General features: G+C 41.4%; 1 protein-coding gene across 1 annotated transcript; it reads left to right on the forward strand.

The window, feature by feature from the left end:
- Nucleotides 1-4,223: 4,223 nt before the first annotated feature.
- On the forward strand, nucleotides 4,224-53,162 carry LOC145411519 (uncharacterized). Its single transcript, XM_080281532.1, has 6 exons — nucleotides 4,224-4,348; nucleotides 6,671-6,829; nucleotides 37,393-37,444; nucleotides 38,053-38,353; nucleotides 52,555-52,778; nucleotides 53,079-53,162. The coding sequence occupies exons 1-6, from the start codon at nucleotides 4,224-4,226 to the stop codon at nucleotides 53,160-53,162; spliced, it is 945 nt and encodes a 314-aa protein (XP_080137658.1).
- The last annotated feature ends 18,927 nt before the right edge of the window (nucleotides 53,163-72,089 follow it).

The following is a 72,089-nucleotide window of genomic DNA, read 5'->3' on the forward strand; positions in this document are numbered from 1 at the left end:
CACTAAAAGATCAAACTCTCCAAAATGGTTTGATGGCAGTTGTGCCAGAGCAACAGCCCAAAAGTCATTAGCATATAACTCTTACTTAAAATAAAAAACACCTGAATCACTCTTCCAATTTAAAATTGCTAGAAATCATGCAAAAGCTGTATTAAATCTATCTAAATCAAACTTTCTTCAAAAGCAAGCATCAAAACTACTTAACAACCCTAATGACAATAGAATATTCTGGTCAACTCTTAATTCTTTCAATAATAACTTTAACAAGTCATCTTCCATTCCCCCACTAAAATCTTCAGATGGCAATATTACAAGTGACCCACGTGGGAAAGCAGATATCTTTGCTAGTACCTTTGCAAGAAACTCTACCATAGATGATACCAGCCAGAATGTCTCAGTACTGGAACTTGATTCTCCCGAAATTGCCCCACTTAAAATACAGACAAGATTCGTAAAATCCATCGTAGACAATTTACCTACCAACAAAACTCCAGGTCCAGATGGAATTCCGCCAATTGTTTTGAAAAAGTGTTCCCCTGAACTTGCCTCTGTCCTAGCTAAATTATTCAGACTATGCATACGTACTTCTTTATTCCCAAATTCATGGAAAGAAGCCAATATCCACCCAGTTCCGAAGAAAGGAAGTTCGTCTGACCCCTCCAATTACAGACCAATAGCTATCACATCTTCTCTTGGTAAGGTATTTGAAACTTTAATTAATAAGCATATTGTTAAACATCTTGAATCCAACAACTTAATTAATGATAGACAATACGGTTTTCGCCACGAAAGATCCACCATTGACATACTCAATCTCCTAACTCATACCATCCATCAATCAATTGATCTACATGGGGAAACTCATGCAGTAGCTCTTGATATCTCTAAAGCTTTCGACAGAGTATGGCACCGTTCCCTGATGTCCAAACTCCCTTACTATGGACTAACGTCTTTTGTTCCTTTGATTTCTTCTTATCTTAGTGACAGGAAAATAAGAGTATAAGTAGATGATGTATATTCGAATTTCCACTCAATTAACGCCGGCGTGCCGCAGGGATCAGTTCTGGCGCCAACCCTATTTCTGGTTCATATTAATGATCTCTTATCTGTCACTCACAATCCCGTTCACTCATATGCAGATGACTCAACACTACATAGTTCATTCACACTCAGTCATCCATTTACAAAGTCTAATATCTCTACCTCTCAACTCAGTACAGCCATCTCCATAAATCAAGATCTAGCTACAATCAGTGAATGGGGACAAAACAACCTTGTCTCTTTTAATGCTAGTAAAACTAAATATATACAGTTTACTAATAGACAGATATTGCCAGATTCGTACATTACCTTCAGTGCTACTAATATTCCCATCTCCAAAAGTAATGAAATTCTTGGTGTCTCACTTAACAGTGCCCTCAGCTGGACCTCTCATGTCAGATCACTTGCTAAAACCGCCTCAAAGAAACTTGGATTATTGTACAGAGTCCGTAACTTCTTCGCCGATGAGCAGTTAGCTATAATTTATAAGAGTCATGTGCACTCTCAGCTTGAATATTGCTCACCCTTGTGGAATGGTTGTGGAGAGGTTGCATTAAGACAACTAGACAAAATTCAGAATAAAGCTGTTAGAATCATTAACAACCCTGCCATTACATATAAACTACCTCCCCTGCAAGTAAGAAGGAATGTTGCCTCCCTTGCATTATTTTACAGATATTTTTTTGGCAAATGCTCAGACGAAGTTGCGTCCATGGTGCCACCTCTCCATGCCTTCCCTCGTGCTACACGGGCATCTGGTAGCGCTCATGACTGGAATGTCACTCAACCATATTGCAGAACTTCTGCCTATCAGAATTCTTTCATTCCCCGAACTGCATCTCTCTGGAACTCGCTTCCCCAGAGTTGTTTTCCTCCAAATTTCAACCTACAACTGTTCAAGTCTAACTGTTACAGATATTTTGTGAACAGAGGACACCAGTAATCTGGTGTATGGATAATTTTTTTTTTCTCCATTTGTTTTTCCTTCCTCCGTTCTGTTATTAAAAAAAAAAATAATAATAATTAATTGAGAGAGGCTCATTAGACCTTGAAAGTGTTAGGTTATAATACAGGGTGACTCATACATAACGCTCCTCATTCGCTTACCCCTGTAATTTCTCGTGTGTTTCGGGGACGGCTCAGTCAACGTCATCAGAGTCTATCCTGGATGACCTGTTAATTTCCAGCTTTCCCTGCCACACCTTCACCCACAGCAGCAGACTGAGCCATCCTTGCAACACATAAAACTGGAAGGTGAAGGAAAACTGTAACTGAACTACCACAGCTGCGTGGTGTGTTGTGGTGCGTGACTGTGGTGGTGGTGAGCGATGACCCAGCCTTCCTCGCCTCTTTCGCCGAGTCCTCCTTCAAGACTCACCTCCTGACGGTACAGACAACGAAGCTGCTCGCCCTCACTCGCCTCCCTCTCCACCGCCTCCTCGCCCTCCACCACCTTCAAAAGACTGCATCCCGCACTAACTCACTATTGGCGATTATCAACGACACTCCTATCAGGTATTCCTTTGCAAGTGTGTGTGTGTGTGTGTGTGTGTGTGTGTGTGTGTGTGTGTGTGTGTTAGATGGAGGGGAGGTGTTATTGTCTTATACTACCCTAGATCCTGGGATAGCTGGTGTAGAGTCTGTTAATTGGTGAAACACAGTTATTCCTCGAAACACTTATTTCACGAGAAAGCAAAATGAACAGGAAATGATACGCAACTGGTAGAGGACGGCATGTGAGCTAGCGGTGTTTGGTGTCGGGAAGGAGTAGGGAATCTCTCTCTCAATTCTGTATCACTTACCTGTATGTATCACAATGACACATCAGAAGAGGACGTGAACTGATTTAAAACTCTTTCCCTTGGAACACTTTATATGAATCTACCATAACGCTAAAAAAACATTCAAATATCAACCTTTAAAATTGTCGACATTACTGATGAATCAAACTTCAGTGAGGAACAATACTGTTAGTGATAACGTCAAACGACATCTCACCGTCCTTGACATCAAACATAATAATAACTACTGTACCAAGACCGTCTGCCTGTACAGAATCCAAGGCGTAGTTTTACTGTTTCAGAGACATTTAAATGCGATAACATCAAAGTTCTTTCATTATTGTTATTTTGGGAAAATCAGTCTTCACCAAAGACAGTCTTTCAGGTACAACATAGATCTCCTTATCCTTGTAATTCATGTGTTCATTCTCTTCCCAACTCGTGTACCATTAATGAAGGCAGCACGTAAGCGACACATTCAGTGACAAATGGAAAGACAATTACCGTGTTGAGTGAATATGCCAGATATGAACACTAAATTGTTCTACCCTATCCATTCTCTTTTGATGTAGATTACATCAGATAAGGAACTGTCAAAGGAAAAAGAATGTATATGAAATAATAGAATACTAAGTGCAATAAAAATTTTAGTAAGTTAGGGTGGTATGTGAAATTTATTGCCATTATGGTGCTGAATAGCGACGCCTTCACGTGGTGACACTGATATAATCGAGTGACTCCTATGCCTTTTTATGCAAAAGTCCCTCTACTCCCTTCCTAGCACGGAAGAGAGGTGGCGGACTGCCAGAAATGGACAACTTCATCCTGCGGTGAACTGGGTTTACGTTTCAGATGAACCCGAGACAACAACTACTACCGCAGTTAATCATTGTAAATAGGAATTTATAATAAAAGCTAATAATACCATTAGATTATACAGAATATTATGTAAGAAACTTCATTTCTGTAGAAAATGTGCTGAAGCATACTCGTCCTAATTGTGACACTGGGTGACAAACTGGTCCAAGAGGGAGATGGATCTATTGGTTCGTGGCACAGTAGGTATGTCCTTACAAATTATCATCATATAATATCAGTGTAATTATTAGGTAATATTTATACAACGAATGCCTATTTCTTAACTATGAAGAAAGAACCAAGACTTGAAGGCCGCAAATTTGTTGCATAAAAAAAGGCCAAATTCATGATCCGTTCACTTCTAGATGCCTGGATGCATTGTGTTTAGAAAATGGAGGTCATACGTAGAGTTACAAACACTCTCGGGAAGATTGCTGCAGAACTTACCTGTTGAATATATCAATAACTATCAGCAATTCTGTGCTGTTCAAAATGATTCTCGTAATAATAACCTGACACATATACGACGTTTCACCCAGCAGAATGAACGTGTACTCGATGCTGCCATACAGTGTACCAGAAGCCAGACCACTGCGGGTAGCCTCTTGGACTCCTGGTCGGGGTTTGTCTTTCAAATCTCAACGACTCTACCCAGACAAATTCCTCAGGTATTTTGAATAGTGCCTGATACCTGCTGTCAGAAAACTTGTTTCTTAAGCAACGCCCTTCCTCACCCACTGCCCGTAAAATGCCTAAGGAGGGACGGGGCCATGACCTCAGGAAGGGGGCGGGGCTTAGAAGACAAGTTGCCTGACAGTGGGTATAGTACATGTTTTCATGTGTGATGTATTATTAATTGGAAGATGACAACTTGGTGCGGAAGGTGAGAAGTGTGAATGTTGAGGGTAGAGTTGCAAGGGGCAGAGCAAAAAAGACTTGGGACAAGGTCATTGAGTGTGACCTCAGGATAAAAGACTGAATAGAGAGAGTGCTACAGATCAAGCAGCGTGGACAGCCATCATTAGGTGACCAAGACCGCAAGCATGTTGTAGCTTATGTAAACTAAACGAAACAAAACACGAAACGGGCAGGGTGAAAACATAAACGCCACCAGGCAGAATTAAAACAAGCATGACCTTGAGACTAATTATTATTATTATTATTATTATTGGTGAAAGTTCAAATACCTGGGTACAGTGATAGAAAAGAGAGGAAAATAAGTAGAGTGACACAAGGAAGAAAGTTGCTGATGCAATGAAGGCCTTGATAGGAAACAGAGGTTTGAGTGTTGCAGCTGCACAAGGCTTACATGAAGGAATGTTAGTGCCAACTTTAACATATGGGTGTGAGACTTTGTTGTGGCATGAAAATGAAAAGTCAAGAGTAAGAGCATTGGAGATAGGACTGCTGAGGAATGTATGTAGAGTACAAAGGGTGGATAGGATACGAAATAATGTGATTCGTGAAAGATGTCGAGTGAGGAAATCGGTGGACACCAGAATCGAAGAGAGTGTACTGAGATGGTATGGTCATGTGGAGAGAATTAATAACAGTAGAGTGGTGAAAAAGGCATATCTGAGCGAATTTGAAGGAGGGAGGTGAGGTAGGCCAGGGAGATGGTGGAGAGATATGGCGGATGAGTGTGTGAGGAAGAGAGGTTTGGAAGTCGGTGAGGCTAGGGAACTGACAAGAGAGCGAGCTGGCTCGATAAATGTTGTGAGAAGTGCATGATCAAGGATTTGGCAACCCTTTTTAACGTGGCAGCGTCCGGATAGACTCTATCAGATACGTTTATGTGAAGCTACAGAACGTGCTGAATGTTCTTGGCACATCCGATAAGGCCAAGATTCCGGGGGCTTGAATGAAGATTGAATGGAAGCGTGGCCCATTGGATTGGGCAAATTTGGGCTGTCTGGACATTGCTACTCACCCTGACCTAGGGTGGGAAAGGAGGTCCGGATGATGATGATGATGATGATGACGATGATGAAAATGATGATATTTATGATGATATTTATGATGATGATGTGATGATGATGATGATGATGATGTTGATGATGATTATATTTGTGTTCATTTTAAACGGATTATTTCCATATCTAATCTATTTAAGACAAGAAAAATAGGCAAAAGTTTGTCCAGTGAAATAACTTTTGCTCTGCAAGTGATAAAAGACACTATATATATATATATATATATATATATATATATATATATATATATATATATATATATATATATATATATATATGGTCAGGAATGGTGTGATGATATCCTAAATGAACACTTTATGTGCTGGTGTTAAGAGGTAATTAATCTGTTATCATGTAAATATCCGTATGCCATCAGTATTGATAAGGAAATGTCAAGCAAGTGAAATACATGCCAACTTTAACACACCAGCTCTGTCACTCCCGGTTGGAATTATCTGCGATTTTGCAGCTGCCGTCGTGTGTAGTGTCAGAATGTTTCCTGCCAATCGTGCATCCATACTTCTTTCATCCGATGTACCAAAGTCGATTATTTTTTCCTCTTTTCAAGAAGTTGTTCATTTTTTTTATTTTTTTTATTTTTTATTTTTTATGTGTCCGACTCTGGGCATAGGCTTCACAGCCTGCTATCAAGGCCCAGCAGTCCTCCTACATACCATACACCTCTATTTATAGTGTGATAGTTAAATATCAGTAACTGACACGGTCTCATCTTCGTCCCCTTCGTCTCTTTCTCCTTCTTCTTCTTCTTCTTCTTCTTCTGCTTCTTCTTCATCCTCTTCCTACTCCTATTCTTCTTCTTTTCTTTCTTCTTCTTCTTCTTTTTCTTCTTCTTCTTCTCCTCCTCATCCTTCCCCTCCTCCTTCTCCTCCTCCTTGTCCTTCTCTTCCATCTCCTAATTCTCCTTCTCTTTCTTCTTCATTTTTTTTTCTTTTTTCTGTACTATCATGGTAGTTGCATCTGACGGTAAGACACATGATGTAACCACTTTTGTTCCAGGTTCCCCCATGGTCCTCGCCTGGTAGTGACGTCAGAACAGTTTCCCTCCGTGGTGGCCGTGATGGTGGACGACCCAGCAGCACCAGGGGGCAAGCATCTCACCTTCAGCGGACCCATGGAGAACGCCATGCAAGTCATCGCCAGGCAAATGAATTTCACGTGAGTAGGACTATAGTGGCGGTGCATGACTCTGAGGTTGTCATTATCGTACCCTGGCAACCAACCTGTCATCAGTGCTTCCGATTTTGTATCATATTATACACGAATCATTTTATTATACACGAATATATTATATATGAATGTTATTATACACGAAAATATTATACACAAATCACAGGCGTATCATATTATACACAAACTGGATGCAATGTTGACGGGTACGTTGCCAGGGCACTATAATGACAACCTGAGTCGCGTGCCGTGACACTGGAAGAGTGTGAGTGAGGTGGAGGGGAAGATGACGGAGAATGAGAGACTAACTGGAAGAGTGTAAGTGAGGTGGAGGGGAAATGATGGAGAATGAGAGATTAACTAGAAGAGTGTATATGTGATGTGGAGGGGGTGGTGATGGAGAATGAGAGACTAACCAGAAGAGTGAATATATGTGAGGTGGAGGGGGAGATGATGGAGAATGAGAGACTAACTAGAAGAGTGAATATAAGTGAGGTGGAGGGAGAGATGATGGAGAATGAGAGACTAACCAGAAGAGTGAATATAAGTGAGGTGGAGGGAGAGACCAAGGCTGAGATGAAGGAATGGAGTGTAAAGATATGTTACACAGGATGAAGAATGAGGGACTGACGAGGAGAGTGTGTGAGTGGGGTGGAGTGGGAGAGGAGGATGGGGAGAGGAGGATGGGAAGACTATGCATGAGATAGAGAGATGGAGTGGAGAGATAAGAGAAGAAGAAGGAATGAAGTGAAGACAGACGTGAAGGAGTGAGGTGTGAGTTGGAGGCAGGGGAGCTAAATGGCAGAAGACAAAGTGACATGGACGTGATTTGTATGTGGCCATCCCGTATGGGATTAAGGCGTCTGGCAAGAGATAAAAAAAATAAAGAACTGGGCGATATGGAATGTGACACGACAAAGGTCTGCTCTGTCAGGAAGAAGGGGCTTCAACAACAGCAAAACAACAACAACAACAACCTCGGGGTTTTTTTTACAGAAGGTGAATAGAGGAAGGGAAAACAAATTAAATAAACAAAAATCCACACACCAGATAACAGGTGTCCTCCATTCATAAAGAATCTGTAACATTTGGACTTGAACTGCTGTAGCTTGAAGTTTGGGGGAATACTATTCTGGGGAAGCGAACTCCAAAGAGATATAGTTCGGGGAATAAAAGAATTTTGATAGGCGTGAGTTCTGCAATATGGCAGAGTGACAGTCCAGTTTTGAGTGCTGCCAGATGCCCATGTAGCACAGGGGAAGACGTGGAGAGATGGTACAATGGATGCAACTTCGGCTGAGCATTTGCAATGAAAGTATCTATATAATAACACAAGGGAGGCAACATTCTTTCTTACTTGTAGGGGAGGTACTTCATTTGTAATTTCAGGGTTATTAATAATTCTAACAGATTTGCTCAGAATTTTATCCTGTTGTTTTAGTGCAACCTCTCCACATCCACTCCATAAGGGTGAGCAATATTCCAGCTGAGAGTGCATATGACTCTTGTAAATCATTGCCAACTGTTGGTCAATTAAGTATATGCGGATTCCATACAATAATCCAAGAGTCTTTGAAGCGGTTTTAGCAAGTGATCTAACATGAGAAGTCCAGCTAAGAGTATTGTTTAGTGGAACACCGAGAGTTTCAATATTTTTATTTATAGGTTTTAGGATGAGCTGGATGAAGTAGTGGGAGAAATGCCCAGGAGCTATAAAGTCATCGTAATAGGGGCTATGAATGGGAGAGTAGGCACTGGTCCTGAGGATGACATAATGGGTTGTTATGGAGTACCAGGAGAAATGATAATGGGATGCGACTAAAGGATGTGTCAGGAGAGGAGGTTGTGCATTTATAACTCGTATTTCAAACACAAAGACACACATAAATATACATGGTATAAAGGGAGCGGAGATCATGTTGAAAGAAGCCTGATTGATTAAGTGCTTGTAGAGAAGGCGATGATGGAAATGGTTGCTGATACGAGGGCCGTGAGAGGAAGATGTGGAGGTCTGTCAGATCATATGATTGTGGCATGCAAGATCAAGCTGAGAGGAGCGAAGTGGAACAGGGCAGAGAGGAGCAGTCAGGGAGAAAGACTGAAAGTTGAGAAGCTGAGGATAAAAAAAATGGCAGATGATTACAAGACCAAAGTGGAGGAGGAGTTCGAATCAGTGAATTGGGATGAAATGGATCTGGACACCCTGTGGAATGCACATGGGGATTGTTTAGTTACGAATGCTAAAGCGGTGTGTGGTGTGGCAAGAGTAACAACAAAAGAAGAAAGTTACGGCATGCTGGGATGATGAGGTTAAGAGAGCAGTGGACGAAAAGAGGAAGAAGTGGCTAAAGTGGTTACAGGACAGGGGTTCAGGTGAAATAAGAACTGAATATACTGAGAGCAAGAAGCACGTAAAGAGACCAGTGAAGAGGAAAAAGAAGGAAGTAAATGATGATCTATGAAGAAAAATGAATGTGAACTACTCTGAAAATAGGATCTTTTTCTGGAAAGAGGTGCAGAAATGTAGAAGTGAAAGCGGTAAGAAATGTGATGGTGTGACGGATGTAGGTGGTATATTATTAACCCATGAGGATGGAGTAAGGACCAGATGGAAAGAATATTTTGAAAGCCTGATGAATGGGAATAGAGAAAGGAGAGCCACTGTAAACATGATTGGTTTTGCGGGTGTGCAGAGAAGGAATGCAATACCAGGAGACGTGACACTTGCACAAATGAAGAGTGCTGTGAAGCGGCTGAAATATAGGAAAGCAGCTGGGGTTGATGAGGTGAATGCAGAGATGCTTAAATGTAGTGGAGAGAGTGGAATGAAGTGCTTGTTGGAGATATGTAAGAAGGCACGGATGAATGAAACTGTGCCTGCAGAGTGGAAAAAGGCTGTGATTGTTGTTACATAGCCTATGATTTCATCATCCTTTTTATAATTCTAATGTACAGTATGCTGCATGCTTGATCGCGATTCGCCACGTGGCTTCCACAGTGACCAGGCTTGGGTGTTCTACCTCACTCCCCCCTTCTGCCCCTTATGTTCTTTCTGCTGTTCAGAGAAGGAGTGTCAACTCTTCATCCTCTATGCCTTCATTTGCGCGTCCTTCTTACAAGTTGAATCAAGCTCTGCCGGGCACCTATATAATGAGCTCAGTCTCTGCATTAGTTGCCACTTAGATCTACTCTTCATTCTGTTCACATCTCTGTCCTCCCCTGTACGGTATATTATTATTTTTGTGAGTGCTCAGGAAGTCTCCAACCATCTAGCTGCTGTATAATTTGAGTATAAGTGTTATTACCATTTTTCTTGTATTGTATAGCATAAGGCGTTAATTCGTAGGCCTGGTAAAGTTTTTACTGTCAGCCAGTATTAGTAATAATTTGTATCTGTGATAATATTATATCTCGCTTTAACTGAGCATTATCCGGTTTTCTCATTTTTATCAGGGCTGACTTAGATAAATTTGCTCTTGCTAAATTCGTGTTAACGAGGCTGTTGCAGTTAACCATATATATATATATATATATATTTTTTTATGCGAGGAAGAAGGAACCAAAGGCCATGAGCCCGCAGTAACAGCTCTCTCCAAGAGAAAAACAAAATACAATAGAGAGCCAAATTCAAGATCCGATCATTTTGAGATGCCTGGACACACTGCCTTTGAAAGACTGGAGATCATAGGCAGCAGGAAATACAGATAGAGGGAGACAGTTCCAGAGCTGACCTGTTGCATAAATGAAAGACTGGGAGTAACGGTTAACTCTTGCATTAGAGAGTTGGAGAGAAAAGGGATGAGAGTTTGCTGCCAGACAGGTGCTATGCGCCCGTCGTAGAGGTGGAGGAATGCAAGCAGACAGTTCAGAGGAGCAGTGACCATTAAAGTAGCGATAGAAAAGAGATAAAGATGCAACAGTGCGGCGAAGAAACAGAGGTTGAAGGGAGTCAGTAAGAGAAGGAGAGTTAATGAGACGAAAAGCCTTTGACTCCACCCTATTGAGAAGAGCTGTATGTGAGGAGACTCCCCACACATGAGAGTTGTACTCCACACAGGGGCGGATAAAACCCCTGTATAAAGTCAACAATTGTGCAGGGGTAAAGAAAGAGCGGAGTCGGCTTAGCACACCCAATCTCTTGGAAGCAGATTTTACAAGAGATGTAATATGATCTTTCCAAGATAAGTCCCGAGTAAATGAAACAACCCCAAGCATGTTCAAGGATGATGCAGGATTAAGCTGAATATTATTAAACATTAATGGGTATACCTGTGGAAGATTTTGTCGGGTTGATAGGTGTAAGAACTGAGTCTTAGATGCATTAAAGACAACCATATTATTTTTACCCCAGTCAGAGATACGAGCCAAGTCAGACATTAGGTGTGCCATAGCCTCATCCCTTGTTTCTTGAAGTAACTGTTGAGATGGGCGTTGTGGGAACCGAATGGAAAGGTGAACGGTGGAGTCATCAGCGTATGAGTGGATAAGGTTAGATGTACAGCTTAGATCATTGATGAATAAAAGGAAGAGAGTTGGTGATAGGACAGAGCCCTGAGGAACACCACTGTTGATAGATCTAGGAGAAGAACGATGGCCGTCTACAACAGCGGCTATAGAACGACCAGAAAGGAAGCTAGCAATGAAGGCACAGATAGAAGGATAGAAACCGTAGGAGGGCAGTTTGGAAATTAAAGATTTATGCCAGACTCGATCGAAAGCCTTTGAGATGTCAAGTGCAATGGCAAAGCTTTCGCCAAAGTCCCGAAAGGAGGATGACCAGGAGTCTGAAAGGTAGGTGAGAAGATAGCCAGTGGAGCGTCCCTGACGGAACCCATACTGACGATCGGAAAGAAGGTTGTGATAGGAAAGATGCCTTAAAATTTTTCTATTAAGAATTGACTCGAAAACTTTTGAAATACAGGACGTTAAAGCAATTGGACGATAGTTGGAGGGTTGGGAGTGGTCACCCTTCTTTGGGACTGGCTGAATGAGAGCAAACTTCCAGCAAGAAGGAAAGGTACAAGTTGACAGACAAAGGCGAAAGAGTTTGCCTAGGCAGGGTGTAAGCACAGAAGCACAGTTCTTGAGAACAACAGGAGGGACCCCATCAGGCCCATATGCCTTGTTAGTACTGAGGCCAGTGATGGCAGAAAATACATCAACTGAAGAAATTTTAATGTCAGCCATGAGGAAGTCAGAGGGGAGAAGTGATGGAGGAACAGCACCGGAATCGTCTAAGGTGGAATTGGAGGAGAAAGTCTGTGCGAAGAGATCTGCTTTATCAGTAGAAGAAATAGCTACAGAACCATCAGAGTAGAAAAGAGGAGGGAAGGATGATGAGGTAAAGTTGTTAGAAAGATTTTTGGCAAGGTGCCAGAAGGAGCGGGAAGAATTCGAGTTGGAGAGTTGAGAGCATTTAGTATGGATGAAATTATTTTTAGTAGAGCGAAGAACACACTTAGCACGATTCCGGGCAGAAACGTAAAGATTATGTGATTCAGGGGTGGGTTGGCTCCGGTACTTTTTGTAGGCCCTCTCCTTGTTGCGGACAGCATTAGAACAAGCGTGATTAAACCAAGGCTTTCTTGCGTTAGTCAAAGGATATGAGAAAGGAATGTATGCTTCCATGCCCGAGAGAATAACCTCCGTAATGCGCAAGGCACACTCAGATGGCTCACGGCCATGGAAGCAATAATCATTCCAGGGAAAATCAAAGAAGTACTGCCTGAGGGCCTCCCAGTTCGCGGCTCCAAAATGCCACAGACAACGTTTCCCTGGAGGGTCCACAGGCCGTACCGGAGTGATAGGACAGGTTAAGGTAATAGGGTTGTGATCGGAGGAGCCCAACAGAGAGAAAAGATTAAGAGAGTAAGCAGAAGGATTAGTTATGAGGAAGAGGTCAAGTATGTTGGAGCTCTCTCCAAGGCGGTCAGGGATACTGGTAGGGTGCTGTACAAGCTGCTCTAGGTCATTAAGGATAGAAAAGATGTAGGCTTGTTCACCAGGTGGATCCGTGAAAGGAGAGGAGAGCCAAAGGTGGTGGTGAACATTGAAATCTCCAAGAATGGAGATTTCAGAGAAAGGAGAAATGGACAGAATGTGTTCCATCGTAGAAGTAAGATAGTCGAAGAATTTTTGATAGTCAGTAGAATTAGGGGATAAGTAAACAGCACAGATATATTTAGTCAGAGAATGACAGGAAAGCCGAAGCCAGAGTGTGGAGAATTCAGAAGAATCAAGTTCAGGAACACGAGAGCAAGATAAGTTGTTGCGTATGTATACACAACAGCCGCCTTTGGCTTTGAAATGAGTATAGAGAAAGTAGGAGGATACAGAAAAGGGTTTGCTGTCGGTTGCCTCAGACAGCTGAGTCTCCGTCAGAAAAAGAAGGTGAGGTTTAGAGGAGAGGTGGTGCTCAACAGAGCGAAAGTTAGATGAAAGGCCGCGAATGTTGCAGAAATGTAGAAGAGAGTCAGACAGTAATCTGTTTTGCCATTACATTATCCTTATCAGTCCTGAATGTTTAGTTGTTAGTTTGAGCATTAAACTTTAACTTGTAATTTTACCTAACTCTTTTGTTTTGAACCTGGAACCTTGCGGGACAGTAGTGATTTTAGTATTCGCACTTGAAGTGTTCATTACCTCTCTCTGTTCCATAACATAAATATGGCAACCTCGCCAGGATATTCAGGATATTATCAAAAGGATATTGCTTGATATTTTGTGACTGTGATTTATTCATGATGTCTACTATTACTAAGCTTCATGAAGCCAAAGATTTTTTGTCAAATGACAGTGTATGATGTAGAAAACAGAACAAAGAATGAACTTAAGCTTGTTGCTCAACAATTGGGAATTGCTGTTTGGTCTCATCATTCTAAAGATCAAATTGTTGACCTGATTAATAAAAGCTTGTTTGATGTAACTCCTCCAGATGAGCAAACGCAGATTGAAATAGCTAAGTTACAGCTAGCCCTGCAGGAGGCTCGTGCTAAGGAGGCTGAGTTTCAGGCTCGTGCTAAGAAGGCTGAGTTTCAGACACGTGCTAAGGAGGCTGAGTTTCAGGCTCGTATTCAGGAGGCACAGGCACAGGCACAGGCTCAGGCACAAATTGAACTTGCTAGGATTCAGGCAGACCATGAGTATCGCATGAAACAAGTTGGAACTGGATCATCTAGCTCTGATGATTTTGATGTGGCTAAAAATGTTAAACTTGTCTCTCCTTTTAATGAATCTGATTTAACAAAGTATTTTCAGTTGATTAAGAGGGTAGCTACAGGTTTTAATTGGCCCAAAAAGTATTGGCCAGTACTCCTTCAGAGTGTTCTCACCGGTAAAGCTCAAGTAACTTATGCATCTTTGCCTCAGGATCAATCTGATAATTATGATGTAGTTAAGAGCTTGATTCTTAAGGCCTATGAGCTTGTTCCTGAAGCCTATAGAGTAAAATTTAGGACAACTTATAAGCAAGATAAGCAATCCCATGTTGAGTATGCAAAAATCAAAGAAGATCTGTTAGAGGAGTGGTTAAATTCTAAGAATGTAAATTCTGATTTTGATAAATTTAAGCAGATGATTTTGCTGGAGGACTTCAAAAGGTGTATTAATAAAGATGTAAGCCTATATCTTGATGAGAAAAGAATAGATAATTTGTCTGATGCTGTAGTTTTAGCTGATGAATATGTTCTTACTCACAAGAGATATTCTAAAGAAAAAAGGAAGGCTGAGAGTAAGTACGTTGCCTCTACTCAGAGTACAGGTAACAAGAAAGAGAATAAAGATGATGTTTCTCAGGAAGTAAATACCTGCTCCACCTCTAGATTTCAGAAAAGTAAATGTACTTATTGTAGTAAGCTTGGTCATACTACGGAGAAATGTTTCAGGAGACAGCGTGATGTGAACAAAAAGGAGTCTTTAAATATTCAGTCAATTGGTCTAGTGTCCACCCTTGAGAGTTCCCAGAATTCTTTAACTGATTTAACTAAACCTGCTTTGAGGGGTAAATTAAATTCTCATGATGAAGCTCCTCTTTTGAGTAGTAACGTGGGTGACACTCTCAAGAGTTCATGTGCTAATTTCCTGTCTGATGGTTTTGTCAGTCCTCTGGACAGTAATGACAGGAAATCAGTTAAAATATACCGTGATACAGGTGCTTGCCAATCCCTTATGCTGACCAGTGTTCTAGGCTCTAATGTTAAATCCTCTGATGAAACTGTAATCTTACAAGGTGTAGGGAATAATTACTTCTCTGTCCCTCTGTGCAGAGTGAATTTAGAGTCTGGTTTTGTTAATGGTTCCGTTATGGTTGGGTTAGTTGAGACACTCCCAATGTCAGGTGTAACTTTCTTACTTGGAACTGATATTGGTGGAAGTCAAGTGTGTCTAGCTCCTCAGTTGTCTAGTGAACCAGTGACTGCAACTCAGGATTGTGATGTCCCTGATGTGTTCCTTGCATGTGCTGTCACTAGGGCTAAGTCTAAAGTTACTGGTGACTTAGAAGATAATGATGATGATGATGTTATCCTAGCTGACACTTTTCTTGCTAATTTGGACCACTCACCAGATGAGGCAGTACCCCGTAGTGTTTATAATTTGTCTCGTCAAGAGTTGGTTGAGTTGCAAATTGCTGACCCTGAGTTGAAAGGTCTAGCTAACTCTGCTTGCAGTGAGGAAGAGTCAGCTGGTGCTTCTACTTGTTATTATATAAAGTCAGGAGTATTTATGAGGAAGTGGAGACCCCCAACAGCATCAGCCGACTGTGAATGGGAGGTTGTACATCAAGTTGTCATCCCTCGTGTTTGTAGGCAGGATATCATTAGAGTGGCTCATGATTCCAGTTTGGCAGGACACCTTGGAGTGAGGAAGACTGTGGCACGCATTTTGAAACACTTCTACTGGCCAGGTATCTTCAGGGATGTTTCCTGGTATTGTAAGTCTTGTCACACCTGTCAAGTTGTGGGGAAGTGTCATCAGACCGAAAAGGTTGCACCTCTAGTTCCCATTCCTCCTTTTGAGGCGCCATTCACCCGTGTGTTGGTGGATATTGTGGGCCCTCTTCCTAAGACTTTTTCAGGATTTTCTTATGTGTTGACCCTGATTGATATAGCTACTCGTTATCCTGAATCCATTCCACTTAGAAATATCTCAGCAAAGAACCTGTTAAGGAAATGCCAGGGTTCTTCACCAAGTTTGGTCTGCCCAAGGAGGTACAGTCAGACCGGGGAAGTAATTTCATGTCAAATGTTTTCAAGCAGTCTCTGAAAGAGTTGGGCATCTCCCAGATCACGTCTTCAGCTTACCATGCCCAGACCCAAGGAGCGTTGGAGAGATATCATCAAACACTCAAATCGATGTTTAGGGAATACTGTTTGGAACATCAGAAAGATTGGGATAAAGGTCCTCCATTCGTTCTATTTGCCGCAAGAGAATCTCCAAATGAATCACTGGGCTTCTCACCCTTTGAACTACTGTTTGGCCATGAAGAGGACCCCTTAAGCTACTCAAGGAATGCTGGCTGTTGGAGGAAGATGACGTCAACCTGCTGGAGTATGTGATGAAGTTCAAAGAACGGCTGTCCACTGCTTTACAGTTGTCGAGAGAGAGAATTTAGGAGCTGCTCAGGAGAAGATGAAGACTTGGTATGATAGGAAGTCCAGGTTACGCCACTTTCAGCCAGGAGATCAGGTCTTGATTCTGCTACCAGTGCATGGGCAACCTCTTCAAGCCAAGTTTAGTGGTCCTTATTTCGAGGAGAAGAAACTCAGTGATGTCAACTATGTCATCGCCACACCAGATCGTAGAAAGAACAAGCAACTTTGTCACATCAACATGCTAAATTTATAACACAGGCAGGACGAAAATAACCCAGTCTGCACTGTAGCTGTTCCACCCGATTCTGCAAGTGAAGCTCTCCCATTCACTATGAGCCTGAGTGATAGTTTGGGAAAGAATCCTGATATCATGAATGATCTTCAGACTAAGCTTTCTCATCTAGCTCCCGAGGAAAGGCATGAGTTTTCGACATTACTGCAGGAGTACCCACAAATGTTCCGTGCCACTTCAGGAAGAACCACTGTGTTGATGCATGATGTCAATGTTGGAGATGCAAAGCCAATTAAACTGCCTCCTTACCGTGTGAACCCAGTGAAAGTTCCTCTCATCCAGAAGGAGCTTGGCTACCTGTTGGACCACAAGATGATTAAGCCCTTTCAGAGCGAGTGGAGTTCTCCTGTCACTCTAGTCCCTAAGCCAGGTGGATCACAGCGGCTTTGCATCGACTACAGACGTGTTAATCAGATAACCAAAACAGACACTTACCCTCTCCCTCGCGTGGAAGATTGCATATACAAGATCGGAAAGGCTAGGTACATAAGTAGGTTTGATTTGTTAAAGGGATACTGGCAAGTACCTATGACTGAACGTGCTAGGGAGATCTCATGTTTTGTAACACTAGGAAAGACTTTTGCATGTTCTGTAATGCCATATGGTATGAAGAATCCACCAGCCACATTTCAGAAGCTCATGTAACAGAGGGTTTGGCAGGGTGTGTTGTTTATATTGATGATGTATTAATCTTCAGTGACAACTGGAAAGATCACCTATGCCATGTCAGTAAATTTCTTGAGCATTTGGTTCAGGCTAATCTTGTAGCTAATTTATCAAAGTGTGAGTTTGGTCAAGCTAAAGTTCAGTACCTTGGGTACGTAATTGGTGATGGACATGTTGCACCACCAGCAGCTAAGGTTCAGGTTATAAGTGATCTTCCCAGACCTAAAAGTAGGAAAGAGCTACAAAGATTTTTGGGAATGGTAGGTTATTACAGGAGATTTGTTCTTAACTTTTTAAATCTTGTATCACCACTTACAGACCTACTGAAAAAGGGAGTTAAATTTGTCTGGAGCGATAACTGTGAATCCTCTTTCAGTAAACTTAAAGCTATCTTATTAAGTCAGCCAGTGCTCGCTACTCCAAATTTTGCTAAGCCTTTTAAGATGGCTGTTGATGCAAGTGATACAGGAGGTGGGGCTGTTTTGCTGCAAGAGGATGATCAGGGTATTGAACACCCTGTATCTTATTACAGTAAGAAGTTCACTCCACCTCAAAAGAACTACTCCACTATTGAGAAAGAGCTTTTGGCCTTGATTTTGGGTTTACAGCATTTTTCATTTTATTTGTATTCTGGTTTTGACCCCATAGTCATTTATACCGATCATAACCCACTGAAATTCCATAGTAAGTTTAAAGATAAAAATCAGAGATTGACAAGATGGAGTCTACTTCTTCAGGAGTATTCATTAGACATACAACATGTCAAGGGGAAAGAAAATGTTATTGCAGATTGCTTATGTAGACTTTAGACAGATTGTTTTAGAGTAATAAGAAATTTCCTTTGTAAATTTCTTTTTCTTTGTGGGGAGGTGTTACATAGCCTATGATTTCATCATGCTTTATATAATTCTAATGTACAGTATGCTGCATGTTTGATCATGATTCGCCACGTGGCTTCCATTGTGACCAGGCTTGCGTGTTCTACCTCACTCCCCCCTTCTCCCCCTTATAGTAGAGTAAGTTGTTCTTTCTGTTGTTCAGAGCAGGAGTGTCAACTCTTCGTCCTCTATGCCTTTATTTGCGCGTCCTTCTTACAAGTTGAATCAAGCTCTGCCGGCCTCCTGTATAATGCGCTCAGTCTCTGCATTAGTTGCCACTTAGATCTACTCCTCATTCTGTTCACATCTCTGTCCTCCCCTGTACGGTATATTATTATTTTTGTGAGTCATCAGGAAGTCTCCAACCATCTAGCTACTGTATAATTTGAGTATAAGTGTTATTACCATTTTTCTTGTTCTGTATAGCATAAGGCGTTAATTCGTAAGCCTGGTAAAGTTTTTACTGTCAGCCAGTATTAGTAATATTTTGTATCTTTAATAATGTTATATCTCGCTTTAACTGAGCATTATCCGGTTTTCTCATTTTTATCAGGGCTGACTTAGATAAATTTGCTCTTGCTAAATTCGTGTTAACAGAGGCTATTGCAGTTAACCATATATGTAACCTGTTGTGCCATTACATTTTCCTTATGAGTCCTGAATGTTTAGTTGTTAGTTTGAGCATTAAACTTTAACTTGTAATTTTACCTAAGTCTTTTGTTTTGAACTTGGAACTTTGCGGGACAGTAGTGATTTCAGTATTCTCACTTGAAGTGTTCATTATCTCTCTCTGTTTCGTAACACTGTATTCATGTACAAAAATAAAGGTGAACGAAATGAGTGCAAGAATTATAGTGGCATAAGTTTATTGAGTGTGGTAGGGAAAGTATATGGCAGAATTATTATAGAGAAAGTAAGAGAAATACCAGAAGTCATAGTGAGTGATGAACAGAATGGCTTTAGGAGTGGCAGAGGATGTGTGGATCAAATATTTGCAGTGAGACAGATAGCAGGGAAGGCTTGTGAGAAGAAACCATAATGTGTTTATGGCATTCATGGATCTGGAAAAAGCATATGACAAAGTGGACACAGAAGGGTTGTGGAAAGTTTTGCGCATGTACGGTGTAGATGGTAAACTGCTAGGTGCCGTCATGAGTTTTATTATGGCAGTGATGCATGTGTAAGAGTTAATGGGCATCTAAGTGAAAGGTTCACGATCGATGTGGGCGTGCGACAAGGTTGTGTGATGTCCCCATGGTTGTTCAGTATATATATGTGGATGTGGTGATAAGAAAAGTAAAAACACGAGCAATGGAGAGAGGGATAGCGTTGGTAATGAATGGTGATGGATGGAATATCTCAAATTTGTTGTATGCTGATGATGCACTACTGCTTGCAAGTACCGAGCAAGAACTTGGTAGGCTAATGCAGAGTTTTGCTGATGTCTGTGATCGTCGTGCCTTGAGAGTAAATGTAGAAAAGGATAAAGTGATGGTTGTAGAGAGAGAAGGTGATTCCCAGTGTGATGTTACAATGAACGGAGAGAGACTGGAATTGGTGGGAGAGTTCAAATACCTGGCTACAGCGAGAGAAAAGAGAGGAAAATGTGCATAAGAAGTTGAAAGTAGTGACACAAAGAAGAAAAGTAGCTGGTGCAATGAAGACCTTGTTAAGAAACTGAGGCTGGAGTGTTGCAGCTGCACGAGGCTTAACATGAAGGGGTGTTAGTGTCAACTTTAACATATGGATGTGGCATGAAAATGAAAAGTCAAGAGTAACAGCAGTGGATATGGGACTGCTATGGAATGTATATGGAGTACAGAGGGTGGATAGGACACGAAATAATGTGATTCGTGAAGGATGTGGAGTGAGGAAGTCAGTGGACACCAGGATCTAAGACAGTGTGCTGAGATGGTGTGGTCATGTGGAGAGAATGGATAACAATAGAGTGGTGAAAAAGGTATATCTGAGAGAATTTGAAGGAGGGAGGAGCCGAGGTAGGCCAAGGAGAAAGTGGAAAGATATGGTGGATGAGTGTGTGAGGAAGAGAGGCTTGGAAGTCGGGGAGGCTAGGGAACTGACAAGAGATCAAGCTGGCTGGATAAATGTTGTGAGAAGGAGTGCATGATCAGGGATTTGGCACCCCTTTCTAACGTGGCAGAGTCCGGACTGACTCAGTCGGATACGTTTATACGAAGCTACAGAACGTCTGTCTATCTATCTTTCTATTGCCAGACGCCTTAATCCCGTGCGGGGTGGCCACAAACAAATCGCCTCCACGTTGCCCTGTCCCCCGCCATTTCAATGTCCTGCTCCCAACTCACACCCACCTCTCTCATATACATCTCCACTCCATCCCTCCATCTCATCCTCGGCCTTCCACCTCACTCACATACTGTATACTCTCCTCGTCAGTCTCTCACCCTCCATCCTCTCCACATGGCCAAACCACCTCAGTGTGTTCCTCCTAACACTTCCTGTCACATCCACATCCACACCACAACGCTCCTTTATATCCTCATTTGTCAGCCTGTCTCTCCATGTGACTCCACAGGCTCCTCTTAAATAACTCGTTTCCATTGCTCTCACTTTTGACTTGTGTCCTTCCAACAACGTTCAAGCTTCACTTCCATACGTTAGAGTTGGTATCACAATACTGTCATGCAGTAACTTTTCACTTCCATGCTCACTTCCTTGTTTCTTATCACTGCTTTCAAGGAACCAGCAACCATTCTTCCTTGTTGTACCCTTTCCAGCACTTCACCCTCCAAACTTCCATCATCCGTACTAAATGCTCTCAACTCTCCAACTCGAATTCTTTCCGCTCCTTCTGGCACCTCGCCAAAAACCTTTCTAACAACTTTACCTCATCATCCTTCCCTCCTTTTTTCTACTCTGATGGTTTTGTAGCTATTTCTTCTACTGATAAAGCAGATCTCTTCGCACAGACTTTCTACTCCAATTCCACCTTAGATGATTCCGGTGCTGTTCCTCCATCACTTCCCGCCTCCGACTTCCTCATGGCTGAAATTAAAATTTCTTCAGCTGGTGTATTTTCTGCCATCACTGGCCTCAATACTAACAAGGCATATGGGCCTGATGGAGTCCCTCCTGTTGTTCTCAAGAACTGTGCTTCTGTGCTTGCACCCTGCCCAGGCAAACTCTTTCGCCTTTGTCTGTCAACTTGTACCATTCCTTCCTGCTGGAAGTTTGCTCTCATTCAGCCAGTCCCAAAGAAGGGTGGCCACTCCCAACCCTCTAACTATCGTCCAGTTGCTTTAACATCCTGTGTCTCAAAAGTTTTTGGGTCTATTCTTAACAAAAGTTTTAAAGCATCTTTCCCATCACAACCTTCTTTCTGATCGTCAGTACGAGTTCCGTCAGGGACGCTCCACTGGCGATCTTCTCACCTACCTTTCAGACTCCAGGTCATCCTCCTTTCGGGACTTTGGCGAAAGCTTTGCCATTGCACTTGACATCTCAAAGGCTTTCGATCGAGTCTGGCATAAATCTTTAATTTCCAAACTGCCCTCTTATGGTTTCTATCCTTCTATCTGTGCCTTCATCACTAGCTTCCTTTCTGGTCATTCTATAGCCGCTGCTGTAGACGCCCATCGTTCTTCTCCTAGATCTATCAACAGTGGTGTTCCTCAGGGCTCTGTCTATCACCAACTCTCTTCCTTTTATTCATCAATGACCTTCTAAGCTGTACATCTAACCCTATCCACTCATACACTGATGACTCCACCCTTCACCTTTCCATTTGGTTTCTGCAACGCCCATCTCAGCAGTTACTTCAACAAACAAGGGATGAGGCTATGGCACACCTAATGTCTGACTTGGCTTGTATCTCTGGCTGGGGTAAAAATAATCTTGTTGTTTTTAATGCATCTAAGACTCAGTTCTTACACCTATCAACCCGTCAAAATCTTCCACAGGTATACCCACTAATGTTTAATAAGATTCAGCTTAATCCTGCATCATCCTTGATCATGCTTGGGGTTTCATTTACTAGGGACTTATCTGGGAAAGATCATATTACATCTCTTGTAAAATATGCTTCCAAGAGATTAGGTGTGCTAAGCTGACTCTGTTCTTTCTTTACCCCTGCACAATTGTTGACTCTATACACGGGTTTTATCTGCCCCTTTGTGAAGTACAACTCTCATGTGGGGAGGCTCCCCACATACAGCTCTTCTCAATAGGGTGGAGTCAAAGGCTTTTCGTCTCATTAACTCTCCCCCTCTTACTGACTCCCTTCAACCTCTGTCTCTTCGGCACACTGTTGCATCTTTATCTCTTTTCTATCGCTACTTCAATGGTCACTGCTTCTCTGAACTGTCTGCATGGATTCCTCCACCTCTACGACGGGCGCGTAGCACCCGTCTAGCAGCAAACTCTCATACCTTTTCTGTCCAACTCTTTAATGCAAGAGTTAACCGTTACTCTCAGCCCTTCATTTATGCAACAGGTCAACTCTGGAACTGTCTCCCTCTGTATTTCCTGCTGCCTATGATCTCCAGTCTTTCAAGCGCAGTGTGTCCAGGCATCTCGAAATGAATGGTTCTTGAATTTGGCTCTCTCTTGTATTTTGTTTATCTCTTGGAGGGAACTCTTATTGCGGGCTCATGGCCTTTGGTTCCTTCTTCCTCGCATAAAAAAAAAAAAGTCCTTACTCATCACACTCCCCAAGTACTTAAACGTACTCACATTTTCCATCTCCTCACCATCCAACCTCACTGTACATTCACTGGCTTCACCTCTCTAAAAGACCATCATTTTACTCTTCCCTACATTCACCTTTAGATTCCGTTTCTTACACACTCTTCCAAACTTATCCAGCAAGCCTTGCAGCTCCCCTTCGTCTTCACTTAAGAACACAATATCATCTGCAAACAACAGTACAGGGAGTTTCCAAACACTATCCTCTCTCACTAGGGCCACTCCAACATCCACTGCCCTACCTTGTATCTCTTTTATTACCCCATCCATATACAGACTGAACAACCATGGAGACATGGCACATCCTTGTTTCAACCCAACCTTCAAAGAGAAAAATTTACTCAGTTCACCATCCACACGCACTGCAGCCTTAGCACCATCATACATACTCTTCACACCATTCAACAACTTCCTATCTACTCCATATATTCTTAATACTTTCCACAATTCTAGTCTATCCACCCTGTCATATTTCTCTAGAAACTTTTCCACTAAAGATCTAAGAATGAATATCTGATCTACACAACCTCTTCCCTTCCTAAAGCCTCCCTGTTCTTCTCCAACTAATTCCTCTGTTATTTCCCTAACTCTGTCAATAAGTATCCCTCCATACACTTTTCCTGTTACACTAAGGAGACGTGGTGAAAGTTTTTAGTGTATCAGATAGAGCCAGAATTCCGGGGGCTTGAATGAAGAGGGAATGGAAGCGTGGCCTATTGGACTGGGCAAATTTGGGCTGTCTGGACATTGCTACTCCTCACCCTGCCCTAGGGTGGGAGAGGAGGTCCGGATGATGATGATGATGATGATGATGATGATTAGTAACAATGAAGGTAATATAGGAACCAGGGAATTAGTAAACTGTATATATTTGGTTTTCCTAGCAATAAATGAAAAACTGTTACCTTCTCCCCATTCAGTTATCTTAATTCAGTAAGTCTTGATGTATGGAGATTACTGTACTGAGTGGCAATTTAGATATAATTATTAAACTTCGTGAATGGATATTCAAGTGTGAAGGAACCCCCCCTGGGGGTAGGGGGGTTTCAAGAATACTCCCCCAGTATCCCTGCTTGTCGTACGAGGCGACTAAAAGGGTTGGTGGTGGGTTAGTGCCCCACCCCGTAAAAAGAACTAACTAAACAAGTGAATAAAGCGCCTCGGACCAGGACAGACCATACGTTGACGACTAAGGAACGGACAAAGGACATTCTGAGGGTAGGAACGTGGAATGTGAGAGGAGTGAATGATGAAGTGAAAGAGAGAGAGATTGTCCAGGTGCTTGAGGATGCAAAAGTGGATGTATGTGGATTGACTGAAACTAAATGGAAATGTGAAAGGATGAGAGAATGGGAATACGGTGTAGGTATATGTGCGGGAGTCAGTGAGAATGAGAGGGCAAGAGAGGGAGTATGTCTGATGATAAACAAGAAGTGGAAGGAGAATATAAGAGAGTATGGAATAGTGGGTGCAAGGATTGTATGGGTGAGGATGAAAGTAGGTATACAAGCATGGGCGATTGTATGTGTGTATGCTCCAACAGAGGATCGAGTGGCAAGAGTGAAAGATGAGTTTTGGGCGAGAGTAGAAGCATGTATGGACAAGTTTGAGAGGAGCGAGAGAGTGCTGTTGATTGGAGACATGAATGGCAAAGTTGGGAATGTACGAGTGGATGGAGTGGTTGGTCAGTGGGGTGTGCCAGCTGAAGTAGATGGGAATGGTAGTGCTTTGGTGGACATCTGTGCTGGTAAGGGGTTGGCAATAGCCAACACCTACTTTCGTCATAAGATGATCCACCGGTATACATGGAGAGTAATGAGGAGGATGGATGGTGAACTTGTTGAACGAAAGGCAATGATAGACTACGTGTGTGTGGATGAGCGAATGAGAAGACAAGTGTTGGATGCAAGGGTGTGGAGAGGGTGGGGGAATGGAGTCTCGGACCATCACTTAGTGATGGCCAAGGTAGAGCTGCAAAGAAAGTGGTTGAGGAGACGAAGGGGAAGACAGGAGGAAGCAGCTCCTGTGAGAAGAGTGGAGAAATTGCAAGATAGTGAGAAAAGGACAGAGTATAAAAGCATAGTGGAAGAAAGATTGGGAAGGTATGTGTCACGGTTTTTTTTTAATATCACGGTAATTTTGATATAAATGGTTAAATATTATTTAAATTGGTAATATATTCAATAATATTGAAGAGCAGAGACAATGGTTGTCTTGCTACATCAAGCAACGATTACTTTACGCTGGCTTAGCACGATTCTCTGAGAACGAGAATTTATAAACTTTCTCAACAGTACACAGCAGAGACTAATTACTCACAATTTGCTGACTTACTGTACTGTTAGCCTCTGGAGAAAGTTACATCACCCCTGACAATAAATAACTAATACTACTAATAATAACATCAGGTTCTTGCTGATGCATTAACTCCTGGCACAACGGATTTTAAGTTAATACAAGACTGGTCTAAGTACCAGTTATGAATAGTAAAACGTTTATGCAAGCTAGGAGCTATATGGGAAATAAGCTTAATTATGGAGAAATGAAACAAGATTTTTACTCTACATTAAGCTCAAGAAATAGAACTGTTAAATTTATTGATTACAAAAATAAATTTAACATTACATTTCAAATCAAATTAAATGAGACGCACTCGCTCACTCACACAGAAGCTAAATACTTACGCCTAGGGAAAAACACCTTAACTAAGCTCTTAAAACTAGGAAATACACAAAGGAAATACCAGTCGATGAATACTTTGTATCACCCAGGGGGTGGGAGTTTGAAGAACTGATACTCTGTGGAGCTTGGGATGCTAGCTGACCTCTCTTCACTTCTGAGCACAGGACCTCTCTCCGTCAAAGCCACCACTAGACTGAATTCAAATAATGCATAGGCAGGACGACAAGCCACCAAAAGAAGGCGTGGCTAACGGTTTATGCAAGCAGAGGCGAACGATAAAGAAACAATTGTATCGCTCAGTAACGCACTTAGTGGCGTGCATTAAATCGGTCACTTTTGAAAGTGACGAATGATTTGGAAAGTATACCCCGAAATGGAGAGAGAAACGGTTAACTGAGCGATACACAGTGAGTTTTCCACTAATAGTTCGTGGCTTCTCACAAAAAGGAAATGTCGCGAATTGATTCGTGACATTACGCCCCATGAAAATTAAATCTTTCTTCCTTCAGAAGAAAGATTTCAATATACATATATATAAATCCTAACTCAGTCACACAAGATTCACACTGTGGTGTGTGTGTGCTATCCTGCTACAGGAGAAAATCGCAGTCGCCAGTGAGCGAAAAAACCTCGTATTTACGTTAATAGAAGCAAGCTTGAGGGAAAAACTCCGTGACGACGGTGAAAATCCTGTACTCAGGTCAAACTGAGCGAAAAGTCGCTACATTTACACTGACAACTAATTGTTGTGTAGCGTGGTGTATGTAATACATGGTGTAGGTGTGACAGTTGTAGTGTAACTGTACCTACGTGTAAAATGACACAGTAAATATTATGACGACGACGAAGGCAGAAGAGAAGAGGCGGCAGCGTGCGGCAGACGATCAGCTGGTCCGCACAGCAAAACTGCTACACCCATTGCTGAACCTGCAAAACCAATTGAGGTGGAGCATCAAAAGTGTCAATGAGACAAAATTTTATCATGTTACAATTACTCTCTCTGCCTAGCAGTCAGTACATGCTATGAAAAGTACACTCGAGGTCGCCATTAATTTTAGCACACGATTATGGTCGGCCAGTTGAGAATCCCTGTGCAAACTCGGGTCTTCCATAGCCTCGAACCGCACACGGGTCCTCAACCTGTGCCTTAACCTACAGTACTTATATTAATATCGGGAAGCTGAGAATCCTTGTGCAAACTTGGGTCTTCCATAGCCTCAAGTCGCCTCTGCGGAGTTCTCTCTCGAACTTCCCCCTTAACCTACAGTACTTCTATTAGTACCGGGAAGCTGAGAATCCTTATGCAAACTTGGGTCTTCCATAGCCTCAAGTCGCCACTGCGGAGTTCTCTCTCGAACTTCCCCCTTAACCTACAATACTTATATTAGTATTGGGAAGCTGAGAATCCTTGTGCAAACTTGGGTCTTCCATAGCCTCAAGTCGCCTCTGCGGAGTTCTCTCTCGAACTTCCCCCTTAACCTACAGTACTTCTATTAGTACCGGAAAGCTGAGAATCCTTATGCAAACTTGGGTCTTCCATAGCCTCAAGTCGCCTCTGCGGAGTTCTCTCTCGAACTTCCCCCTTAACCTACAGTACTTCTATTAGTACCGGGAAGCTGAGAATCCTTATGCAAACTTGGGTCTTCCATAGCCTCAAGTCGCCTCTCAACTTCCCCCTTAACTTACGGTACATATATTAGTACCGGGAAGCTGAGAATCCTTATGCAAACTTGGGTCTTCCATAGCCTCAAGTCGCCTCTCAACTTCCCCCTTAACTTAAGGTACATAATATGCATGTACAGGCCCTGGACATACTGTGTCCTGTGGGGCCAATGGGCGAGACATCAGGTCTGCACCCACTTCACCACTACCCTGTCTCTCAACTGACTCAGAGATTACAGGTGTGGTTATGAATGGCACAGGAAGGGCATGTCCCTGATTAGTGGTGATACTTTGGCACACACTACAGGAACGGACAAAACTATCTATGTCCCGTCCCATCCCTGGCCAGAAAAAGTCAGCTCGGATACGGCCCTGGGTCTTCCTTTTGCCCAGGTGACCTCCTGAGGCTGAACAATGACCCCATTGTAACACTGCTGGGCGGTACTTGGCGGGAACGACAAACTGCAGTCGAACCTCGCCCTCGGGTGTTCGTGACTCACGGTAGAGCCGTCCTTGTTTGCGAAGGAACTTGGCTCGACCTCCCCGTGAATATTTTATCACTCGACCCTTTTGTTTGTTTCGCACGGCAGCAAGTGTCGGATCAGAATGTTGCTCTTGCACAACAAGTTGACTGCACATCAGATCTTGCGGCGATTCAATGATCACTGGGGTGACACAGTCTAGAGCCTCAGTCATGGCTCGTGTCACCACAGCAGCCGAAGTCTGAGTAGCGTCATCGGAGCAACTATCCTTGACTCCATGAATATTGCCTACTATCAAGTCAAATAGAGGCTCTGGCATGACAACTGCAAGTGTCATACCAGTATAAAATGGAGATGCCACCTGGATACATGCCTCAGGGAACAATCTCACTGATCCATCAATAAGGCTTGCATGGATCTGTCGACCTGTATACTGCTCAGGCCGAACTAAACTCTGCTTAACAGAGCAACCTGAGGAACCATTGTCTCTCAGGACCTTCACAGGAATGCCTCCCACAAACCCTGGCTGAACAAGGAAGGTACTGTCACCTGTGGGAGGGCCTGTGGAGGAAGCAGCTAGCCACTCATGAGGCTGCTGAATTGATGCGGCAAACATTGTGCCTTGAGAATTAAAAGATGGAACATTGGCCATCTGTGGAGGGGGGTTCACTGTCACTGTGGGACTAGTGAACTGTGGGGAAGTACCCACACTGGTAGGGACGTGACCACCAGGCTGCTGCTGAGGAATGAAGGCTGCATTCGCTTCCTGCCTCTTTTGAGCTGGTGGTGAAAAAGTTTGTCCCGACGGTCGGTTGCGTGGCTGATACTGCTGCTGATTAGGGTACTTGTTGTACCCCTTCCACTCAGATTTCTGAGTGTTTTGCCCCTGGTCCTTCTGTGGTTTGCTTGGACCTTGACCATTACTCTGAGAACGGCCTTGGTGCTGGGATTCAGTCTGAGACGGCTTCCCAGACTTAGCAGTATCTTTTCTGCTCCAGGTGTTTTGCTTACGAGCTTGATACCCGTATGCAGTAAAGAATGCGTCAGCCTTCTCTGCCATTTGGCTGGCATCTTTCACCTGGCAGATCTTAAGCTGTGCTATGAGCTCAGCAGGCCACGACCTCTCTAGCTGTGTACGCAGCATAAGGTCAATTATCCCCTCACGCTGTGGAAGGAGTTTCATCTTTCTCCATCCACTCATTTAAATAAGCTGTGAGACGATCAAGGAACTGAACAGCTGTCTCCTTGTCTTGGAGACGAGCTCGCATGAACTGAACTTTGGCGTCGTCTACTGTGAGACCATACGCCTTAATGAGTGCAGCTTTCATCATCTCATATGTGAGATTGTCTCCACGAATTCTGTGGAGAATATCGAGGGCAGGGCCCTCAAATAAACTAAGAAATTGGATCGCTTAGCTGCCTCATCCAGTTGATACATGTCTGCCATGTCCTCAAAACGAGCTATGTACGGCTCGATTCGCTCGCTTTCCTTGTATGAAGGAAGCTTGATGCGTGGGGTCGCCAGGACATGTGCAGGGAGAACGCTCGTGGAGCTTGGACCAACTGCACCAGACGTGTCTGAAGCCAAGGAATCTCGCTTGAGCTTCAGCACTTCAAGTTCATGTTCTCGTTCTTTGTCTCGTTGTTCACGCTCGTATTCGCGCTGTTCTCGCTCGTGTTCGCGCTGTTCTCGCTCTTTTTCTAACTCGAGCTCGCGTTGTTTCTGCTCGTGTTCGCGCTGTTCTCGCTCGTATTCGCGCTCTTTCTCACGCTGCTCTCGTTCATATGCACGCTCTCTTTCACGTTGTTCGCGCTGTTCTCGCTCGTATTCGCGCTGAATCTTACGCTCTTCACGGGCATCATTCTCGCGCTGCTGCTCCTGATTATGCCGTGAGAGTATATACTCTTTAATTTCGGTTGGGTCCGAAAGACCCATTTCTTTGGCTTCCTGTAAAAATACAGTAGTAGCCATTTCGCTAATTTATTAAGCAAACCGAAACTGAGTACTGACTGCTTAGCGACGAATACTAATAAACAAAAATAAAGAGTACAGACACAAGCTAGTGGTGACCAGTCTTATCCAGTTAACTGGCAAAGAATAAATCAAGAATGTAAATGACTGGGAAGACTCAATAATAAACACAATGGTACGGCGACTTCCCAGAAGCGAATAAAATTGTCTGGCGTTACCAAAAATAAACGAGTTAAGTATTCTATTGATTAATAAAGCAAAATTCACTTGCTAAATTAAGGGTAAACACCAGTAAGCTTGTGCCTATAAACTTTAATAATAAATACCTAAATATGAATGAGTGAGCACTATCTCGTGAATAGCTTTAGAGCTAGGAGTTAATATCCTGGAATGAGGTCGCCAATTGTCACGGTTTTTTATAATAGCTCGGTAATTTTGATATAAATGGTTAAATATTATTTAAATTGGTAATATATTCAATAATATTGAAGAGCAGAGACAATGGTTGTCTTGCTACATCAAGCAACGATTACTTTACGCTGGCTTAGCACGATTCTCTGAGAACGAGAATTTATAAACTTTCTCAACAGTACACAGCAGAGACTAATTACTCACAATTTGCTGACTTACTGTACTGTTAGCCTCTGGAGAAAGTTACATCACCCCTGACAATAAATAACTAATACTACTAATAATAACATCAGGTTCTTGCTGATGCATTAACTCCTGGCACAACGGATTTTAAGTTAATACAAGACTGGTCTAAGTACCAGTTATGAATAGTAAAACGTTTATGCAAGCTAGGAGCTATATGGGAAATAAGCTTAATTATGGAGAAATGAAACAAGATTTTTACTCTACATTAAGCTCAAGAAATAGAACTGTTAAATTTATTGATTACAAAAATAAATTTAACATTACATTTCAAATCAAATTAAATGAGACGCACTCGCTCACTCACACAGAAGCTAAATACTTACGCCTAGGGAAAAACACCTTAACTAAGCTCTTAAAACTAGGAAATACACAAAGGAAATACCAGTCGATGAATACTTTGTATCACCCAGGGGGTGGGAGTTTGAAGAACTGATACTCTGTGGAGCTTGGGATGCTAGCTGACCTCTCTTCACTTCTGAGCACAGGACCTCTCTCCGTCAAAGCCACCACTAGACTGAATTCAAATAATGCATAGGCAGGACGACAAGCCACCAAAAGAAGGCGTGGCTAACGGTTTATGCAAGCAGAGGCGAACGATAAAGAAACAATTGTATCGCTCAGTAACGCACTTAGTGGCGTGCATTAAATCGGTCACTTTTGAAAGTGACGAATGATTTGGAAAGTATACCCCGAAATGGAGAGAGAAACGGTTAACTGAGCGATACACAGTGAGTTTTCCACTAATAGTTCGTGGCTTCTCACAAAAAGGAAATGTCGCGAATTGATTCGTGACAGTATGAGCTAGAGCAGATGGAAGGGGTGGAAGACGTATGTAAGATAATCACGGAAGAGATAAGCGCAGCGTGTGAGGCAGTTTGTGGAGTGAGGAGGAGATGCAAGGGTGTGCAAGGGACAGCATGGTGGAATGATGAGGTGAAACGAGCTGTGGAACAAAAGAAGAAGGCATATGGTGAATGGTTGGCGAGTAGAGGTAGGGGAGAAGTTGAGAGAGAGAAGAGAGAGGTATATGTGAGCAGGAGAAGGGAGGTTAAGAGACTGGTGAAGGAGAGTAAGAAGAAAGCGGATGAAGAGTTTGGGAGGAATCTGAGTGTGAAATGGAGGGAGAGTAAGAAATTGTTTTGGAAGGAGGTAAAGAAAGTAAGGCAGTGTGAAAGGGGAAATAGTAGGGGAGTGAAAGATAGGAATAATAGATTGTTGGTGGAGAAGAGAGAGAAATTGAGGAGATGGAAGGAGCACTTTGAGGATTTGTTGAATGTAGAGAGTGAGAGCAGTGTGAGTATAAGTGGTTGGGGAATGGCTGGGAGAAGAAGAGATGAGAGGAGGGAGGAAGAGATCAGTAGGTCGGAAGTAGTGGAAGCGATGAAGAAGATTAAGCTGGGAAAGACCCCAGGAATTGATGGAGTGTGTGGTGAAATGCTTAGGTATGGGGGTGAGATTGTTGTGGAATGGATATGGAAGTTGTGTAGATTGGCTTGGGAAGAGGGAAGGGTTCCAGAGGAATGGAAATCAGGTATAATTGTTCCTCTGTACAAAGGAAAAGGGGAGAGAGAAGTATGTGGTAACCATAGGGGTATTTGCCTTCTTAGTGTGACTGGTAAAATATATGGTAGAATACTCATTGATAGGGTTAGGCATATGACAGAGGAGCTAGTTGGAGAAGAACAAGGGGGATTTAGGAAGGGAAAAGGGTGTGTAGATCAGATATTTGTTCTAAGATGTTTAGTGGAGAAGTATCTAGAGAAGGGAAGGAAAGTGTATGCTGCCTTCATGGACTTGGAGAAAGCTTATGACAGAATAGATAGGCAAGGTATGTGGAAGGTATTAAGAATATATGGAGTGGAGGGGAAATTGTTGAGTGCTGTGAAGAGTATGTACGAGGGAGCTAGGGCTACGGTGCGAGTGGATGGTGAGCTGAGTGAGTTCTTTGATCTCAATGTGGGACTGAAACAGGGGTGTGTGATGTCTCCATGGCTGTTTAATATATATATGGATGGGGTTGTAAAGGGGGTGCAAGGTAGGGCAGTGGATGTAGGGGTGGCCCTAATGAATGAGGGTGAGATTTGGAAGCTTCTGGTGTTGCTGTTTGCTGATGATACAGTATTGTTGAGTGAAGATGAATGGGAGTTGCATGGTTTGGTGAATGAATTTGGGACAGTGTGTAGGAGGAGGAAGCTGAAAGTTAATGTAAACAAAAGTAAAGTTATGGTGTTTGAGAGGAATGAAGTCACAGAGTGTGTAGTGAGGTTGGATGGTGAGGATATGGAGAATGTGAGTGCATTCAAGTACTTGGGTAGTGTGATGAGTAAGGATGGAACTTTGGGGGATGAAGTACGTGAAAGGGTACAGCAGGGAAGAAAGGTTGTTGGTACACTGAAAGCAGTGATGAGAAATAGGGAGGTGAGTATGGAAGTTAAGAAGTCACTGCATGATGGTATTGTGATCCCTACCCTGACGTATGGAAGCGAGGCGTGGACCTTGCAAGAGGGGAACAAGTCAAGAGTGAGAGCAGTGGAAATGAGTTACTTGAGAGGAGCATGTGGAGTGACGTGGAGGGACAGGTTGACGAATGAAGAAGTGAAGGAACGTTGTGGGGTAGATGTGGATGTGGTTGAAAAGATTAGGAGAAAGACACTGAGGTGGTTTGGACATGTGGAGAGAATGGAAAATGAAAGACTGACTAAGAGGGTGTATGTAGGTGAGGTGGAGGGAGGGAGAGGGAGGGGTAGACCGAGGATGAGGTGGAGGGATGGAGTTGAGAGGTATATGAGGGAGGGGGGGGTGAGTTGGGGGGAGGGGAGTCAAATGGTGGGTGACAGAGTGACTTGGAGGCGTTTTGTCTGCGGCCACCCTTTGCGGGATTAGGGCATCGGGCTATAGATAGATAGATAGATAGGAATAGGGTTGGAAGCAGGACTGATCCTTGTGGCACACCGGTATTAATCGAGTGGAAATTGCAATATGCATCACCTACTTTTATATTTCTGTTGCTGAGATATGAGCAAATCAATGGAACAAAAGATGATACGCCATGGCAAGGGAACTTGGATAGCAAGGAACGGTGCCACACACTGTCAAAAGCTTTAGAAATATCAAGGGCTACTGCATGAGTTTCTCCATGTTGATCAATTGAGCAATGGATGGTACGATTCAGAAGATTGAGTATATTAATAGTGGATCTTTCGTGGCGAAAACCATACTGTCTGTCAATAATTAAGTTGTTGGATTCAAGATGTTTAATGATGTGCTTTATAATTACAATCTCAAATATTTTACCAAGAAAAGAAGTGATAACTATTAGTCCGTAATCAGAGGGGCCAGAGGAACTTCCTTTCTTCGGAAATGGGTGGATATTGGCTTCTTTCCAAGAATTAAGGAATGAAAAAGTACGAATGCATAATCTGAATAATTTAGCCAGTTCTGGGAAACACTTTTCCAAGAAAACTGGAAGAATTCCACCGGGACATGGAGCTTTGTTGGCCGGTAAATTGTCTAGGATGGATTTTACGTATCTAGTTTGTATCCTAAGTGGAGTAATTTCGGGAGAGTAGAGTTCTAGTACAGGGACGTTCTCACTAACTTTCTGTAAGGTAAATTTGTGGCAAGCGTACTAGTAAGGATGTTTGCTTTCTCACCTGCATCATTTATAAACTTTCCATCTGAAGATTTTAGTGGGGGAATGGATGGTAACTTGTTCAAGTTACTGAAACAACTGAGAGTTGACCAGAATATTCTACTGTCATTAGGAATGTTTAATAGTTTGGATGCTTGGTTGTGAAGAAAGTTTGATTTAGCGAGATTTGTTATTGCCTTTGCATGGTTTCTAGCAATTTTAAAATGACTGACGGATTCATATTTTTTTTATTTATTTAAGTAAAGTTATATGCTAAGGAATTTTGGGTCGTTGTCCCAGCACAACCATTTTGGGGAGTCTGGTCTTTTAGTAAACTGTTGACTGGGTATGAACAATTCCGTACCAGCTTACATTAAGTCATTAATGTGGGAGTGGGTAGAATTGATGTCAGTGGAGAAGAAAGACTGCCATGGAATATCAGCAAGACAATTTCTAAATCCATCCCAGTCTGCCCTATCAAAGTGCCGTCTGGTCACCCTGACTGGTTCAGAACAGGAAGGCTTGAGGAAACTACCTACTGAGGCTTTGATGATATTGTGGTCGGAGGATAGAGATGGTGACCATACCTCTATCCTGTATTGATCTGGGTTATCAGTCAGGAATAGGTCCAGAAGATGGGCACCATGGTCATGATTATCTGGTGTTCTTGTTGGTACAATTCTGCAAACAGCTTGCTCTTTAAACCAGTATCGTCAGTCCTGGCAGAATGCAATAACCACTCTACACTACGGACGTTAATATCACCAAAATGGTAGGTTCAGTAGTAACGGTGAGTTAAAGTTGGTCAATTGTGTGGTTATGGAGTCAATTACACAAGGTTTTGATGAAGTGCTGGGAGAGCGATAAACTATTCATATATATTAACTAATGTTTAGGTAATTTAGTTTTTTTAATGAATAATAAAAGTTAGATTAAATGAATTTCAAAACAGTGTCAACTGCATGTTCTGATTTGATATAACAACAGGAGCGACCCTTGTTATGGAAGTTTAGGAGATGGTAACCAGGAAAACTAAATGGGGATATGTCAGTAGAGGGAGAGATGAGGGTTTCTGTGAGGAATAGGGATAGAGGGGATACAGATGGAAGGAAAAAATAAACAGAATTAAGACTGGTACTAAGACCACGGATGTTAGTGAAGTATAAGGCTGAGCCCACACATCTCTGACAAGCAGTAGACTTTGCAATAACTGCTGTTGGAACGATGTCGCTTGACCGTGACTAGGAGGGCCTTGTGCTGCCAGCGCTACCCTGCCGGTGGTGGCAATCCGAGAAACCACCGAATTTGCTGATAATGCTTCTGCAGCCATTGCTATGAAAGGATGACACAGAAGGTGTAATATCTAATGTGCATTTAGTGTGATGTAAACAGCTGAAGGCAGAGGTATTATGAGAGTATGCTGGCCTGCTCTCTGTGTTTATGAAAGCACTGGAAGTGTTCAGCAAAGGGAGATGGTCAGCATCAGGTCCTGAGGGCAGATGAAACGGGAGCTCCAGCTCTTCTTGTCATCACTTGCCATCCACGTTGGGCGTACCGCCCTGTTCGACTGGTGCTACAGCCTACTGCCTATATGTTTATGAAATCTTAAATGATGCAAATGGAGGCATAACTCTTCATTCATCGTGTTTTGTCTTTCAGGTATTCGTATGTAAGACCATCAGACCGAAACTGGGGCAATAGACAGAGAGATGGGTCCTGGACTGGTATGGTGGGACAGCTGGTAAGAGAGGTCAGTCAGGTGTAGGGTCTTAAAGTTTTTGTAGTAATAATAATAAATTAATAATAATAATAATAATAATAATAATAATAATAATAATGATAATAATAATAATAATAATAATAATAATAATAATAATAACAACAACAACAACAATAATAATAATAATAATAATAATAATAATAATAATAATAATATAATGATGATAATAATAATAATAATAATAATAATAATAGTAATAATAATAACCGATTCATGGCACAATTATCTGTATATTGCGGACTGACAGTACTATATAATCGCACGTAATACACACCCAGTAAATAATGATCTAGCATCCATGCGTACGATGAGCTTTGAAATAGTTAGTAGAAGTGACACGTATGGAGAGCGAGAGACTAACTAGGAGTTTGTAAGAGTATGTGAGTGAGGTGGAGGTGGAGGGGGGAGAGTGAGGGGAAGACCGAGGATGAGCTGGAGAAATGAAAGTAAATAGGTATATGTGAGAGGCGTGTGTGAGTTAGGGGCAGGGTAGCAAAATGGCAAGGAACAGGACGACATGGAGGCCATTTGTTTGTGGCCACCTCTTATAGGTTTAAGGTGCCTGGCTGTAGATAGATTAATAGAGCCTGTATTCATTTGGTAGTACTGGTAATTCACACTCACTGATACTGCACCTCTTATAGGTTTAAGGTGCCTGGCTGTAGATAGATTAATAGAGCCTGTATTCATTTGGTAGTACTGGTAATTCACACTCACTGATACTGCACCTCTTATAGGTTTAAGGTGCCTGGCTGTAGGTAGATTAATAGAGCCTGTATTCATTTGGTAGTACTGGTAATTCACACTCACTGATACTGCACCTCTTATAGGTTTAAGGTGCCTGGCTGTGGATAGATTAATAGAGCCTGTATTCATTTGGTAGTACTGGTAATTCACACTCACTGATACTGCACCTCTTATAGGTTTAAGGTGCCTGGCTGTAGGTAGATTAATAGAGCCTGTATTCATTTGGTAGTACTGGTAATTCACACTCACTGATACTGCACCTCTTATAGGTTTAAGGTGCCTGGCTGTAGGTAGATTAATAGAGCCTGTATTCATTTGGTAGTACTGGTAATTCACACTCACTGATACTGCACGTGTGTCACACCTCAAGGGCACCAATCATTTAGTGGATGTACATATTTTAGTGTTTTGCCTAAATGTGACGTTTTATATAGTTCAGTGATCTTTACTGAGATTATGTTTGGTGAAGTTGTCTCAGGTTTATATTTGTGCGAAATTAATGTAGTTTTCGTAATTAGTTTGAATTACCAAATAACCAAAATCCATGCGTAATACAGTATACACCAGCACAGTGTCGCTTGAATGGAGAAAGCAGGGTGAGGTATACACACTGGGATTATACTGCCATTTAAAATTACTGTTTAGTCCACCTTTATAGTTACCGTCTCAAATAGCCTACCTACTGGGATGGTCGCTGAGAAAATTTGATATAATATTCACCAGAATCTGATTTTCTTTAAATTCCAGAATCTAGTAATTAATATTACTCATGCAAAACCTGGTCTCTCAGTACTAGAGTGCGTGTGCTAACTTCCACTTGCTTAGTATCTCGGGACCTGCAGGTATTAAACACTGAAGAACCATGCACTGCCTTGCTGTATACTCCAACTGATAAAAAATGAGCTAGACAGCCTGTAACCTAATAAAAAAGACTGGATACACTGCTGAACTATACGCATCACGGAGCGCATACCTCCGCCAATGCTTATATCAGCTAAGTCAAATCACCATCAAAATTTATTCAATTTTTCCTTGACCCATGACTCACATATACGGTACACAAAATTTCACTAAAGCCCATCAGTAACTTTTTGAGATATCTTCTGGACAAACAAACAAAAAAAGTCCTGAACCGGGACTAGAACTGAGATCACCACCAAATTTTAATGACCTCTTTCTTAGCCCATGACCTACATGTCCACAAAATTTCATTGGAATCCAATAGTATCATTTTAAGATATTTTGTGGACAAATAAACAAGCAAACGGATAGACAGTGGTGAATATATAACCTCCTCTAATTCTGCTGACGGAGGTAATCAGTAGCACTGAGTTTACGAGTAAATTAATTCCTATGAGGCTGGATGGGAGAACTGCTATTTTATATACTTATACTGAAGATTCCATGACTAAAAGCATTTCCACGTGACTAATGTATCTGACTAATTCAGGAAGCTGAGTTTGCTTTGGGTCCATTTATTATGAGTCCAGAACGAAACGAGTGGATGGACTTAATTCAAGCCGTTACACACTTTGAGTACAAAATCCTGGCTGCACGTGGTGACCCTGAGTTGGACCCATGGGGCTTCCTGATGCCTCTGTCGCCTATGGTTTGGGTGGGCATAGTGACGGCATTGCTGACTGTGATCGCTGTTATGCTGCTCCTTCCCTCCTGCCTTCCCGTCCTCACACAACACAGAGACAGGCGCTTCATAAACCCCTTCAGCTGCATCAAAGTCCTACTGCAACAAGGTAAATTCTCATATACAAATATATTCAGTCATGTACAAATACACAGTTCGAATCCTAGAGGTTGCCAGAGTTTTTTAAATATCACATGGCATTGCCATAGTGTTATAGTGTCTCATGTGGTTTGAAGCACGAGTACTAAGGTACTGTACTAAGATACAGGGAAGAACAATACTTCATTTTAGACGAGTTTCAGCTACACTTATAGTAGGGTCACAACAACTGTCCTTATGGAGGAATTGGCACCAAGCATAAAATGATAACACGGAAAGAAACAGCAATTAATACCACACATCTGGATGAATCTCCATGTGTTTTCTGTTGCTCCCTCATAAAGGCCTGGACTCTCGTTGGGCAAGGAAGCTCACCAACACCTTCTCCTCAGCAATTTACTTTTGGATATGGCTGTTAATATTCTTTTGTACGAGTATAGCGATATTGGAAGGCTTTATGTAACACGAAATAGGACACTAATGTGTAATATGCAAAAAAAAACAAAAAAAAAAATGTCAGGAAGAGGTGTTATGGAACTTCCTTAACCGATAAGAATATTGGGCAAAAGCTGTAGGTATAATATGTTATGACAAAATACTATATGTAACTATGGTATGTAACTATGTATAGGTAACAATATGTAAAAAAAAGGTAGTTATGTCTGAAGTTCCCAGGAAGAAACAACGACACATCCCCTTGCTTAGACTAATCAAGAATGCAAACACCTCTGATCAGGTGCCGGAAACATGACCAGCACACACACACACACACACACACACACCCACACACACACACACACACACATGCACATACATACGCCCACATAGTTTAGCTGGAAGCTTGGGGGAGGGTGATATAAGTCCGAAATAAGATGTAGGAGGGTTAGAGAGCCAGAAAGAACCAGACAGAGCCTGAGAGTACAATCCAGGGCAGAAGACAGGAGATAGTCAGTTAGGAGGTTTGCCATCACGGTACATTACGCTGTCAGTCACACTTTAATAAACAGGGTACAATAAACTCTGTAACCCAAGAGTGCTCTGTAACTCACCTCACTTACGATACACAAAGGGGAAAGGTATGAAAGCGAGACCAACCTATTCACTCCACTGTACTCGGCAATGTGTTGTTTTACTAAGCAGCGACCCACGTTACACTCCACTGTTGATATAGGGGAAGCTATTATTCTATGATACACCTACAATCTCTCCATCTAATTAAAACCCTCGGCTACGTTCATCGATATTGGAGCCATTGGTGAACAACATTAAACTACGACAACTTCTTTCATCGATAAAGCTACCATCAAGAATCTCATGGTTCTTCCAGTAGCCCTGACCTGAATAACAACATGCCTGATTTCTTTGCTAACTGAAGTTAAGTCTATCTATCTGTCTATCAATTGCCAGACTCCTTAATCCCGTAAGGGGGGCCACAAACAAATCGCCTCCATATCACCCTGTCCCCCTCCATTTCACTGCCCTGTTCCCAGCTCACACACCCCTCTCTCATATACATCTCCACTCCATACCTCCATCTCATCCTTGGCCTCCCCCTCCCTCTCCCCCTCTCCACCTCACTCACACACTGTACACTCTCCTCGTCAGTCTCTGTCTCTATCCTCTCCACATGGCCAAACCACCTCAATGTGTTTCTCCTAACACTTCCTGTCACATCCACACCACAACAGTCTGCATCCATTCTGAAGGCAAGTAAAGTAGGTTTATTTATAAATATATATATATATATATATATATATATATATATATATATATATATATATATATATATATATATATATATATATATATATATTGTTACGGAACAGAGAAAGATAACGTACACTTTAAGTGAGAATGATAAGAGTCACTACTGTCCCGTAAAGTTCCAGGTTCAAAACAAAAGAGTTAGGTAAAATTACAAGTTAAAGTTTAATGCACAACTAACAACAAAACATTCAGAACTCATAAGGATAATGTAATGGCAAATAAACAGGTTAAATATATGATTAACTGCAATAGCCTCTATTAACACGAAATTAGCAAGAATAAATTTATCTAAGTCAGCCCTGATAAAATGACAATACTGGATAATACTCAGTGAATGCGAGATATATTATTACAGATACAAATTATTATTAATGATGGCTGATAGTAAAACTCTACATAAATCACAAAAAACTCACTAGACCTACAAATCAACACCTTATGCTATACAGTACAAGGAAAAAATGCAATAACAGTTATACTCAAATTACACACAGCTGCTAGATGTTTGGAGATTTCTTGAGCACTCACAATAATAATATCTGTACAGGGGAGGACAGAGATGTGAACAAAATGAGGAGCAGATCTAAGTGGCAATGATGCAGAGACTGAGCTCATTATATAGGGGCCAGGAGAGCTTGATACAACTTGTAAGAAGGACGCGCAAATGAAGCCATGGGGACAAAGAGCTGAAAATCTCGCTCTGAATAACACAGAGAACGACTTACTCTACTATAACGGTAGAAGGGGGGGACTGAGGCAGAACACGCTCGTGATCAAACATGCAGCAACTGTGCGTTAAAATTACACAAAGGATTATGAAATCATAGGCTATGTAACACCTCCCCACAAAGAAAAAAGAAATTTACAAAGGAAATTTCTTATTACTCTAAAACAATCTGTATATGGCATTACAGACCATGCAAAGGTCTTTCCTAGTGTTACAAAACATGAGATCTCCCTAGCACGTTCAGTCATAGGTACTTGCCAGTATCCCTTTAACAAATCAAACTTACTTATGTACCTAGCCTTTCCGATCTTGTCTATGCAATCTTCCACACGAGGGAGAGGGTAAGTGTCTGTTTTGGTTATCTGATTAACACGTCTTTGGTCGATGCAAAGCCGCTGTGACCCACCTGGCTTAGGGACTAGAGTGACAGGAGAACTCCACTCGCTCTGACAGGGCTCAATCATCTTGTGGTCCAACAGGTAGCCAAGCTCCTTCTGGATGAGAGGAACTTTCACTGGGTTCACACGGTAAGGAGGCAATTTAATTGGCTTTGCGTCTCCAACATCGACATCATGCATCAACACAGTGGTTCTTCCTGGAGTGGCACGGAACACTTGCGGGTACTCCTGCAGTAATGCCGAAAACTCCTGCCTTTCCTTGGGACGTAGATGAGAAAGCTTAGTCTGGAGATCATTCATGATATCAGGATTCTTCCCCAAACTATCACACAGGCTCATACTGCATGGGAAAACTTCACTTGTAGACTCGGGTCGAACAGCTACAGTGCAGACTGGATTATTTTCGTCCCGACTGTGATATAACTTTAGCATGTTGATGTGACATAGTTGCTTGTTCTTTCTACGATCTGGTGTGGCGATGACATAGTTGACATCACTGAGTTTCTTCTCCACAAAATAAGGGCCACTAAACTTGGCTTGAAGAGGTTGCCCATGAACTGGTAGCAGAATCAAAACCTGATCTCCTGGCTGAAAGTGGCGTAACCTGGACTTCTTATCATACCAAGTCTTCATCTTCTGAGCAGCTCCTAAATTCTCTCTCGCCAGCTGTAAAGCAGTGGACAGCCGTCCTTTGAACTTCATCACATACTCCAGCAGGTTGACGTCATCTTCCTCCGACAGCAAGCATTCATTGAGTAACTTAAGGGGTCCTCTTACTTCATGGCCAAACAGTAGTTCAAAAGGTGAGAAGCCCAGTGATTCATTTGGAGATTCTCTTGCGGCAAACACAACGAATGGAAGACCTTTATCCCAGTCTTTCTGATGTTCCAAACAGTATTTCTTGAGCATCAATTTGAGTGTTTGATGATATCTCTCCAACGCTCCTTGGGTCTGGGGATGGTAAGCTGAAGATGTGATCTGGGTGATGCCCAACTCTTTCAGAGACTGCTTGAAAACATTTGACATGAAATTACTTCCCCGGTCTGACTGTACCTCCTTGGGCAGACCAAACTGTGAAGAACCCTAGCATTTCCTTAACCACGTTCTTTGCTGAGATGTTTCTAAGTGGAATGGCTTCAGGATAACGAGTAGCCATATCAATCATGGTCAACACATAAGAAAATCCTGAAGAAGTCTTAGGAAGAGGGCCCACAATATCCACCAACACACGGGTGAAAGGCGCCTCAAAAGGAGGAATGGGAACTAGAGGTGCAACCTTTTCAGTCTGATTAGACTTCCCCACAACTTGACAGGTGTGACAAGACTTACAATACCAGGAAACATCCCTGAAGATACCTGGCCAGTAGAAGTGTTTCAAAATGCGTGCCACAGTCTTCCTCACTCCAAGGTGTCCTGCCAAACTGGAATCATGAGCCACTCGAATGATATCCTGCCTACAAACACGAGGGATGACAACTTGATGTACAACCTCCCATTCACAGTCGGCTGATGCTGTTGGGGGTCTCCACTTCCTCATAAGTACTCCTGACTTTACATAAAAACAAGTAGAAGCACCGGCTGACTCTTCTTCACTGTCAGCAGAGTTAGCTAGACCTTTCAACTCAGGGTCAGCAACCTGCAACTCAACCAACTCTTGACGAGACAAATTATCAACACTACGGGGTACTGCCTCATCTGGTGAGTGGTCCAAATTAGCAAGAAAAGTGTCAGCTAGGATAACATCATCATCATCATCATCCTCTAAATCACCAGTAACATTAGACTTAGCCCTAGTGACAGCACATGCAGGGAACACATCAGGGACATCACAATCCTGGGACACAGCCACTGGCTCACTAGACAACTGAGGAGCTGGACACACTTGATTTCCACCAATATCATTTCCAAGTAAGAAAGTAACACCTGACATTGGGAGTGTCTCAACCAACGCAACCATAACGGAACCATTAACAAAACGAGACTCTAAATTCACTCTGCACAGAGGGACAGAGAAGTAATTATTCCCTACACCTTGTAAGATTACAGTTTCATCAGAGGAATTAACATTAGAGCCTAGAACACTGGTCAGCATAAGGGATTGGCAAGCACCTGTATCACGATATATTTTAACTGATTTCCTGTCATTACTGTCCAGAGGACTGACAAAACCATCAGACAGGAAATTAGCACATGAACTCTTGAGTGTCACCCACGTTACTGCTCAAAAGACGAGTTCCATCATTAGAATTTAATTTACCCCTCAAAGCAGGTTCAGTTAACCCAGTTAAAGAATTCTAGGAACTCTCAAGGGTGGGCACTAGACCAATTGACTGAATATTTAAAGACTCCTTTTTGTTCACATCACGCTGTCTCCTAAAACATTTCTCCGTAGTATGACCAAGCTTACTACAATAAGTACATTTACTTTTATGAAATCTAGAGGTGGAGCTGGTATTTACTTCCTGAGAAACATCATCTTTATTCTCTTTCCTGTTACCTGTACTCTGAGTAGAGGCAACGTACTTACTCTCAGCTTTTCCTTTTTCTTTAGAATATCTCTTGTGAGTGAGAACATATTCATCAGCTAAAACTGCAGCATCAGACAAATTATCTATTCTTTTCTCATGAAGATATAGGCTTACATCTTTATTAATACACCTTTTGAAGTTCTCCAGCAAAATCATCTGCTTAAATTTACCAAAATCAGAATCCACATTCTTAGAATTTAACCACTGCTCTAACAGATCTTTTTTGATTTTTGCATACTCAACATGGGATTGCTTATCTTGCTTGTAAGTTGTCCTAAATTTTATTCTATAGGCTTCAGGAACAAGCTCATAGGCCTTAAGAATCAAGCTCTTAACTACATCATAATTATCAGATTGATCCTGAGGCAAAGATGCATAAGTTACTTGAGCTTTACCGGTGAGAACAGTTTGAAGGAGTACTGGTCAATACTTTTTAGGCCAATTAAAACCTGTAGCTACCCTCTCAAACAACTGAAAATACTTTGTTAAATCAGATTCATTAAAAGGAGGGACAAGTTTAACATTTTTAGCCACATCAAAATCATCAGAGCTAGATGATCCAGTTCCACCTTGTTTCATGCGATACTCATGGTTTGCTTGAATCCTTCCAAGTTCAACTTGTGCCTGTATCTGTGCCTCCTGAATCCGAGCCTGAGATTCCGCCTCCTTAGCCTGAGACTCAGCCTCCTTAGCACGTGCTTGAAATTCAGCCTCCTTAACACGAGACTCCGCCTCCTTAGCCTGAGCCTCCTGCAGGGCTAGCTGTAACTTAGCTAATTCAATCTGCGTTTGCTCATTTCGAGGAGTTACATTAAACAAGCTTTCATTAATCATGTCAACAATTTGATCTTTAGAATGATGAGAGCAAACAGCAATTCCCAATTGTTGAGCAACGAGCTTAAGTTCATTCTTTGTTCTGTTTTCTATATCACACACTGTTTGCACATTTGACAAAAAATCCCTGGCTTCATCAAGTGTAGAAATGGTAGCCATCATGAATATATCACAGTCACAAAATATCAAACAATATCCTTATGATAATATCCTGAATATCCTGATAAGAGGTCGCAAAATTTATGTTACGGAACAGAGAAAGATAACGTACACTTTAAGTGAGAATGCTAAGAGTCACTACTGTCCCGTAAAGTTCCAGGTTCAAAACAAAAGAGTAAGGTAAAATTACAAGTTAAAGTTTAATGCACAACTAACAACAAAACATTCAGATAATGTAATGGCAAATAAACTGGTTAAATATATGGTTAACTGCAATAGCCTCTATTAACACGAAATTAGCATGAGTAAATTTATCTAAGTCAGCCCTGATAAAATGACAATACTGGATAATACTCAGTGAATGCGAGCTATATTATTACAGATACAAATTATTATTAATGATGGCTGATAGTAAAACTCTACATAAATCACAAAAAACTCACTAGGCCTACAAATCAACACCTTATGCTATACAGTACAAGGGAAAAATGCAATAACAGTTATACTCAAATTACACACAGCTGCTAGATGTTTGGAGATTTCTTGAGCACTCACAATAATAATATCTGTACAGTGGAGGACAGAGATGTGAACAAAATGAGGAGCAGATCTAAGTGGCAATGATGCAGAGACTGAGCTCATTATATAGGGGCCAGGAGAGCTTGATACAACTTGTAAGAAGGACGCCATAAATGAAGCCATGGGGACAAAGAGCTGATAATCCCGCTCTGAATAACAGAGAGAACGACTTACTCTACTATAACGGTAGAAGGGGGGGACTGAGGCAGAACACGCTCGTGATCAAACATGCAGCAACTGTGCGTTAAAATTACACAAAGGATGATGAAATCATAGGCTATGTAACATATATATATATATATATATATATATATATATATATATTATATATATATATATATTGTTACATAGCCTATGATTTCATCATCCTTTGTGTAATTCTAACGTACAGTGTGCTGCCTGTTTGATCACGAGCGTGTTCTACCTCACTCCCCCCCTTCTACCGTTATAGTAGAGTAAGTCGTTCTTTCTGTTGTTCAGAGCGGGATTGTCAACTCTTTGTCCCCATGGCTTCATTTGCGCATCCTTCTTACAAGTTGTATGAAGCTCTGCCGGCCCCTATATAATGAGCTCAGTCTCTACATTAATTGCCACTTAGATCTACTCCTCATTTTGCTCACATCTCTGTCCTCCCCTGTACAGTTGTTATTATTGTGAGTGCTCAGGAAGTCTCCAACCATCTAGCAGCTGTGTAATTTGAATATAACTGTTATTGCATTTTTTTCTTGTACTGTGTAGCATAGGGTTAATTCTTAGGCCTAGTGAGGTTTTTGTAATTTGTGTAAAGGTTCTTGTTGTCAGCCATCATTAATAATAATTTGTATCTGTAATAATATATCTGGCATTCACTGAGTATTATCTTGTATCTCATTTTAACAGGGCTGACTTAGATAAATTTACTCATGCTAATTATGTGTTAATAGAGGCTATTGCAGTTAACCATATATTTAATCTGTTCTTGCCATTACATCATCCTTATGAGTCCTGAATGTTTTGTTGTTAGTTTGAGCATTAAACTTTAACTTGTAATTTTACCTAACTCTTTTGTTTTGAACCTGGAACTTTACGGGACAGTAGTGATTATTAGTATTCTCACTTAAAGTGTACATTATTTTTCTCTGTTCCATAACATAAATTTGGGGACCTCTTATCATGATATTCAGGATATTATCATAAGGATATTGCTTGATATTTTGTGGCTGTGATTAATTCATGATGTCTACTATTACTACGCTTGATGAAGCCAAAGATTTTTTGTCAAATGTGCAAACAGTGTTGGATGTAGAAAACAGAACAAAGAATGAACTTAAGCTTGTTGCTCAACAATTGGGAATTGCTGTTCGCTCTCATCATTCTAAAGATCAAATTGTTGACATGATTAATGAAAGCTTGTTTAATGTAACTCCTCCAAAAGAGCAAACACAGATTGAATTAGCTAAGTTACAGCTAGCCCTGCAGGAGGCTCAGGCTAAGGAGGCGGAGTCTCGTGCTAAGGAGGCTGAATTTCAGGCCCGTTCTAAGGAGGCTGAGGCACAAGTTGAAATTGCTAGGATTCAGGCAGACCATGAGTATCGCATGAAACAAGGTGGAACTGGATCATCTAGCTCTGATGATTTTGATGTGGCTAAAAATGTTAAACTTGTCGGTCCTTTTAATGAATCTGATTTAACAAAGTATTTTCAGTTGTTTGAGAGGGTAGCTACAGGTTTTAATTGGCCCAAAGAGTATTGGCCAGTGCTCCTTCAAACTGTTCTCACTGGTAAAGCTCAAGTAACTTATGCATCTTGGCCTCAGGATCAATCTGATAATTATGATGTAGTTAAGAGCTTGATTCTTAAGGCCTATGAGCTTGTTCCTGAAGCTTATAGAGTAAAATTTAGGACAACTTACAAGCAAGATAAGCAATCCCATGTTGAGTATGCAAAAATCAAAGAAGATCTGTTAGAGCTGTGGTTAAATTCTAAGAATGTGGATTCTGATTTTGGTAAATTTAAGCAGATGATTTTGCTGTAGGACTTCAAAAGGTGTATTAGTAAAGATGTAAGCCTATATCTTGATGAGAAAAAAATAAATAATTTGTCTGATGCTGCAGTTTTAGCTGATGAATATGCTCACTCACAAGAGATATTCTAAAGAAAAGGGAAAGCTGAGAGTAATTACTTTGCCTCTACTCAGAGTACAGGTAACAGGAAAGAGAATAAAGATGATGTTTCTCAGGAAGTAAATACCAGCTTCACCTCTAGATTTCAGAAAAGTAAATGTACTTATTGTAGTAAGCTTGGTCATACTACGGAGAAATGTTTTAGGAGACAGCGTGATGTGAACAAAAAGGAGTCTTTAAATATTCAGTCAATTGGTCAGGTGTCCACTCTTGAGAGTTCCCAGAATTCTTTAACTGAGTTAACTGAACCTGCTTTGAGAGGTAACTTAAATTCTCATGATGGAGCTCCTCTTTTGAGCAGTAACGTGGGTGACACTCTCAAGAGTTCATGTGCTAATTTCCTGTCTGATGGTTTTGTCAATCCTCTGGGCAGTAATGACAGGAAATCAGTTAAAATATATCGTGATACAGGTGCTTGCCAATCCCTTATGCTGACCAGTGTTCTAGGCTCTAATGTTAATTCCTCTGATGAAACTGTAATCTTACAAGGTGTAGGGAATAATTACTTCTCTGTCCCTCTGTGCAGAGTGAATTTAGAGTCTGGTTTTGTTAATGGTTCCGTTATGGTTGGGTTGGTTGAGACACTCCCAATGTCAGGTGTAACTTTCTTACTTGGAAATGATATTGGTGGAAGTCAAGTGTGTCCAGCTCCTCAGTTGTTTAGTGAGCCAGTGGCTGCGTCCCAGGATTGTGATGTCCCTGATGAGTTCCCTGCATGTGCTGTCACTAGGGCTAAGTCTAAGGTTACTCGTGATTTAGAGGATAATGATGATGATGATGTTATCCTAGCTGACACTTTTCTTGCTAATTTGGACCACTCACCAGATGAGGCAGTACCCCGTAGTGTTGATAATTTGTCTCGTCAAGAGTTGATTGAGTTGCAGGTTGCTGACCCTGAGTTGAAAGGTCTAGCTAACACTGCTTGCAGTGAGGAGGAGTCAGCTGGTGCTTCTACTTGTTATTATATAAAGTCAGAAGTACTTATGAGGAAGTGGAGACCCCCAACAGCATCAGCCGACTGTGAATGGGAGGTTGTACATCAAGTTGTCATCCCTCGTGTTTGTAGGCAGGATATCATTAGAGTGGCTCATGATTCCAGTTTGGCAGGACACCTTGGAGTGAGGAAGACTGTGGCACGCATTTTGAAACACTTCTACTGGCCAGGTATCTTCAGGGATGTTTCCTGGTTTTGTAAGTCTTGTCACAACTGTCAAGTTGTGGGGAAGTGTAATCAGACCGAAAAGGTTGCACCTCTAGTTCCCATTCCTCCTTTTGAGGCGCCTTTCACCCGTGTGTTGGTGGATATTGTGGGCCCTCTTCCTATGACTTCTTCAGGATTTTCTTATGTGTTGACCCTGATTGATATGGCTACTCTTTATCCTGAAGCCATTCCACTTAGAAATATCTCAGCAAAGAACGTGGTTAAGGAAATGCTAGGGTTCTTCATAAAGTTTGGTCTGCCCAAGGAGGTACAGTCAGACCGAGGAAGTAATTTCATGTCAAATGTTTTCAAGCAGTCTCTGAAGGAGTTGGGCATCACCCAGATCACGTCTTCAGCTTACCATCCCCAGACTCAAGGAGCGTTGGAGAGATATCATCAAACACTCAAATCGATGCTCAAGAAATACTGTTTGGAACATCAGAAAGACTGGGATAAAGGTCTTCCATTCGTTGTATTTGCCGCAAGAGAATCTCCAAATGAATCACTGGGCTTCTCACCTTATGAACTACTGTTTGGCCATGAAGTAAGAGGACCCCTTAAGTTACTCAAGGAATGCTGGCTGTCGGAGGAAGATGACGTCAACCTGCTGGAGTATGTGATGAAGTTCAAAGAACGGCTGTCCGCTGCTTTACAGCTGGCGAGAGAGAATTTAGGAGCTGCTCAGGAGAAGATGAAGACTTCGTATGATAAGAAGTCCAGATTACGCCACTTTCAGCCAGGAGATCAGGTTTTGATTCTGCTACCGGTGCATTGGCAACCTCTTCAAGCCAAGTTTAGTGGTCCTTATTTCGTGGAGAAGAAACTCAGTGATGTCAACTATTTCATCGCCACACCGGATCGTAGAAAGAACAAACAACTATGTCACATCAACATGCTAAAGTTATATCACAGTCGGGACGAAAATAATCCAGTCTGCACTGTAGCTGTTCCACCCGAGTCTACAAGTGAAGCTCTCCCATGCAGTATGAGCCTGAGTGATGGTTTGGGGAAGAATCCTGATATCATGAATGATCTCCAGACTAAGCTTTCTCATCTACCTCCCGAGGAAAGGCAGGAGTTTTCTGCATTACTGCAGGAGTACCCGCAAGTGTTCCGTGCCACTCCAGGAAGAACCACTGTGTTGATGCATGATGTCGATGTTGGAGACGCAAAGCCAATTAAATTGCCTCCTTACCGTGTGAACCCAGTGAAAGTTCCTCTCATCCAGAAGGAGTTGGACCACAAGATGATTGAGCCCTGTCAGAGCGAGTGGAGTTCTCCTGTCACTCTAGTCCCTAAGCCAGGTGGGTCACAGCGGCTTTGCATTGACTACAAACATGTTAATCAGATAACCAAAACAGACACCCTCTCCCTTGTGTGGAAGATTGCATAGACAAGATCGGAAAGGCTAGGTACATAAGTAAGTTTGATTTGTTAAAGGGATACTGGCAAGTACCTATGACTGAACGTGCTAGGGAGATCTCATGTTTTGTAACACTAGGAAAGACTTTTGCATGTTCCGTAATGCCATTTGGTATGAAGAATGCACCAGCCACATTTCAGAAGCTCATGAATGTTGTAACAGAGGGTTTGGCAGGGTGTGTTGTTTATATTGATGATGTATTAATCTTCAATGACAACTGGAAAGATCACCTATGCCATGTCAGTAAATTTCTTGAGCCTTTGGGTCAGGCTAATCTTGTAGCTAATTTATCAAAGTGTGAGTTTGGTCAAGCTAAAGTTCAGTACCTTGGGTACGTAATTGGTGATGGACATGTTGCACCACCAGGAGCTAAGGTTCAGGTTATAAGTGATCTTCCCAGACCTAAAAGTAGGAAAGAGCTACAAAGATTTTTGGGAATGGTAGGTTATTACAGGAGATTTGTTCTTAACTTTTCAATTCTTGTATCACCACCTACAGACCTACTGAAAAAGGGAGTTAAATTTGTCTGGACCGATAACTGTGAATCCTCTTTCAACAAACTTAAAGCTATCCTATTAAGTCAGCCAGTGCTCGCTACTCCAAATTTTGCTAAGCCTTTTAAGATGGCTGTTGATGCAAGTGATACAGGAGCTGGGGCTGTTTTGCTGCAAGAGGATGATCAGGGTATTGAACACCCTGTATCTTATTACAGTAAGAAGTTCACTCCACCTCAGAAGAACTACTCAACTATTGTGAAAGAGCTTTTGGCCTTGATTTTGGGTTTACAGCATTTTTCATTTTATTTGTGTTCTGGTTTTTATCCCATAGTCATTTATACCGATCATAACTCACTGAAATTCCTTAGAAAGTTTAAAGATAAAAATCAGAGATTGACAAGATGGAGTCTACTTCTTCAGGAGTATTCATTAGACATACAACATGTCAAGGGGAAAGAAAATGTTATTGCAGATTGCTTATCTAGACTTTAGACAGATTGTTTTAGAGTAATAAGAAATTTCCTTTGTAAATTTCTTTTTTCTTTGTGGGGAGGTGTTACATAGCCTATGATATCATCATCCTTTGTGTAATTCTAACGTACAGTGTGCTGCCTGTTTGATCACGAGCGTGTTCTACCTTACTCCCCCCCTTCTACCGTTATAGTAGAGTAAGTCGTTCTTTCTGTTGTTCAGAGCGGGATTGTCAACTCTTTGTCCCCATGGCTTCATTTGCACGTCCTTCTTACAAGTTGTATCAAGCTCTGCCGGCCCCTATATAATGAACTCAGTCTCTACATTAATTGCCACTTAGATCTACTCCTCATTTTGCTCACATCTCTGTCCTCCCCTGTACAGTTATTATTATTGTGAGTGCTCAGGAAGTCTCCAACCATCTAGCAGCTGTGTAATTTGAGTATAACTGTCATTGCATTTTTTTTCTTGTACTGTGTAGCATAGGGTTAATTCTTAGGCCTAGTGAGGTTTTTGTAATTTGTGTAAAGGTTCTTGTTGTCAGCCATTTTTTTTTTTTTTTTTTTTTTTTTTTTTGCCTATCGACCATTGAATCAGCCATCATTAATAATATTTTGTATCTGTAATAATATATCTGGCATTCACTGAGTATTATCTTGTATCTCATCTTAACAGGGCTGACTTAGATAAATTTACTCATGCTAATTTCGTGTTAATAGAGGCTATTGCAGTTAACCATATATTTAATCTGTTTTTGCCATTACATTATCCTTATGAGTCCTGAATGTTTTCTTGTTAGTTTGAGCATTAAACTTTAACTTGTAATTTTACCTAACTCTTTAGTTTTGAACCTGGAACTTTACGGGACAGTAGTGATTATTAGTATTCTCACTTAAAGTGTACATTATTTTTCTCTGTTCCGTAACAAAATATATATATATATATATATATATATATATATATATATATATATATATATATATATATATATATATATATATATATATATATATATATATGTATATATATTTATATGACAAATATCCCCTTCCCTTTTCAGCTCAGAGGGTGGGAAGATGCCGTCAAATTGGACGGTGGATTTGACTGTACTCTTTTCACTGCATCCTAACCCAAATTTTCCTCTTTTTGTAGCTTATTTAACACAGCACAGTGACAGAAAAAGACAATACCGCAGCTCTGCATCCTGTCCTCGGCACTTTTTCGTGACTAGCTCATATTCTAGTGTCAACCTATTGTTTCAACACTAAAGATGGAAAGATAACAGATAGGCCAGGTTTAAAAAGGAATAGTAACCAAGGAGACTCATTCATACCTCATAACTAAGGTTCATTAGTTTTCACACAACCACAAATTAGTATTCAAGTTGTCGGAGTGGCCTAGTTCTGTTAGGTGAAAATAAACCAGCTATAGGAATTCAACACGGATATATCTTTCTTGAGATGTAGGTGTGGGTGAGTCAGCGGGGCGATGGTGGTGGTGGGAGCTTGTGCTGGTGGGCGTGTGGATGCTGACGGTGCTGGTGCTGACGAAGAGCTATTCTGGGCACCTCATGTCCCTCCTGGCCGTCAGACACATCGACCATCCCTATCAAACCCTCAGGGACGTGATCGACGACTCCAATGTTAAGATCATACTTGTCGCTGATATTGCAAGCACTAATTATTATCGGGTATGTAACAGGCACTATACACCTTTCACCTTAACTTTGCCCAGAGTTTCCTTTTGTAGCATATGATACTGGCAGTAAAGACAATACGCAGGCTCTCCATCCTTTCCATAGCACTTCGTGACTATTTTCATAATCTACAGTTCTTTCACCTTGACCGAGATTTTCGTCGTCTTGCAATATATTTCGCGTAGCTCAGTGATAAAATCAGACAATGCTACGGTTCTCCTTCCTTTCCATAGCACTTCTTCGTGACTAGCGTCATAATCTACAGTTTCGGCCCAGATTTTTGTCGTTTTGCAGCTGATCTCATATACCCCACTGGCACAAAGAGACAATGCTATGACGCTGCATCAGTTCCAACGCACTTCTTCATGGCTATCATAAATAATCTACGGGTCTTTCACCTTAACTTGGCCCAGATTTTCGTCCTTTATCCACCTATTTCACGTGGCTCAGTGGCAGAATAAGACAGTGTCACAGCGGAACATCCTTTTCATAGCCATTCTTCGTGATTAGCATCATTATCTACAGTCCACTTACCTTAACTTGCCCTGGGTTTATGTCCTTTATCACCTCTCACTTACCTCACTGGCATATAAAAAACCAGTGCTAAGGCTCTACGCTCTCTCCATATCACTTCTTCGTGACTAGTATTACAAGCCAGTATTAATCTACTGTCAGAAATCAACATTCAAGATAAAAGCGACGGTAATTTTAGGTCAAATAAGAGTAAAAAAAAAGTATATAAATATCAAAAATAATTAAAAAGAGAATGATAACTTCCACGCCACGAGGGAAACTTAATTATGACAAAATCCTGCAAATACTGAAAGGCGAATATCGGTATCAGTAAAAACAGATAAAAGTATTCAGGCTATTTCCTACTTCTTCTTCTTTATTTTTTTTTTTTTTCATACATGCATATAGAATCCATTATGAACTGGAAGTGTTCAGTTGTGCTGGTGAGGGACTCCTCCCTTGGTGGCATCAGTATAGGGTTGGTTGGTTAAGATTCATCCATCTATATATTAATTAGTATGGACACAGGCAGAATGAAGCCCGGCATCAGTATAGCCCAGGGATTCTACTGCCATGTTATAGAAACGTCCTATAACTCCTTCCCTGTCTTTACAAGGAGGGTGGACTGCAGGAGAAGGCTACTTTGGTCCGTATTCTCGTCGCTTAAGGAGACTCCCTAACACTTCTTCCATAGCAATTGATTTTTGGATATCGCTGAGTAATACTGCTTTGTATGGTAATTATGCAGAGTATGGCGATGTTTTAAGGATTGGTTTAACACAGAATAGGACAGCAAGGTGTAATAATAATTCACGTCGGAAAAGGTGTTAGGGAGCTTTTGGACTGACGACAATCCTGAGATCACAACATACATACAGGGCATACATACGTGCATACGCATATACATACATAATATGCGTGTGTTTACCTATATAGCTATGATCTACAAGAGTCATGTGCGCTTTCAGCCAGAATCTTGCTCATCCTTGTGGAGTGGATGCGGAATTGCACTAAAACAACTGGACAAAATCTTGAACAAAGGTATCAAACTTATTAATAACCCAGGAATTACAAAATTAATGAACTAACTCCCCTACAAGTAAGGCGGAATGTTGCCTTCCTTGCAGTATTTTACAGATACTTTTATGGCAAATGTTCAGAAGTAGTTGCATCCATTGTGCCACCTCTTCATGCCTTACCCTGTGCTACACGAGCATCTGGTAGCGCTCATTACTGGACTGTCACAGTGCCAGATTGCAGAACTTCTGCCCATCAAAATTCTTTTATTCCCCGAAATGTTCCTCTTTGATACGTGTTTCCCCAGTTTAGTTTCCCCCAAACTTAAATCTCCAACTGTTGAAGTCCGACTGTTACGGACAATTGTAATCTGGTGTACGGAGTATTTAAATTTCTTTTCATTCCTTTGTTCATCTTTTGTAAAAAAAAAAAAAAAAAAATGTGTATGGGGTATAACTTGATAGGAAAAATGAAAAATGGAAATTGAGCTTTCCTATATTCTTTCAAAATACTGTATCGTCAGGGCATTTCCTAGCAGGTTATATATTACCCGTATTTGTGATTTAATGATAATATACGTATTTATTTTACTACTCTCTTTTTACTCTACTGTAACTTGGCTCAGATTTTCGTCCTTTTGCAGATTATTATATGTTGCTCACTGGCAGAAAAAGGCAATAGTGTGGCTCTACATCCTTTCCACTGTATCGCTTTGTGACTAGCATCATATTTTGGTGTTAATCTGTTGCTACAACTCTGCAGTCAAGGTGGAGAGATGGCAGTTCAAGGCCAGTTTAAAGTAAAATGAGTATAGTGACAACCCATTTCCTAACAACACAGGCAAGGAATAGAGAGAGAGAGAGAGAGAGAGAGAGAGAGAGAGAGAGAGAGAGAGAGAGAGGGGCATTTTGTTAGCATGGATAAAAAGGACATTGTTTTGCATCTAAATATATTGCTGTATTGTAGTAATTCTTTATTCCGTTAGAGTACTATAGGAGGAATTGTGAAAATAACAGAACATAGCTAAGATGAGGTTTTCTTTTTAGAAGAGAAGAAAAAATTGATTTGTACATCAGTTAAAAAAAAAAAAAGTGTGGAGTAACAAAGGCGATTCTTGATTATTATTTTTTCGTTGTTTACCGGAAGATAATGATGGATTATCATTTCACATGAAGAACTGAATGTGAAAGGCTTCATATGCTGCTGTTTATATTAATTACTAACCAATGAATGTGTGGCGTCCACGAACTACTCTTATCTCATAGAGGGTATAAGCACTGTAGAAATATCAATTCACTATTGAGAATATTTAGCTAATACGTTTGTAACAACAGTTGTCACCTATACACTTATTGCATTTTGTTGTTTCAACATCGGGATATGCAGCCAGAACTTGTCTGGCTCAGGGAAGATGGATGCCCCTGTCTCGCATAATTCTGGGTCACTGTTGGGCAAGGTGTACAGCACCCGTAGTCCGCCAAAAAGGTAGTAGGTGGATGGTTACCATCGTGTCGACAAGCAGTACCATCGCAGTGATATGGGGCCTTGCACAACATTCAGGCAGGGAACACACCCACGTTTACCAGGTCCTCCTACGAATCTCATATATACAGCTCATTCAGCTGGGGGGCTACGATTCCTACAGTTTCCCTGCACCTCGGCATGTGGAAGGACCCTGTTCCGACCCTGGTGACACGCTCTCTGATACAGGAGGGCAGCTTCTTGCTTGTGATCGATGGATCTGCTCGACCAGACAGAACGGAGTAGAATAGCAAAAACAATATCAACAACTCTTTCACTGTTACAGAGATGTTAAATCCATATCAGAGTGAAAAGCGCCTTACAACAAATAAAAATTAGTATAGAAATAAACTAGTGGCAGATTACCGTGTACTGGGCACTGGCAGATTTAGGGGGGCCACTGGGGTCATGTTCTCCCCCCAAGAGGTATGTTGGCGCCCTCTGTAATTCCTTCCAGTTGTTTGCTGTGCCTCTTATTTTTTTCAATTCCTAGGCCCATAGGCAAGAAGAAGCGTCGGGCACCTCACCCTCACCCAGACATATAAATGCTGCACACGAAAAGTATGTTTTAATATGGCTACTAGCGGGTGCCCCTTTCGTGCTTAGTCTCCCCCATAATAGCCATATATGGCGCCCCTTTCTTGCTTGACTCCCCCCCCCCCCGGAATAGCCATCTAAGGAGCACCTTTCTTGCTTGTCCACCCCCCCCCCCAGAATAGCCGTCTATGGCGCCCTTTTCGTGCTTGGTCTCCCCCAGAAGAGCCATCTATGGCGCCCCTTTCTTGCTTGCTCTCCCCCAGAATGGCCATCTATTGTGCATCTTTCTTGCTTGCCCCCCCCCCCAGAATAACCGTCTATGGCGCCCCTTTCTTGCTTGGCCCCCCACCAGAATAGCCGTCTAGATCCTGGTACTGGGTAGGGACATTAAATCTTCATTGTCAATAGGGAAAGGTGAATGTACATTTATATCTATTACTTAGAGAATGTGAGTGTGTGTGTGTGTGTGTGCTCTGTTTTATGTGTATATATATATATATATATATATATATATATATATATATATATATATATATATATATAAATAAATAATTATATAAATATATATATATATATAAATATATATATATATATATATATATATATATATATATATATATATGTATATATATATATATATATATATATATATATATAAATAAATAAATATATATATAAATATATATATATATATATATATATATATATATATATAGATATATATATATATATATATTGTTACATAGCCTATGATTTCATCATCCTTTGTGTAATTCTAACGTACAGTGTGCTGCCTGTTTGATCACGAGCGTGTTCTACCTCACTCCCCCCTTCTACCGTTATAGTAGAGTAAGTCGTTCTTTCTGTTGTTCAGAGCGGGATTATCAACTCTTTGTCCCCATGGCTTCATTTGCGCGTCCTTCTTACAAGTTGTATCAAGCTCTGCCGGCCCCTATATAATGAGCTCAGTCTCTACATTAATTGCCACTTAGATCTACTCCTCATTTTGTTCACATCTCTGTCCTCCCCTGTACAGTTATTATTGTGAGTGCTCAGGAAGTCTCCAACCATCTAGCAGCTGTGTAATTTGAGTATAAGTGTTATTGCATTTTGTTCTTGTGCTGTATAGCATAAGTTGTTAATTTGTGGGCCTAGTGAGGTTTTTGTGATTCATGTAAAGTTCTAATTGTCAGCAATTATTAATAATAGTTTGGATCTGTAATAATTTATCTTGCATTAACTGAGCATTACCCAGTGTATTTTCATTTTATCAGGGCTGACTTAGATAAATTTACTCTTGCTAATTTCGTGTTAATAGAGGCTCTTGCAGTTAACCATATATTTAACCTGTTTTTTGCCATTGCATTATCCTTATGAGTCCTGAATGTTTTGTTGTTAGTTTGAGCATTAAACTTTAACTTGTAATTTTACCTAACTCTTTTATTTTGAACCTGGAACTTTACGGGACAGTAGTGATTTTTAGTATTCTCACTTAAAGTGTACGTTATCTTTCTCTGTTCCGTAACATAAATTTTGCGACCTCTTATCACGATATTCAGGATATTATCATAAGGATATTGCTTGATATTTTGTGACTGTGATTTATTCATGATGTCTACTATTACTACGCTTGATGAAGCCAAAGATTTTTTGTCAAATGTGCAAACAGTGTGTGATGTAGAAAACAGAACAAAGAATGAACTTAAGCTTGTTGCTCAACAATTGGGAATTGCAGTTCACTCTCATCATTCTAAAGATCAAATTGTTGGCATGATTAATAAAAGCTTGTTTAATGTAACTCCTCCAAATGAGCAAACGCAGATTGAATTAGCTAAGTTACAGCTAGCCCTGCAGGAGGCTCGTGTTAAGGAGGCTGAATTTCAAGCACGTGCTAAGGAGGCTGAGTCTCAGGCTAAGGAGGCGGAGTCTCATGCTAAGGAGGCTGAGTTTCAGGCTCATGCTAAGGAGGCTGAGTTTCAGGCTCGTGCTAAGGAGGCTGAGGCACAAGTTGAAATTGCTAGGATTCAGGCAGACCATGAGTATCGCATGAAACAAGGTGGAACTGGATCATCTAGCTCTGATGATTTTGATGTGGCTAAAAATGTTAAACTTGTCCCTCCTTTTAATGAATCTGATTTAACAAAGTATTCTCAGTTGTTTGAGAGGGTAGCTACAGGTTTTATTTGGCCCAAAAAGTATTGGCCAGTACTCCTTCAAACTGTTCTCACCGGTAAAGCTCAAGTAACTTATGCATCTTTGCCTCAGGATCAATCTGATAATTATGATGTAGTTAAGAGCTTGATTCTTAAGGCCTATGAGCTTGTTCCTGAAGCCTATAGAGTAAAATTTAGGACAACTTATAAGCAAGATAAGCAATCCCATGTTGAGTATGCAAAAATCAAAGAAGATCTGTTAGAGCAGTGGTTAAATTCTAAGAATGTGGATTCTGATTTTGGTAAATTTAAGCAGATGATTTTTCTGGAGGACTTCAAAAGATGTATTTATAAAGGTGTAAGCCTATATCTTGATGAGAGAAGCATAGATAATTTGTCTGATGCTGCAGTTTTAGCTGATGAATATGTTCTCACTCACAAGAGATATTCTAGAGAAAAAGGGAAAGCTGAGATTAAGTACATTGCCTCTACTCAGAGTACAGGTAACAGGAAAGAGAATAAAGATGATGTTTCTCAGGAAGTAAATACCAGCTTCACCTCTAGATTTCAGAAAAGTAAATGTACTTATTGTAGTAAGCTTGGTCATACTACGGAGAGATGTTTCAGGAGACAGCGTGATGTGAACAAAAAGGAGTCTTTAAATATTCAGTCAATTGGTCTAGTGTCCACCCTTGAGAGTTCCCAGAATTCTTTAACTGAGTTAACTGAACCTGCTTTGAGGGGTAACTTAAATTCTCATGATGGAGCTCCTCTTTTGAGCAGTAACGTGGGTGACACTCTCAATAGTTCATGTGCTAATTTCCTGTCTGATGGTTTTGTCAGTCCTCTGGACAGTAATGACAGGAAATCAGTTCAAATATATCGTGATGCAGGTGCTTGCCAATCCCTTATGCTGACCAGTGTTCTGGGCTCTAATGTTAATTCCTCTGATGAAACTGTAATCTTACAAGGTGTAGGGAATAATTACTTCTCTGTCCCTCAGTGCAGAGTGAATTTAGAGTCTGGTTTTGTCAATGGTTCCGTTATGGTTGGGTTGGTTGAGACACTCCCAATGTCAGGTGTAACTTTCTTAATTGGAAATGATATTGGTGGAAGTCAAGTGTGTCCAGCTCCTCAGTTGTCTAGTGAGCCAGTGACTGCAACCCAGGATTGTGATGTCCCTGAGGTGTTTCCTGCATGTGCTGTCACTAGGGCTAAGTCTAAAGTTACTGGTGACTTAGAGGATAATGATGATGATGATGTTATCCTAGCTGACACTTTTCTTGCTAATTTGGACCACTCACCAGATGAGGCAGTACCCCGTAGTGTTGATAATTTGTCTCGTCAAGAGTTGGTTGAGTTGCAGGTTGCTGACCCTGAGTTGAAAGGTCTAGCTAACTCTGCTTGCAGTGAGGAAGAGTCAGCTGGTGCTGCTACTTGTTATTATATAAAGTCAGGAGTACTTATGAGAAAGTGGAGACCCCCAACAGCATCAGCCGACTGTGAATGGGAGGTTGTACATCAAGTTGTCATCCCTCGTGTTTGTAGGCAGGATATCATTAGAGTGGCTCATGATTCCAGTTTGGCAGGACACCTTGGAGTGAGGAAGACTGTGGCACGCATTTTGAAACACTTCTACTGGCCAGGTATCTTCAGGGATGTTTCCTGGTATTGTAAGTCTTGTCACACCTGTCAAGTTGTGGGGAAGTGTAATCAGACCGAAAAGGTTGCACCTCTAGTTCCCATTCCTCCTTTTGAGGCGTCTTTCACCCATGTGTTGGTGGATATTCTGGGAGCTCTTCCTAAGACTTCTTCAGGATTTTCTTATGTGTTGACCCTGATTGATATGGCTACTCGTTATCCTGAAGCCATTCCACCTAGAAATATCTCAGCAAAGAACGTGGTTAAGGAAATGCTGGGGCTCTTCACAAAGTTTGGTCTGCCCAAGGAGGTACAGTCAGACCGGGGAAATAATTTCATGTCAAATGTTTTCAAGCAGTCTCTGAAAGAGTTGGGCATCACCCAGATCACGTCTTCAGCTTACCATCCCCAGACCGAAGGAGCGTTGGAGAGATATCATCAAACACTCAAATCGATGCTCAAGAAATACTATTTGGAACATGAGAAAGACTGGGATAAAGGTCTTCCATTCGTTGTGTTTGGTGCAAGAGAATCTCCAAATGAATCACTGGGCTTCTCACCTTTTGAACTACTGTTTGGCCATGAAGTAAGAGGACCCCTTAAGCTACTCAAGGAATGCTGGCTGTCGGAGGAAGATGACGTCAACCTGCTGGAGTATGTGATGAAGTTCAAAGAACGGCTGTCCACTGCTTTACAGCTGGCGAGAGAGAATTTAGGAGCTGCTCAGGAGAAGATTAAGACTTGGTATGATAAAAAGTCCAGGTTACGCCACTTTCAGCTAGGAGATCAGGTTTTTATTCTGCTACCAGTTCATGGGCAACCTCTTCAAGCCAAGTTTAGTGGTCCTTTTTTCGTGGAGAAGAAACTCAGTGATGTCAACTATGTCATCGCCACACCAGATCGTAGAAAGAAGAAGCAACTTTGTCACATCAACATGCTAAAGATATAACACAGGCGGGACGAAAATAATCCAGTCTGCACTGTAGCTGTTCCACCCGAGTCTGCAAGTGAAGTTCTTCCATGCAGCATGAGCCTGAGTGATAGTTTGGGGAAGAATCCTGATATCATGAATGATCTCCAGACTAAGCTTTCTCATCTACCTCCCGAGGAAAGGCAGAAGTTTTCGGCATTACTGCAGGAGTACCCGCAAGTGTTCCGTGCCACTCCAGGAAGAACTACTGTGTTGATGCATGATGTCGATGTTGGAGATGCAAAGCCAATTAAATTGCCTCCTTACCGTGTGAACCCAGTGAAAGTTCCTCTCATCGAGAAGGAGCTTGGCTACCTGTTGGACCACAAGATGATTGAGCCCTGTCAGAGCGAGTAGAGTTCTCCTGTCACTCTAGTCCCTAAGCCAGGTGGGTCACAGCGGCTTTGCATCGACTACAGACGTGTTAATCAGATAACCAAAACATACACTTACCCTCTCCCTCGCGTGGAAGATTGCATAGACAAGATCGGAAAGGCTAGGTACATAAGTAAGTTTGATTTGTTAAAGAGATGCTGGCAAGTACCTATGACTGAACGTGCTAGGGAGATCTCATGTTTTGTAATACTAGGAAAGACTTTTGCATGTTCTGTAATGCCATATGGTATGAAGAATGCACCAGCCACATTTCAGAAGCTCATGAATGTTTTAACAGAGGGTTTGGCAGGGTGTGTTGTTTATATTGATGATGTATTAATCTTCAGTGACAACTGGAAAAATCACCTATGCCATGTCAGTAAATTTCTTGAGCGTTTGGTTCATGCTAATCTTGTAGCTAATTTATCAAAGTGTGAGTTTGGTCAAGCTAAAGTTCAGTACCTTGGGTATGTAATTGGTGATGGACATGTTGTACCACCAGCAGCTAAGGTTCAGGTTATAAGTGATCTTCCCAGACCTAAAAGTAGGAAAGAGCTACAAAGATTTTTGGGAATGGTAGGTTATTACCGGAGACTTGTTCTTAACTTTTCAAATCTTGTATCACCACTTACAGACCTACCGAAAAATGGAGTTAAATTTGTCTGGACCGATAACTGTGAATCCTCTTTCAACAAGCTTAAAGCTATCCTATTAAGTCAGCCAGTGCTCGCTACTCCAAATTTTGCTAAGCCTTTTAAGATGGCTGTTGACGCAAGTGAAACAGGAGCTGGGGCTGTTTTGCTGCAAGAGGATGATCAGGGTATTGAACACCCTGTATCTTAATACAGTAAGAAGTTCACTCCACCTCAAAAGAACTACTCCACTATTGAGAAAGAGCTTTTGGCCTTGATTTTGGGTTTACAGCATTTTTCATTTTATTTGTGTTCTGGTTTTGACCCCATAGTCATTTATACCGATCATAACCCACTGAAATTCCTTAGTAAGTTTAAAGATAAAAATCAGAGATTGACAAGATGGAGTCTACTTCCTCAGGAGTATTCATTGGACATACAACATGTCAAGGGGAAAGAAAATGTTATTGCAGATTGCTTATCTAGACTTTAGACAGATTGTTTTAGAGTAATAAGAAATTTCCTTTGTAAATTTCTTTTTTCTTTGTGGGGAGGTGTTACATAGCCTATGATTTCATCATCTTTTGTGTAATTCTAACGTACAGTATGCTGCATGTTTGATCACGAGCGTGTTCTACCTCACTCCCCCCCTTCTACCGTTATAGTAGAGTAAGTCGTTCTTTCTGTTGTTCAGAGCGGGATTGTCAACTCTTTGTCCCCATGGCTTTATTTGCGCATCCTTCTTACATGTTGTATCAAGCTCTGCCGGCCCTTATATAATGAGCTCAGTCTCTACATTAATTGCCACTTAGATCTATTCCTCATTTTGTTCACATCTCTGTCCTCCCCTGTACAGTTATTATTGTGAGTGGTCAGGAAGTCTCCAACGATCTAGCAGCTGTGTAATTTGAGTATAAGTGTTATTGCATTTTGTTCTTGTGCTGTATAGCATAAGTTGTTAATTTGTGGGCCTAGTGAGGTTTTTGTGATTCATGTAAGGTTCTTATTGTCAGCAATTATTAATAATAGTTTGGATCTGTAATAATTTATCTTGCATTAACTGAGCATTACCCAGTGTATTTTCATTTTATCAGGGCTGACTTAGATAAATTTACTCTTGCTAATTTCGTGTTAATAGAGGCTATTGCAGTTAACCATATATTTAACCTGTTTTTTGCCATTACATTATCCTTATGAGTCCTGAATGTTTTGTTGTTAGTTTGAGCATTAAACTTTAACTTGTAATTTTACCTAACTCTTTTATTTTGAACCTGGAACTTTACGGGACAGTAGTGACTCTTAGTACTCTCACTTAATGTGTACATTATCTTTCTCTGTTCCGTAACAATATATATATATATATATATATATATATATATATATATATATATATATATATTTTTCAGACCGTGAAAACTGGTATATTTCATGAATTGGGTGACCTTCTTGACACGGAGCGAGTTGTATTCAGGAAGTTGGGTGAGATGGAGGCCAGCATGAGCACGCTGGTGAGGGCGCGCACACACGTGATCTTCGAAGTGGACACCATCTTTCACACCATGATGGCTACAGATTTTTCCATTACAGGTAGGGTCTTTTAAGCTCTATAGGTGTAAGTGAGGGTAGTAGGTTCGTTTTTACCGCTGCCAACAATGTAAGTAGACATAGACGAGGGGTGTAATTATACAGAGAAGGTTATCTGGCCACCAATCTCGATAGCGTGGTTTTAGGTACTTGTAGTGAGATAGGGCACTTGATTATGGATCGTTAAACTCAGCCAGAATTAAGTAGTGAGACGTAGTGTCAATGAGGTGAATTACAGCACTCTTGGGTTACAAAGTTTATTGCACACAATTATAAAAGAGATGAGTTACAGTTCAGTAGAGCATGATACTAGCGTTGGACCTTCTCACCAGCCCTTCTCTCCCCTTTCTCTCTCTAACCCCCTTCTGATCCGAAGGGAATCTCTCCGACATTGTATAAAGCATGGGGAGGATGTGTATGGTAAATTTCCTGTCACGTGGACCAACTGGCTAGGGCTGGTTACTCCACGTGCTTTGGATACGTCATGAAATTTTTGTTCGTCTGGCCTACAAGGAAGATTGAGATACATCGTATGGCTTAAGAATTCTTGATGGTCTGGGACAACAAGGGTTGTGGATATACATTATGTGAATTGACATTCCTGGTTCATGTTCCTGTAGGACTCAGACATAACTACCTGTTCTACATATTGTTACCTATAGTTATATACAGTAGTTGCATATAGTATTGTGTTATATTATGCCTACATATCGTCTTTTAAGCTTAGGGTCTTTTAAGCTCTATTTGGTCTTTTTAGGTCACTATGGCTCTATAGGGTCTTTTAAACTCTTTTTGGCCCTGTAGGGTCTTTTAAGCTCTCTATGGCTCTATAGGGTCTTTTAAGCTCTTTATGGCTCTATATGGTCTTTTAAGCTCTCAATGGCTCTGTAGGGTCTTTTAACCTCTCTATGGCCCTATAGGGTCTTTTAAGCTCTCTGTGGCTCTATAGGGTCTTTTAAGCTCTCTATGGCTCTATAGAGTCTTTTATGCTCTCTATGGCTCTGTAGGGTCTTTTAAGCTCTCTATGTCTCTATAGGGTCTTATAAGCTCTCTATGGCTCTATACGGTCTTTTAAACTCTCTATGGCTCTGTAGGGTCTTTTAATCACTTTTGTGACTCTGTAAGGTCTTTGAAGCTCTTTGGCTTTGTGGGATCTTTTAAGCTCTGTAGGATCTTTTAAGTTCTTTTGGTTACGTTGGGTATTTTAAGATGTTTTTTACTGTAATGGGTATTTTAAGCATTTTTTGGATCTGTAGAGTCTTTTAACCACTTTTTTGGCCTTTTTCTGGGCCAAGAGTCCTGAGAGTCCGGCGGTATAAAGCTGTTTTTTTCTAGTTTTAATTCACTTCTGCACACATGCCTTTCACATCTGTTTCCCACCTCTTCCCACATATGCTCTCACATATGCTCCCCACCTCTTCCCACATATGCTCCCCACCTCTTCCCACATATGCTCCCCACGTCTTCCCACATATGCTCCCCTCCTCTTCCCACGTATGCTCCCCACCTCTTCCCACCACCTTTCAACTGGCCTCACTCAGCCATTGAATGCCCAGCTTACTATTCTCAATCACAGTTACTCTCTCACTTTCACAGTTTGTATCTCTTTGACAATATCATTAATTTGACATATGCCAACTGAGTCCGTAAACATTTTTCTCGCCCTCGTTTATCGCCTTATGAACTCTACTCAATGCTTTCTTTTATAGCCTAGGTGCAATATGTACAGAGTTTCATAGAGTAAATATAAAGCCTAATTGTTCCAGGCCATGCATTTATATCCTGCATTATTCTCCTTTTCAGGTGGCTGTGACTTCTACATCGCCAGGAGTTCTTATCTGACTTACCCCATGGCAATGCTGGCTCAGAAAAACAGCCCACTGACTCCAGGGATAAATAAAGGGTGTGTGGCAATGTCCTGCGTTGTACTGTTGACCCCACTCCTGCGTGACCCACCCTGCATTGCAAGCGTTGTCTCAGCAGTCGGGATAGTGGGCCAAGCCCTGTTCTTTTCTTCCTCTCTCTCTCCTTCTTGACAGTGGGTTACGAATCTGGCTCACATGTCGTAGTTATGGATTTGCACTTCAGGACATAATTTGCAGTTCTAGGTGGGTCTTCGGGAAGTGAAGCCAACCGCACCGCACCTAGTCCTCTGGATGAATAGTGTCAGAGCTACAAAGGATCAATACACTAGAAAGGAATAAAAAAAAAATGTAGGTAATAATATCTTTGAAAATTGATAGGGGAATGTACTACAAACATTTTCAGAGCTGCTTGGCTGGTTGAATCTGGCCTGTTTGACAAATGGCTGAGGTACTCACAGCCCAACACCACGTCCTGCCTCAACCCGCCCAGAATCATAACCGTCACTGATGTCCTCTCTCTCACAAATTAATGGGTAAGCAAAACAAAGTGACGTAAACATAACCTAAAGGATGAAAAGTGTGCCAATGCTCTATTAGGCTTTCAGTAACAAGATAGGGATGGCTTCGATGCATTCATTCAGTTAAGCCGACGAAATCAATGTTGCTCCCAAACACAGACTTACTGCTTTTGAGAACAACAGGACAAAGGTCAAGGTCAAAGGTCATGGCTAGCTGAATATTTTTTACTGTTTTACACCAAGTTTTGAATTAGGCTGAGGGTTAGGGAAGTAGAAAGGAATTCAGATTTGAGAACAGTTACTTAAAAGTCAAGGTCATAGGGCAAGGTCAAAGGTCGAGCCATGTCTTTGTAGGTTAACTAAGTGGCTGAAACAGTTTTGACATAATCAGCAGCAAACTTTGTGGATGGGTTGAGGGTCACCTAAGAGCTTGAGCTATTGTTCTTGAGAGATAGGTAAAAGGTCAAAGAGTTTTATGGAAGGGTCCAGGATACACAAAGTAAACAGAAATTCGGTTTTTAACAGCAATCAGTCAAAAGTCAAGGTCTCAGAGAAAAGTCGAAAGCTCATGGACACTGTATGAAATTAACCCAAACAAATCTAATCTGAGGTGAAGCAAAGTTGGTAGAAGGGTTTAGGGTTGGACAAGACTGTACGATTATTATTATTATTATTATTATTATTATTATTAATTTATTTTAGAGGAATTCATCGAAGGTCAAGGTCACAGAGCAATGGCAAATATTCGGCCCTTGGATTAGGTGATGGACGTGTGCGGTTTATTATATCTGTCTGTCTAATGCCAGACGCCTAAATCCCGTAAGGGGTGGCCACAAACCAATCGCCTCCATGCCGCCCATTCCCTCGCCATTTCACTGCCCTTCTCCCAGCTCACAATCTCCTCTCTCATAAACCTCTCCACTCCATCCTCGCGTCTCATCCTTGACCTCCCCCTTCCTCTCCCCCTCCACCTCACTCACATACACCCTCCTCGTCAATCTCTCACTCTCCATCCTCTTCACATGGCCAAACCATTTCAGTGTCATTCTCCTAACGCATCATATCACATCCACATCCACATCACAACGCTCCTTTACTACCACATTTGTCAGTCTGTCTCTCCATGTAACCCCACATGCTCCTTTCAAATAATTCATATCCACTGCTCCCACCCTTGACTAATGTATCCTCCAACAAGGTCCAAGCTTCACTTCCACACGTTAGAGTTGGTATCACAATACTGTCATGCAGTAACTTTTTCACTTCCATGTTCACTTCTCTGTTTCTTATCACTGCTTTCAAAGAACCAGCAACCTTTTTTCCTTGTTGTACCCTTTCAAGCACTTCACCCTCTAAACTTCCATTCTTACTCATCACACTACCCAAGTACTTAAATGCACATACATTTTCCACTTCCTCCTCATCCTACCTCACTGTACATTCATTGACTTCACTTCTCTCGAAGACCATAACTTTACTTCTCTCTACATTCACACTTAGATTCCGTTTCTTACACACCCTCCCAGACTCATCCACCAAGTCTTGCATCTCCCCCTCGTCTTCATTTAACGACACAGTATCATCTGCAAACAACAGTACAGGGAGTTTCCAAACACTGCCCTCTCTCATTAGGGCCACTCCAACATCCACTGTCCTACCTTGAATATCTTTTATAACTCCATCTATATACAGATTGAACAACCATGGATACATGACACATCCCTATTTTAGTCCAACCTTCAAATAAAAAAATTTACTCAGTTCACTATCCACATGCACTGCAGCCTTAGCACCCTCATGCATACTCTTCACAGCATTTAACAGCTTCCCATCTACTCCATATAATCTTAATGCTTTCCACAGTCCTTGCCTATCCACCCTGTCATATGCTTTCTCCAAATCCATGAAGGCCGCATACAACTTCTATCCTTTCTCTAGAAACTTTTCCACTAAAGATCTAAGAATGAATATCTGAGCTACACAACCTCTTCCCTTCCTAAAACCTCCCTATTCTTATCCAATTAATTCCTCTGTTATTTCCCTAACTCTGTCAATAAGTATCCTACCTTATACTTTTCCTATTACACTAGGAAGACAAATGTCTCTGTGATTACCACACACATCTTTTTCCTCTTTTCCTTTGTACATGGGAATAATTATACCTGACTTCCAATCCTCCAGGACTCTACCTTCCTCCCAGGCCAATCTGCACATCTTCCACATCCATTCTACTGCTATCTCTCCTCCATGCTTCAGCATTTCACCACACACTCCATCAATTCCTGGGGCTTTCCCCATTTTGACTTTCTTCATTGCTTCCCCAACTTCCATCCTACTGATTTCGTCCTGTCACATCTCTTGTCTCCCAGCCATTCCCCAGCCACTTATACTCGCATTACTTTCATTCTCTATGTTCAGTAGAAGTGTTCTCTCCATCTGCTCACTTTTTCTCCCTTTCCACTAGTAATCTACCATTTTTATCTTTCACTCCCCAAGTAACTCCTTTGGCACCCTGTCTAACTCTCTTTACCTCTATCCAGGACATTTTCTTACATTCCCTCCACTTTACACTCATATTCCTTCCAAATTCCTCATCCACTCTCTTCTTACTTTCTCTTACCAATCTTTTCACCTTTTTTCCTCTCTACATATAACTCTTTCTTCCATCTCTCAACTTCTTCCATGCCCCTATTTGTCACCCACTCACTACATGCTTTCTTCTTTTGTGCCACAGCCATTCTCACCTCTTCATTCCACCATGCTGTTCCTTGCACCCCCTTTCGTCTTCTCTTCACCCCACATACCATCTCACACGCTGCAGAAATTTCTTCTATGAATATGTTGTACTCACCTTTCACATCCCCTATCTGCTCCAATCCATACTTTTTTTTTTTTTTTTTTTTTTTTTTTATGTGTCCGACTCTGGTCAAAGGCTTCAGGGCCTATATCTCGGGGGCAGTAGCCTATCCCAAGGCCCAGTAGTCCTCCTACATCTCCACATGTCACCACTTTGCCACTAACACCCACCGTCCATATTGAATACATGCTAGGGCTGTCTCATACAGGACTGGTGTATTGGTATTAGTGGGGGTATTTTTACGACATGTCGGCGGATCATCTGGTAGATCAGGAAAGTCTGCTTTTTATGAAATTCAAATCCTTAAACTGTTCCCTGCCCCAGCCGGGATTCGAACCTGCATCCATCAGGACAGCAGGCCTCCTCTCTACCGATTCAGCCACCGCCTCCCCCAATACTTACCCAGTTGCTCCTCAACTTCTCTCTTATATTCTGCTTTTTGTCCTCCTTTTGTAACCTTTCCACCCTCCTTGCATATACTACTTACTCCTGTCCTTCCCTTCTTCTATTTCTCCATTTCACTTGGACCTTGATTTTGACCACTACCAAGTGGTGGTCCAAAAGTCCACTCCCCCAACCTCTACATGCTCTTGCATATACTTCACACCTTCTCAACCTTTCATCAATACACGCACATAATCAATCATTGCCTTCCATTCATTCAATTCACCACCCACCTTCCTCATTAATCACCACATATACCTAGGATCATTTTGTGCCTGAAGAAGGTATTGGCTATCACCAACCCCCTCCTGGCACAAATGTCCACTAAAGCACTGCCATTCTCATTTATTTCAGCAGGCACACCCCACTCACCAACTACTCCATCCACCTTCACATTCCCTACTTTACCATTCATATTGCCAATCAAAAACACCCTCTCAGTCCTTTCAAACTTTTCCATGCACATTTCCACACTTGTCCAGAACTCATCTCTCACTTTACTTGCACGATCTTGCGTTGGTGCATATATGCAGACAGTGGCCCACATTTGTAGTCCAACTTTCAATCTTATCCACACAATCCTCAAGCCAACCGATCCATACCCTCTTATATTCTCCTTCCATCTGATACTCACAACAATACACTCTCCTTCTTTTGTCCTCTCATTCTCACCTATTCCCGCTCATATACCCCATCCATACTCTCACACTCTCACCTCGTCATTTAGTTTCAGTTAATCCACATACATCCACTTTTGCACCCCCAAGCACCTGGACAATCTCTCTCACTTTCACCTCATCATTTGTACCCCTTACATTTCATGTCGCAATCCGTACCATGTCCTTTGTTCGGTCCTTAGTCGTCACCTTTAAGTCAGTCCTGGTCCGAGGCTTCTTGTTCCTATTTTTAGTTAGATGTTTTCCGGAGAGGAACACTAACCCTTCGCCAGCCCACTAGTCAGCACGTAAGGAACACGTGTTGGTTGGTTATAGGGTTACCACCAAGCACTATAAATGCTTTCCTGGTTTACAGGAAATCATTTGGCTTTTCACTCATTGTGGAGCTACCCTTAAAAAAAAAAAACAGAGTACCACTACACTAATCATATATCATTAATATTATTTTTTTAATCATTATTATTATTAATTATTATTATCATCATTATTATTATTTTAATCATTATTATTATTAATTATTATAATTATCATTATTATTATTATTATTATTATTATTATTATTATTATTATTTCATTACTCTTATTATTACAATTATTTTATTATTATTATTATTATTATTATTACTGCTATTATTATTATTATTATTATTATTATTATTATTATCAGCGATTATTAATTATTCTTAATTCAAAAGTCTCACATCCTTGTGGGAACTTTTCTTGTTTTTGTCAAATATTCTGGGGAAGACCTAAATCGCTGCCATTATCGCATACTGTTTGAGCTACAGCCTTCATTCTTTGTCATATCGTAGTCCTGGTTGGCCGCGTCAACTGATATGACTATTGGAACCCGGATAGGATCCGGAAAAAAAAAAAAAAAAAGTGACGCTAAAGCTCAAGAACCAGCTAAGACAGAGGCCTGAAATTTAAGTGGCATATACCAGGGACATGGCCAGAAATGCAGTGCTTTATATAGTCCAGATCGGATACTATTCTCTGAGATCACCTGTGGTCTAAAATTTTGAAATACTCCAGAAAACAGAGAAGTCATATTATTGTACATGAAAGAATAAAGCTAGAGTCACCAAACATGGTGGACTTATAGATCTTGATGACCTAAGGTGACATGTAGATCAGTGACATTGACCTCAAGGTTCCTTAATAGCTCAGCTTCTAGTAGGCAATGCCTGTGGGAAGTATTTCTTTATCAAAACTGTCCTTGGGTAAATCTATTATTATTATTATTATTATTATTATTATTATTATTTCAGGGAGTGATCGTTCTCCTGGTGGCTGGCCTGGGCGTTGGGCTCCTTCTGTTCATCACAGAGGTCGTTGTCTTTGGCGGGAAGCCCAAATAAAAGACTTGTTTGAGTCAAGAACATTAGTATGATAATGTTGATGGAGCAAAGGAGTACTTGACATTACTAAACCAATTGTAACGGATAACTAGCATTTATGTCATCATCATTATCATCATCATCGTTATCATCATCATCATCATCATCATCATCATCATCATCATCATCATCGTTATCATCATCATCATCATCATCATCCAGATCTCCTTTCCCATTCCTATGTGGGGTTAGGTATAGGGTCCAAAGAGGAAGAGAACTCTTGATGAGTTGAGATACAAACCAAAATTTTACCAGTCGAATAAGTCACACTTCAATTCAATCATCATTCAAGCTCCCGGATATCCTGGCGCCATCTGATATGACATGTAACTTAGGTATTTATTATTAATGCACTGTGTCATTCTTTTGGAATTACTTTTCATGTACAAAATTAAAACAGTTCACTGCAATCGCTTCATTTTTTTTCCTTGTGCGCTTCCCTAAACTTGTAAACAGAGTAAAACTTATCTTTTGTTTCCAGGGCTTTGTGTTTCTCTGTAACATTAACACTGGAGGTGATGTTATGTTCTCGGGATTTGTTTATGTTTAGTACCCAATGTTTATAGCAGTGTATTGAAGCCACACACCAACACCAACCAAC

Source organism: Coenobita brevimanus, chromosome 11 (assembly GCF_032717465.1).
Source record: "Coenobita brevimanus isolate Jiangsu-jjx chromosome 11, ASM3271746v2, whole genome shotgun sequence".
In the NCBI taxonomy this organism is placed as follows: Eukaryota; Metazoa; Arthropoda; class Malacostraca; order Decapoda; family Coenobitidae; genus Coenobita; species Coenobita brevimanus.

Excerpts from the sequence above, each read along its gene's own strand:
- LOC145411519 (XM_080281532.1), top strand. The coding sequence starts at position 4,224 with ATGAACGTGTACTCGATGCTGCCATACAGTGTACCAGAAGCCAGACCA. Across the intron at positions 6,830-37,392 it reads GCCAGGCAAATGAATTTCAC|TACTAGAGTGCGTGTGCTAA; the intron begins GTGAGTAGGACT and ends CTGGTCTCTCAG. Across the intron at positions 37,445-38,052 it reads TAGTATCTCGGGACCTGCAG|GAAGCTGAGTTTGCTTTGGG; the intron begins GTATTAAACACT and ends TGACTAATTCAG.